General features: G+C 37.4%; 2 protein-coding genes across 2 annotated transcripts; both read left to right on the forward strand.

The window, feature by feature from the left end:
* Nucleotides 1-11,718: 11,718 nt before the first annotated feature.
* On the forward strand, nucleotides 11,719-13,767 carry LOC136217662 (universal stress protein PHOS32-like). Its single transcript, XM_066004276.1, has 5 exons — nucleotides 11,719-12,028; nucleotides 12,705-12,817; nucleotides 12,893-13,011; nucleotides 13,270-13,420; nucleotides 13,478-13,767. Exons 1-4 carry the CDS (start codon nucleotides 11,842-11,844, stop codon nucleotides 13,355-13,357), a joined length of 507 nt encoding a protein of 168 aa, XP_065860348.1. The 5' UTR covers nucleotides 11,719-11,841; the 3' UTR covers nucleotides 13,358-13,420; nucleotides 13,478-13,767.
* Nucleotides 13,768-52,553: 38,786 nt separating this feature from the next.
* On the forward strand, nucleotides 52,554-56,395 carry LOC136217664 (small COPII coat GTPase SAR1A-like). The gene is made up of 3 exons (XM_066004279.1): nucleotides 52,554-52,859; nucleotides 53,325-53,456; nucleotides 55,982-56,395. The coding sequence occupies exons 1-3, from the start codon at nucleotides 52,731-52,733 to the stop codon at nucleotides 56,297-56,299; spliced, it is 579 nt and encodes a 192-aa protein (XP_065860351.1). The 5' UTR covers nucleotides 52,554-52,730; the 3' UTR covers nucleotides 56,300-56,395.
* Nucleotides 56,396-72,089: the final 15,694 nt, after the last annotated feature.

The raw sequence follows: 72,089 nt of genomic DNA on the forward strand, positions 1-72,089 counted from the left end.
AGGCTCATCTCCCGCTCCCGCAGTCGCTTCGATGGTGATGACCTGCTCCTCGGCATTTAAATCCAGCATCATGATCTCCTCGACAAAGCAGCTCGCCTTTCCTTTGCCCCAGTCGGCAACATCATTGAAGATTTCAAACCCTGGCAGAATCTTCCCTTCCGTGCTAGTCCATGCCTCGGGGGTTCCTGAATATGCCTTCCCATGCCCCTCGCTCACAAAATACTTCCTCAAGCCTACTTTTCCTTCAGCACTCGCATTGGACGGACTCCCTTGCTCATATCCCAAACCTCTCCGGGTTTTCTGACTCTTAAAGTCCGGAAACTCTGGCAGCCCCTGATGGTATGCTCCTAAACCCATTCCCGGGATGAAACCTCCCTTCATCATTTTCACCACATTGGTGGTCATGCTCGACTCGTAAATCCCGGAGACTTGGAATCCGGAGAAAAGTTGAGGCTCAATTCCCAGTGCTGCCACCGAGCTCAATTTCTCAGCTCTAATTGTTACTATCTCCTCCCCGAAGGGGAACTTAATCATTTGGTGGAGCGTGGAGGGCACACCTCCTAACTTATGGAACCAAGGGCGTCCCAACAGCACAGCAAAAGTTACCGGGATATCCAACACCGTGAACTCAGTTTCTTCCTCGTGCGGCCCTACTTTCAACTTGGCCTTGAAGACTCCTTCAATGTGCCTACGGCTGTCGTCATATGCTCTAATCACTGTTTCAGAGGCCGTCAAGTCTCCTCTTTCCACTCCCAACTTCGACAAGAGTTTCAACGGACAAACATTAATGGCCGATCCATCATCGACCATCACACAGCTAGTCTTCTTCCCGTTAATTTCCGCTCGGATATACAATGGCTTATTATGAGCCTTCCCCTCTTCTGGGAGATCCTCGTCGGTAAATGTGATCTCAGTCTTCTTTCGAGCCATAATTGCCCCTACTAGCGCTGCCGGCTCAGTATCGGTGGAAATAACCAAATTCTGCAACTCCTTCATCAGGTTCTCACGATGGTACTTAGAATGGCATAAAACTTCCCAGACCGTAGACTTAGCTTGCGTCTTCTTCAACTGCTCAAGAACTTGGTCATCGGGCTTAGGAGCCGACCCTTCTCCAATCTCAGTCTCTACCATTGGTGCCTTTCCCTCGGCCACACGACCTGATCTCGTCATTACCGTAATTTCCGGCTCATCATCCGATTCGTCCCAAATGTTAATAGGAACCCTTCGATTGGCATCCTCCTCGTCCGAGGAACTCTCCCAAATGTCCACGACCATTAAATCCATGACGTGAGGAACACTCGGATTCAGGAAAAAGGGATCCGCCGATCCGTACAAAGCCCAACCTATCAACTCATCATAGTCACGGAGGGACACCCGGCTCATCCTCCTTGCGGCCAACGGAATAGCACCTCGTTGTATGCACATAAGCTGCACCTTATCGCTCATTGTCTCATTACACTGCTCATAACGGTGCCTCCACCTTCTAGCATAATCCACAAAATGTTCCTCGGGGAATTGCCTAATCGTGTCCAGATCATCCAGGGATCCCATCCATAGAATGTACATTTCATATCTCGCCATAAAGGCACTTCGGAGCGGTATCCAATGACCCATCTCCTCCTCTGATAGACCCTGATGCCACAATAAGGCTTCACCCATCAAGGTTTCCGGAAAATGTTCATGCAACTCACACTGCGGAAATCCGGCGTCATACATATGATTGCGAAATATCCTCGCATGCTCCACAGGATCCTGGTATCCATCATACCTAGGCATTGCTAACACCGCATCAGGTGTTTGGTAAGATGGGGAGTCAAGGGTTTGCTCTGCCAGCATCCATACTGTATACTCCTTGATAAATCTTTTCGTCATTGCTGCCCAATCGGTCTTAACATACATCGGCAGCGACATGTACCACATTAACGGTTCACCCATCAACGAATTACAAAACAAGCTAGTGATCTCTTCTTCTTTAAAACCCAAGGGTGCCATAGCCGACAAGTAAAAATGAAGGTGTTCCATAGGATCCTTATTGCCATTATACTTGCTAACCCTCGGTAGCGGACGCTTGATAGGTCCAATCTGTATTGCGAAGCGCTCTACGGCCCTGTCCTCGGCTCTTTGGTACTTTTCTAAGAATAAATCTGATAATTGATCCCAATCATGCTTGCAAGAGTCGGGTAATGAGTGGAACCATTCCAAAGGCTCGCCTACCAGCGAATGATGAAACCACTGAGCAATCTCGTCTACTCCGAAGGATTCAATAAACATGTTGTGCATATATTCACGCAAGTGCACCTCGGGATCTCTTCCTCCACTAAACAAACTCAAATCTGGCACAATAGTCTGAGACGACCCTTCTCTGGTCTCTTCAGCACTATCCTCATCATACGGTGCTCCACCATCTGACCATTCTTCCATCGGTTCATCCTCTCGTTCCTCACCCAAGAAGGACACATACAGACCTTTTCCCACATTGCTTTTTTCGACGGAGTCCAACAACTCCTCTACATCTTCCTCAAAGGATTCCATCACTACAGTTTCTGTCAAACCAGCTCCGATCACGCTCACCCTATGATTAGGCAATGGATTGCGCCTAACGGAAGGGTTTGCTGATGAAGGATCAGCTATCTTCTTCTCCTCAATCAAATCTTGGATTTCGTGTTTCAGCCTCTCGCAATTCTCAATCGTATGTCCATAACTGCTGTGGAACTCACAGTACCCTCTAGCCTGAATCTGCGGAGTAGGTTGAGCTTTGTTATACGGGGTAAGGGCTTTTAACAATCCCTTTTTCTGCAGACGCTCGAAAACTTTAGCATAGGTCTGATCGAACTTGGCGAACCGCCTCTTTTCAATAGCATTAAGATCAACCACTTTCACTGCTGCGGATTCCGTACTCGCGCTAGGCCCTCCGGCACTATATCCAGACTTCGTCCACTTGGTATAAGCTTTCTTCGGCTCCCCATCACCTTCGACAGTCAAGGCACAACTATACATCTGATTGAAATCCGTAAACGGCATATACCGCAACTCATTCTTGATATACGGCAACGTGTTGCCAACCACCATTCGGATCTGATCCTGCTCGAGCGGCTTTTGTTTCATCACTGCGGCCTTAGCCCTCCATCTTTTCACAAAATCGGAAAAGGATTCCCCAGCCTGCTGCTTAGTGCTCTCTAATTCTTTCAAAGTGACCTCCAGCATGGTGTTAAAGCTATACTGAGCGATGAACGACTTTGCTAATTCCTTCCAATCCCTCTTTGTTACCATCGGCAATGCATGAAACCATGTGAGGGCAGCCCCCTCTAGATAGGTGTTAAACAGCCCCAGGACTTGATCCTCAGTCAGGATCGTGTGCTTCATCATAGCAACATACTGATTCATATGAGCGGTGGGATCTCTAGTTCCATCGAACTTTTTCATGTTGGGGAGCCGAAATTTCAAAGGCAAAGCTGTTGCCGATAAACAATTCTTCAAGTTATAAAAGTCCTGACTCCCGGAACTTCCTCCGCGCAAGTCCTGCACTTCCTGTGTGATGTGTTGCTTCCACTCCTCTTCCTTAGCTTTCTCTTTCTCTAACTGTTTTCGGATATAATCCTGATAATCCTCCTCATTCCCAAAGTGAGGGCCATCGTTCACCTCATTCTTAGCACGCTTACTACCACTCTTGTTGTCCTTTAGTGCTAACTCAGCTAGCTGGGCCAAGATTACGGCCAGCTGATCATTAATATTGTTCACAAAATTCTCCAATTCAGCCACCTTCTCGTCGGTTGCAGACATACTGACGGAAGACTGAGTATACTCGGATGAAGATGATTCAGAAGCCACAATTACTGATTCGGAACTGTCTACTCGCCGCTGATCAAACTGTCTGACAAGCCGATTAGTCTTGCGAAACCACAATCGCTTAATGATGACGTCTGCGCGAACGGTATCCATTAGTATGTATGCATGATTTTTATATGCATGATTCGTGGTGTGTGTGTTTATTTATTTACGATTATAAGATAAGAAGAACAAACGTTAGTTCTATTTACATATATCACAACATCTCTCTTCCACCCTTATTCCTCCACACACTCGTCGGTCCAGGTCTTTTTTCTAGGATTTTGGTTTTTGGCTCACATTGCGGTCCAGGGGACGCGTGATGCCGTCGATTATTGCGGGAAATTAAATCATTCATCAGACAACACAGTTCGTTTTGACGTATCCACATTTGGTGACTAAGAAATTGACCAAGTTGGATTGTCCTTTCAGAATAACTCGTCTTTTGTCCTTTTGCGAGACGCATTAATTCGGGTTTTGACTCCCTTTGAGCGCATCTCAGTTTTTAGACGTGGTTCGAGTTATTCTTCTAGTTCAATCGTTCGTTATTGTCGATGACTCGTTCCCTTTTGTTCGCGTGGGTTCGTGTCTCGATTTTGGATTACAACAGGATCTTTTGGATCTATCGAGAGACGTAACCACATGTTTATTTAGTGATGGAATCACTTTTGGATTTTATTTTAGGGAACGGACTCATCGCGTAACGCGTTTGTTCTTAGCGTCGAGGATCCGTTTGCTCATTTTAGCTACGTGAAAAAGACGGCGAGTCTTATTTTGAGCGCACGGTAACCTTTCGGCTAGCAACATTTCGTTGTTCTTCCCAATCCACGGGATATATCGTCTTAGTGTGGTTATAGAAAATCAACGTTTCGTTGAATCACATGCTTATTCAAAGCGAGGACATCACCGTTCTCTTTCCTTTAGGCACGAATTAAGCAAACACGTACATCGGGCCATATTTCTTGCAGTTTTGGTAACGGTCGAAATGATCGAGTCGTTAGTCAAAACCCGCAGTCTCGTCCATATGGCGCAATTATATGGTTTGGCTTAATTCGGCTTTGTGATTTTAAACGGGGTATACACTCGTTCGAGGCACGTACTCAACGACATTGGTTTATTTTCTTTAACTACTCTCGGTATTGATATATATCGTAGATTCGGAATGATTTTGGTCGTTTAGTTCATTTTTCTCTTCTTTATTTTCTTAGTCATCTGTACGGACACATCCATTTCTCTTAAGAACGACACGAGGCATAACGTAAAAGCTCGTCTTTCATTCGGAAGGGACGGGCTACTTGTGCGAAACTTTTCGCGTTATGACAGGGTCGTTCAGGATAGAAATGTTCTTCGTTTTTGTTTCGTCTTAATCCCGTTTTATCCCAATTTATTTAAAGAATGTGAATAACGGCTATTGTTAATATAGTCTTTTGTATCGAAATGTAATTATCCTTAACATTAAACCGATTCATACTTAATACGTGCTTACGTCATAACACATTTCCTGAACACGAGCCTTCGTCGGGACACCGAAAGGGACAAGGCGGGTCGCACATGTTCATTCATATGAGATGACTAAGTCGTCTTTAGTTCAAATCGTTTCGATGTTTTAGGGTAATTAGTATGTCGATTCATGAGTATATATTAACGCATCGTCTCATTTTCTTTACATAATTTAGGATTAGACACGTATCATGGCGGTTTGAAAACACGAACTGATTCATTTATCACATCAAAAATAGTAACGGGTAATCCTATGGAAACTTCTAAGGCTACTATATGCTGACACGGCTGACCGCGAGACCTCACAGGACCGCACAGATTCGCCCCTAACGAATGGATGGGGACCCTCTGGCGCCTTACTGTAAGGGGGAACTTACGCTAGCCTCTTTCGAGCGACGAATGGACTCTCGCTAGAGGTTTCGCGGAAATTACCCAAAGGGTTTGCAATAATGCATATGAATGCATACGAAAAGAAGTAAAACGATCCGTCCCCGTTAAGGGCTTAATACACGCCTTCCGGAATCAAATTTCTCGCTTCCCCAACAGAGTCGCCACTTGTTAGACGAGGTACCGCAGCCTAATCTCCCGGGCGGACCGGGGGGTGGACAACCTCATGGCGACGTAAGCGGTGATTGGCGCCGAAAGCAACCAATCGTGGAATCAAGCTGCTCGGCAGGACCGGAGCTCGGAGATATGGAAGAGTCGCCACCCACGAATGGGAAAATGAACACCGATCCCTTGCGGGAGACCGGTGTGGGTTCGGGAAACTTAGGTACGAGCCGAGAAGGCTAGCTCCTTTTCGGAGAAAGGCTACTAGGCACCCCGACATCGCCCGGTTATGAACCACCGGCCTCCTACTCAGCATGTTAGGCGATAACGGACTAATCGTATACTTCTTTAAGTTTAAAATTCATTTGAAACCCTTTTCTTTCTCTTTTTAGAAACCATTTTGAGCATATGATATTGAAAAGCCACCTCAGTAAAGAATCACCCATTTATGTTTATACATACACAGAGAGGGAAGAAAGAAATGATTTATTTACAACCGTATTTAAATGTTATGTTGTGTGTTTATTCTACACTAACTTATTTCCCCAAAACGAGTTTTATTTACATGGTTCGCACCTTAATCGCCGTTGGAACGATTTAGGAGCGTTTTAAAACCTCGTTTGATGAAGCTTACCCGAATCGCCGTTGGAACGACTCGAGTATTTGAAAACGTTTGAGATAAAGAACCTTTTAATAAGAAAACGTGGTTAAACATACAAGTCAATTTCATTTTGTACAAATCCTTTAAGAAAATGATTCAAAAATCTATTATTTGCAAAGAAAACGATTTTAATTACAATGATCCTTTAATCCGCCTTTGGAACGGATTAAGGTTTTAAAACGTGGTGTTTTGAAGACGATTTGGAATATTAACAAGAATGACTCTATTTATTTACATTAGAGAAAAAAAAAACTCATTAGTTTAAATAATTCAATTGAAAACTCTCTTTTTGTGATTTATTTTCCCCACTTATTTAATGGACTCTCTAATTGTTACAATTACAACAATAAACTTATTTTAACTAATATTTACACTTAAATAAAGCCCATTTGAAATATGGACCCATGAATGGGCTCAAAGGGTAAAGAAAATAATTTGTACATACGTATATACATTTAAATCAAAAATAGAATATAAAATAAGAGTTAATACAAAAGAAGCTATATGTATATATAAAAATAATAGGTACAATATATCTATACTTTGAAAATGTGAAAATAATAAGTAAATCCTATAACTAAGAAAATAATTCTTATCCAAAAATAATTTTATTCAATAATCACTACAATAACCCAAATGTTCCAAAAACTATACATATACATAACTACTATAGTTTTAAATACCAAAAAATACCATATGCTAATATATATTAATTATTTCTCAAAATACCAAATAACTAACATTTAAAACATAATCCAAATTAATAAAAAGGAATACATATATATACTTATACTTATATTGTAAAATGGAATAAATAATAATATACAAATATTCTAGAATGATTATATATGCTAAAGTTCTAAAATAATTTGAAAAACATATATTACATATTTATATATATGTACTAAGGATTAAAAGTTTAAAAGTTAAGAAAAAGGGACTGAAATGGCATTTTTTACATTTTGGCAGATTTACCGACGGAAAATCCGTCGGTAAACAGCATTTAGTGACAGAATAGGTAAATTACAGCAGCACTCCTAAATGTTTCCAGATTTATTCAAAAGCTTTAAATTAAATCTAATTCAATCATTTTGGGTTTCCGAACTACCAAAGATGGATCATAGTCGAAAACGGAAATTCCTAAACGACGTTTTTTATTTCAAACCATTATTTGGAAATTCCTTTTAAATTAAAAACTTGTAATTACAACGTTTTCGATACCCGAACTACCTTTTATCGGATCACGGTTCGTATTGGGACATCAAAACGAGGTTTTTTATTTTAAAACAAAACCGAATTTTATCTAACACGAAACGAAAATTAAATAAATACGCTAATTAAATAAAATGTGACAAAATAAATAAATGACTAAATGAATAAAAACTATAGCATAAAAATAGAAGAAGAGAATAAATTAAATAAAATAAAGAGTCTAGTCCTCGGATAATACCTTAAATTCGGTATCTGACAGTTGAAGCCGATTGATTCCACGAACCACGAGCTCCCGTTTTTTATAAAAAATTTAGTAAAAATTGAACTTAGGAAATTTAGAGATTTTCAATTTTTAGGAAAAAAAATGTTTTTTACTAAAAAAATCAACTTCCTCTCTCTAGAAAAATATCTAGTGTGAGAAGCTCTCTAAGGATTCCTCCCCCCTCTTTTTTTTGCATGGGGATCCGTGCCTTTTATAGGCAAACGGGTCCCCGGACCAATGGGCGTCGCCCATTGGGGTTGGGCGGCCGCCCAACATTTGTTGGGCGATCGTTGGGCGATCGCCCAACGCTAGGTTGGGCGCCCGCCCGACGACCCTTGGGGCGTGCCTCGAGCCATCGGACGTGCGCACCCCGCGGCCGCCGAGCGCGCGTCCCGCGCCGCCGGACGCTCACACGTCACGGCCGCCGAACGCGCGCTTCGCGCTACCGGGCACGTGCGCTCAGCGGCCCACGAGAGCGCGCCCCGTGGCACCGGACCCGGGCATTGCTCGGACGTCGAGAGCGTGCCACTTGCGGTGCGTCCGACGGACGCCGAGCGCACGTCCCGCGCCGCCGAGCGGGCGTTCGACCATTGTCGTCCGCATGTCGGATGCCGCTAAGCACCCGCGCCGTGCCGCTAATTTTCCTTCGCTTATTATTCTTTATATATTTTTCAAAACTTCCGGAATCAATCGCTTCAACCGTCTTATTTTCAGGTTTTCGTCACAGGTCCTCCGACTCGGTGTCTACAACTGGCATTAGGAGCCAAAGCCTGCTCCTCTCCCCTTTCGCTACTGCTCAAAATTCTCAAGACTGATCGATCCCTCAATTTCTGGTTAAGCCTATTATTACCTCTCTGAGTTAACTGGCTGGCATCTTTGTACTGCAATTCCAAGTTCCCAAGAAACGGCCTTGCTTCTGTATCAATGCGAGTTCGCCTACCCCTACCTTCATTCATCCGCCCACTGTCTAACAATTGGCATTTCTCCCCCTCCACTTCCATGTTGCTGATCTCAAGGCTTGCAAACCTGTTCACATTTTCCAAGCTCATGGGTCTAATGTTTTCCTTATCCCTGATGCACGAAACTCCCTTGCCCTTGTTACGATTCATCCCTTTACCAAAGGCCTTTCTCTTCCCACTTTCAGCTTCCTGATGGCTCCCAAAACCTTGGAATTTCCCTTGCTCAATCGGTTGTCTAACCTCGTTAGTGAGACTAGCAAACGAATTATCCACACCCTGATTCCAACCAGCATCCTTCTTGTCTCCATCAGGCCACTTCTTGTTTAAAGCACCACTAAATCTTCTCCTCGGTACTATCATCCAGGCACCATAAGTCTCGGGGGAGCTTCGCTTTTAGCATTCCCCTCTGCACCCTCCTGATTAGGCCCCATATTCAAATCTCCACTCGCTTGCTCCGCTGTCTGATCCCCCAGAACCATCTCATTCGATGTTGTTGAATCTTTAGCAAGGATGGCACTCGGCCAGCAGTAATCCGTACGAAGGTGACCATACCTCCCATAATGAGTGCAAGCCATATGCAGACCTTCATATTCAACACGTTGTGACTCTCCTTCCAAGTCAAATTGCGCAATAAGAGGTTTAAGCAGGTCAATTTCAACACAGACCCGTTTAAAGCGGCCCTTTTCCCTCTTTGCGGTGTTCTCGTCCACACGAATCTTTTTTCCAATAGCTCCAGCTAGACCCAATAACACATCTTCATCATAATACAATAGAGGTAGTTGAGGAAAACGTACCCAAACCATTGATTTCTCCACACAAGCATCCATGGGATTAAACCCTATAGACCAGGACCTGACTGTGAGGTAATGGCCCTGTACAAGCCACGGCCCATCGTTAATCACATGATCTCTATCCATGTCGTTATCAAATTGAACAAGATGGAATCCTTCCCCTAAGTCCGTCATTCTCGTGCCTGCAATCGGTTTCCACAATTCCAGAGTTCATTTCTAAAGCGCCACATACCCAATATTTCTTCCCAGCAGCTTAATTATCATGGCTTTCTCCCACGGCTTGGCAAGCTTGCTCTTCAACTCCGGATCAATCGTGACTTTCGGAATTAGGGGTTCCGCTTCGTTCACTTCAATCTTGATTAAACCAGCAGCACATAAGTCGGTGCGGGTGCGCGGGGGAGAAATAGTAGATTTCGCCATGGCTATATCCTTCCAAGAGGCTTTAGGAGTATCAGGGCCCAGATTCGACGGACCCCCAACTTTATCCGGCGGGACCGTGCGCGGCGGCCGACCATCAGGGCAAGAGGGGTCGAGGTCGCCATCACATGCATCGGATCCACTATTAATTGGAAAATACTATTTATACAACATTAACATAGAACTTTTTTCATTGAAAAATGAATAAAAAATATCTCACAAATTATAAAATTAGGAGTATATATATATATATATATATAAAATTATAAATGTGATTTTTTAATCTCTAATAAATTTTATTGATAAATTATAAAAAATACACTTTGAAAAAGTTATCAAAATTCATGTTTAATATTATTTTAAAGATACTATATTTTTTTGAGAGAGTTAATATATTAAATAAAAAATTAAATGAAAGTAAAAATAAAAAATTATGACATTTTTATATACAATGAAAGCCAATACAAGAAGACTTTTTTTAGGCCATATATTGGAATCAGAAGCCATCAAGGAATAACTTAAGGAAAAAAAGAAAAAAAAAATATATATAGAAGAAAAATACTACTCCATACCAGCTGATAGAATAGTAAGATCACATATACTGTACATGCTTCAATTTCAGTGAGCATTCACGTGCGACTCATAGATTTTTTTTATGTAAGAGCACCCAAAAAATATCAATTTAGCCCCATAAATCATGGGACACATCTGTCAGTCAGTGAATCTTGGATCCATCATTGATAAAAACTATTATTGACTCTTAACCATCAGTTTAAGTTTTTGGTTCAAATGGTTTATTGACATGATATAAGAATGTTATTAGACCAAATGACCGAGAGTTCAAATCCTAACAATCACATTAATTGGTCAACAAAGCTAATTTTGAAAATGCCGATTTTAAGAGATTTTTCAATTAGTTTATTGTTCAATCTCTTTCGAATGACATTTATTAGTATCTTTTAACCTCAAATAAAGACTTTACAATATTTTTATTTGTCATTTTACACAAACACATGTTAGCAATCAGCTAATTTTTACCAAATAAATTTACACAGTTAAATAGTTAAATTAATTAATCAAATCAACTGACCCAAAAGTAACCAGCTAACCGTTAATATAATCACCTATCACGCTAACTGCTAACATGTATTTAACAAACATAGCCAATATTTCATTGATGAGTTGTTTTTCGGAAGTAAAATTACAAGTTAATTTTGTTAAATATCTCAAAAAAAAAAAAAAAAAAAGATGCTCTGGAATAGATAAGTTAAATGATTGGAACTTGTTTGGTGGCTGAGGCTCCTCTAGTCTACTCGTTCCAGATATTTTAAAACATTTTAGATATTTATGAATCCGAAATTGCATTATTATGCTAAAAGTACAAAGAAAACATCAAAGTCATTAATTTGTGATACTAGGACTTATATCTACCCATTTCGTGAAAAAAAGTTAATCAGGCCAATAGGGTGTTTGTCATTATTTATTAGAGGAACCCCATTGTATTCATTTCGAAAACGACAATCCCATTACATACAATTAACTTACAAGTTAAAACCACATCCCATTACATAACCCACTATCCTATAAATAAACACTCATTCCCTATTTTGATATAATCATTTCAAGGCCTTCGCATCTAGTTTTGTAAAAGAAAGCAATAGAAAAATGGATAGGATAAACATGAAGAAAAATAGGAAGATAGTAGTAGCAGTAGATGAAAGTAAAGAGAGTATGCATGCTCTGTCTTGGTGTATGGAAAATCTAGCATCCCCTGCTTCAAATTCAAATACAACACTTGTTCTTCTCTATGTCAAGCCTCCTTCTCCTGTTTACTCTGTCTTTGATGCTCCAGGTTTTTCCTTCTTCCTTTTTTTCTTTTACTAAATTCTTGGTATCAATGCACAAAAATTAAGCAAATAATACATATATTTTAGGGATTAATTAATTAGCGACGGTCGCCAATTCCTCTAATGATGTCAAATTTAGTGTTTACCGTAGATATTTCTGTTATTTTCTCCCAGAGTTGGGGGGTGGTTAACACACCCTCCACGAACTGTCTTTTTAGTTCCATCTAGTGATTGATCTGAGTAGCAGATGGATTTGAGTATCCACTGATCATCGAAAAACAACAGAAAAATCCATAAAAGTTTTTTTTTTCTGAAAAAGGAGTTAAAAATATAAATTTAAATCTATAAATTAGTAGAGAGCACCATAAGTACCATCTATCAGTAAATTCTAAATCTGTTACTAGTTCCATTACAATCTAAACTTTTTTTAAAAAAGTGTAGATATATTTGTAATATAAGAAATTGTAAAATTTTAAGTAATTTTGGACTCAAACAACTGTATAATGAGTAATTTTGAGTCAAGTAATAGAACCCATAAAACGGGAATACTACTTGAACCCAATGACAACAACGGAGGGCATAGGGTACCAACAAAAACGTTAGGGACACGTTTTGGATCTTGTCCCTTCTTTTATTGATGTTGTTGATTTCAATTACTTATAATTTCTAATTCGATTGCAGGGTATTTATTGTCCGGTGACGACCTAGTTTCAGAGGTGAAAAAATATAGCAAGGCATCGGCTAACTCAGTGATGGGAAGAGCAGAAGCTATTTATAGAGATTATATTACCAATGTAAAATTACTCTTCCCTCCTTTTTATTTTCCTGATTTTGTACAAATTTATGGATTGGAAGGTTAATTTGTGCAGGAAAAGGTAGAGAGAGTAGTCGGAAGCGGAGATGCAAGAGATGTCATATGTAATATTGTTGACAAACTTGGAGCAGATGTTCTGATCATGGGAAGCCATGGTTATGGCTTCTTTAAAAGGTAATACTTTGGTGGTTTTTATCTAGTCGGTTTGGTCAGTCACGGTTAGATCTAATCGCTGTCAGATTTAAGAGATGTAAATCTAAACCTTACTATGATTTTAATCTCTACTATATGATTTTAATAAGTCCAGATCTAATGATAACCGATTAAATTCACTTGGTCAATTACTGATAAAATGAAAATTACTAATTAATACTTGAATACTTTTTGAGTCAAATATAGAAAATAATCATGATCCATATATATTTGTTGTAGGGTTCTGCTTGGAAGCGTGAGCGACCATTGTGCCAAGTATGCAAAATGTCCGGTGGTGATCGTGAAGCGCTACCAGGAACAGATTTAGAGGGTTCGGGAAGGGGTTTGAATTTATATACGAAGCTATAATTTTGTAGTGTAAAAGTATCAAATATATATATATATATATATATATATATTATATATATATATATATATATATATATATATATATATATATATATATATTAATTAGGCATTCAATAGGCATTTAAGCTATAATATTGAAATGATGTTTCGGACTCGGTCGATGATTTGTTGTATAAAGCTTGAAGTTCTGGACTTTTATCATTATCTCTATTTGCTTAATTTTCATGTGTATTTTAGAGTGAGTTAGACTCAAATTTAATATAATATTTTAATGTTGGATTACCCCTTAATGGGTCACCGTGTAAAATGCTCAGTTTTGTGAACATCATACCTGTTATCGTGAATAAAATTATAGTGTTTGCGTTGCAATCCAACTCAACTTTTTAAAATAATGAATTTGTTAAGATCATCCAACTCATAAAATACTCAATTGGATTGGATTGGTTTTAATTCAATATTTACATGTTTGTTTTTTCAATTTAAAACATTATATTACAAAATTTATTATAATTCACGTATTAAATTACAATTAAGTAAAAAAATTGTAAATTAAAATATCTATACATGTTGTATCATGGTTTAAGAAGTTACAAATAGATACTTTCTTTATTTTAAATTGTACCAAAATGATAACAAAAAAGAAAAAAAGAAAAAACAACCAATGAGCAAAAAAAACAAAAAAATGTAAAAAAATAAAAATCTAAATAATAATCAAATCGTTTGTTTGGTTTTGGTTTTGGTTTTGATTTCTCATTTTTCCTGTTATTTTTTTCATTATTTCTGTTTATTTGTTATCTGGATTTTCTTCATTTTTATTTTACATTTCTTTTTTATATATATATTTCTCATTTTTCCTTTTTTTTAAAAAGAAAAACTCATGCATTAAATAGAATCAGAATACAAAGTTTGAATAATGAAATTTAGAAGAGTAGTATGCCACTCCATCAAGACTAGTATACTCTTGCAAGTTCATGAGCAACACTATTCATAGAACGACTAACAAAAATGATAATAACTTCATTAAACGAATGAATCAACATATTACAATCATGAAGAACAAAGTCGTAATAAGACCTGAAGACAGGTTAATTAAGATCTAAAACCACCACATCTGCATTGGTTTCAACAAGACAACCGTCCATATTCTTTCTATTGAGCCAACTTAAAGCTTCCCGAATACTCATACCTTTCGATCTAAAACCACCACCACCACCTCTGCATCGTTTTTCTTTTCTTTTTTTTTTCCGATTTTCATCTTTACTTTCTTTTATTTCTCCATTTTTGTTGTCTGGTGTTATTTTTGCTTTCTCATTTGCTTTTTCAAAAGGAGAAAAATAAACAAAACTTAAAAAATCAACATAATTTATCATTCAATTGAATTAATTCAAATCCAATTCAATCAATCAGTTCCTTATGATTCCATTCAATTTAATCCAATCCAATCCAACCAATAGATAGAGTTAGAACCTGTTTGATTTAACTGTTAGCTAATAACTGTTGCGGTTACTGTTAGTTCACTATGCCATTTTCCCTTTCACATGACACAAGATACATGACAGACATTTATTTTCGTTTCGTTTGAATATTTTTCGTGACAGTATTTTAACTGTATGTCATCTGAAAGCGAAATAAAAAATGCGCTCGATTTTCAGATGACATTACGATTACATAATCCTGTCATCCAAAGAAAACGCGCGTTTTCGTTAAATTTCACTTACTCAACAGATGACACTTATAATAAATGAATGTCATTGTTTGCCGAAAACAAAAAAGCGGCAAATGAAATTTCACTTACGCGGTCAATCCCCAAATTTTAGGCGCTCTTGTTTGACTGAAATTTTCAGCTGATATATAAACCCTCTCTCTAATCTCAAACCCCATTTTAGGTTACGCAAGAGCTTCATCCCTCTCATCCCTCTCTATTGCCATGGCTGATTTGGATATGCAATCACTGGGTGAGCTATAAACACGGTACTGGTAAGTATCTATTGATTGGCATTGTTCCTTACTCTATCTTTTCCTCATCCGATTTACTTTTGTGTATGTCGATTTCAGCAGCTGGAATAAGGATCTATTGATTTTCAAAGCTATGATTTAAAGGGTTAGATCTCTCGCTTAGATACTGATTTTATTGTATTCATTGTTAGATTCACCGATGAAATTCTTGGGTCATTATCTTTTTTAACCTAGGGTAATACATTGCCGGTTGCTGAAGATGTTCTGATTTCTTTTTATTTGAACATAATATTTGCAGGGATAGTAAGAATGCTACATGCGAAGGCTGACTGAAGAGATTGTCAATCGGTTCATGCCTTTAGCATATGGGGAGATTTCTTTAACTTACTGAATATATATTAATGTTAAGTTGGTTTGAACTGATTGGTCATGCCTTTAGAAATGCTTGTGTATGTTTGATGTACTGTTTTGGAACCTAGAACTCATTGATTTAGGAAACTAGCCTAATTTAGTATATATATTGTTTGATGTACTGTTTTGGAACCTAGGACTCATAGAGTTCATGTATGAATGATCATTAAGCATGTGCCTGATTAGGCATACTCTAAAGCTTTGAATGTTCTTTGAGATTGGCACTACTCTTACACCTATGAGTTATACTGCTAGAAGTGATTGAGTATGTGTATGTGTATGAAACATGTTTATGTATGATGTTCTGTTGATGTTTATGTTTGAGGTTCTGTATGAGTATGTGTACAATTGTTCATTTGGGCATGTAGCTTATTAATCATGCATCAAGTATTAGAGGAACATTGTAAAAGGGTCATTGAGCATGTGGCTGATTAGGCATACTCTAAAGCTTTGAATGTTCATTGTGATTGGCACCACTCTTACACCTATGAGTTATACTGCTAGAAGTGATTGAGTATGTGTATGTGTATGAAACATGTTTATGTATGATGTTCTGTTTATGTTTGAGGTTCTGTATGAGTATGTGTACGATTGTTCATTTGGGCATGTAGCTTATTAATCATGCATCAAGTATTAAAGGAACATTGTAAAAGGGTCATTGAGCATGTATGAAGCATGTATTAAAAGGTAAATTTAGGCTAATTGATATCACCATTCTCTTTTTTATTTGAACATGACCTATGATGATAAGTAAGGAATAAGTTGTATGCTTGTTATAGCATGTTCACTTGAATAAGTTGTCTACTTGTTATAGCATGTTAGGCATACTCCTAAATCTCCATTACTATGTATCATATCACTTGGCTTGGTATGCTTATGGAAAAGTGTTTAACATGGTGATGAAGTTGTATGATTCTAACAACACAAGTTTATGACTAAGCTTGTGGTGACAGTATCATACACTTCATCACCATGCTAACTTCATCATGAACTGTACAATCCAAGTGGCAGGTACGTAGTGGTGGCTTTATGATGCTATGAGAACAAGTTTTAGATATGCACGAATAAGTTGTCTATTTGTTATAACATGTTAGGCATACTCTTAAAGCTGAAAATGTTATGAAACCATTCAGGATGGTGATGAGATAAGTTTACAATATACCTTCCACTTGGCTTGTTATCTGATTGAAACCATTCAGGATGTTGATGGGTTTTCGATGCTATCAGCATAAGTTATGAACTTAATATTATATTTAGGAAGGTAGATGATCATGCATACTCTTAAAGCTGAAAATGATGAACTTGCCTGATTCTTTTCTATTTTAACATGAGTTATGCTGATGAGACATATGTTGGCTTGTTTTATGTTCTATTTATGAAGTAACTGATTCAAGAATAGACATATGTTTCATATCAATTTAGCATGTTATGTGTTAGGAAGTAGAACTGATTCAATTTAATAGACATAAACGAATAAGTTGACTACTTTGTTATAGCATGTTATCATCCACTTGAATATACATATATATGTCTACTTGAATAAGTTGTCTACTTTGTATTGCCTATCAAAAAAGGATAGCGTGCAAGGGGGGCTGATGGGTGTCGAATCCACCAAAGATAAATGTAACTTTACTTGACCGAAATATGGATTTGTAACAAGGGTAAGCAAAGGTCGAACCCAAGGGAATATTACTGACTCAAAACAATAATGACTTGATAAATAAACAAAGTGAATAAACAGGGGGTTTTGATTTGGAGATTTAACCAATTGTGAAGAGAATTTCAAATAAAATAAAATCAGCAAGAGTAAATATGATTTTGTAAACAATGTTTGGAGAAATCCGGTCAACAGGGTTCGCAGGTAGGTAATTCAGTCAGTATCAATCATAGACATATAAAATACAACCTTATATACATACCGGATCAGTTTGGAGTATTCTTCCTTAATATTAAACTAGTCAAGCATGGCAAATAACTAGTTCCTAATCAATAAATAATCCAGCCTCAGCAGTCAGGATTTAATTTATTGACAGCCTGATGAATTAGAAGAACCCGACCTTAGCCAACCGACACTCAGCGTAGACGATTCAGAAACTAAATTACTTGTTCATTCGACTCAAATAAACCTAATTAAATTTGTATTAATGTCACATGAAAGACAATCTCAGGTTGTCAAATCTGAATCTATTCTTTCAAATACAAAACTAACTCAATTTATATTATCGATTGCTACTATGATTAGTTCATTTAGGTAAAACTCTAACTTTACCAATTCAGCCGTATGACAATCCAATTCAAAGAACGACCTGCAGTTATCATTCGAAGATTGAATAATCAATTGAGAATAAATCCCTAAATACAATGAACAAATAAACGGTAGATTAATAAGAATAATTAAAGAAAAACAGTCTTGGCAACGGGTAGGGTACCCGCGGGTAATGCCAATCCCAAACCCTTACCCTTTTATTTTTTCATTACCCGTACCCTTTCCATTACCCTAACGGGTATACCTTTTGCTTCCCATACCCGTCCCATTTAATTCGCGGGTACCCGTGGGTACCCTTACCCGTTAAGAATCAATAAATGAAACAAAAAATATTACAAATTTAACAAAGTATAAATTTAATAAATCATCAATTTAAAAATTGAACATGTTGAACCTTAATTAATAAGAATAAATTAGCTTAGTGGTATCACTCAATAGTTGAAAAACAAAAGTTTGGGGTTCAAATCTCACGTCTTACATCTAAAAAACAATGATATTTATTAATATATAAAAAAATTATAACGGGTAACGGGTACCGGGTACCCTGGGGGGTATTCCCATACCCATCCCATTACCCTAACGGGTAATGGTTTTGATCCCATACCCTTTTATACAGGGTACGGGTAGTCCCATTAGGGTCGGGTAGTGCCGGGTACCCACGGGTAGGGTACCCGTTGCCATCCCTAAGTCTCACGATAATGAAGAAAAACCTCCTTTGAATTAACCCTTAACCGAATATAGAAGTTTAACTACGAATAGCCATGTAAGAACACATGTTTCTGTTTCAAAAAAAAGAACAAAATGATACTGAAAAATAAAACCTAAAAAGAACCTTTTTTTTCAAGAACGTAAATCAGGCCTTTTTTAGAGAAAAGCCTCTCCTAAAAATTAGCTAACAAAAAGATAGTTTTTCCTAATCACAAATCTTTTCTAATATGTCATATCTCCTAATTTCATGCATGCTTAGTCATTCCCAACTGTCCAGGTTCATTCTTGATAGAATATGGGAGAGTCCTGATCAATTATGGAATCTGCAATTCCCGAAATCCTTAGTCTTGAGCAAGACTAACTTTATCTTCATTTTAGCTCCTCCGAATCAGCTCCAAATTCCCTTCTAGTCCAAATTTGCTTCAATTAAGTCCAATTCTGCTCCTTTTAATCATTTGAGTCCTGTGGAGGCAAATCAAACCAAAACAAGCAATAATACCCAAAATAACACCAAATTAATTAAATAACCTAGCATTAAAGTGGACATTTGAACGTTGAATTGGACACTTATCAAATACCCATACACTTACCCAATGCTTGTCCCTAAGCATATCAGATCATGTCAACAACTCTTTTACTCTTATGATTTCGTGTTAACCAACCTTTCCCAATCCCATAATGTGAAGATTATCAGCCATCAACTCTCAAAGCCAAGACATTATTCATGTTTAAACATACAATGTGTTGGGGTATAGTGTCCTATAGACAATTGTTCTAGGATACAAACTTAATGTAAATGAATTGTTCTTTATATCATTTGTTTTAATGAGATATATGTTTTATAACTATATAAAGGCAATCCATTTTAAGCACTAAATAAAGTCTAATAAAAGGAAATCCGTAAGTTTATTTAAAGTGATTATAAAGTGTTCATACAAGCATGAAGTGAGACAAAACTTTATAATAAACTAATCAACTTAAAACCACCCCAAGTCAAGTGATATGTTTAGGATTGATATATCACTGTTGAGACTTGTATGTAACAATGTCTTCTGTCCGACAAAAAGCTGATCTCACAAGCTTCATATATACAAATATCTGGACAGTTACATAGATCCGATGAAAAGTTGTTCATTAGGATTGGGGATCCGATTTGAGATAACAGGATGGGTAGATTCATCATTGTCACCTGTTCATCTCATTGGTATTAATAGTTATAACTAATCCTCAGACTCAAAGGAATATTAATTGGTATTCTGGATTACGGAATGTGACGCTTTGACTCTGGTGTAACACGATCCTTAACAGAGATGACTCTGGGATGTGAACAGTAGACGTTGGGTATCACAGGAAGTGATTGCGGGATCGTTATATATTGGATTGAGCATTTATCACTCCCGATAAATGGGAGATACATCCAAGGATCGCTTGTGGAAGACTTGACTCTAAATCCTTGCAAGGTGATAGCTTAAGACTTGAAATACAGATTTCACTTAACCTATCTATTTGAGTTGACTCGGCCTATACAAGTAAAACGAACGTCTCGCTATATGTGACTTGACATCACCCATAGTCATAAGATTCAGTTCAAGGATGTAGTTGATAAAGGATCGAATTATACTGTAACTAATACGGAAAGGTTAACGACAGAATCAACCTGTCTTCTTATAGCTCTGGGGGAATGATTACGGACTTGCTAATCACATACTCTGTACATCATTCCGTTATGCAAAGATTAAATATAATTCTTTGAAAATTAATTTAATAACGTTGCATACGGCTAGAAGCAATAAGAACCTAATGGGTCACACATAAGACTTGGAACCTAAAAGAGAGATAGATGTTAATTAATTGATGGAAGTCCAATTGAGGCCAATAAGGCCCATGGACAAAGGGGGGGGGGGGTCGAAATTCATGTAATTAAATACATGAATAATTAATTTGATTTTGTTAAATCCTAATTAGATTAGGATTATGAATTAAATTAATTAAGAGATAAATAAGTTAGGAGTTTTAATTAGATTATAATACTCCTATTATTATCCAATAAGGTTATTATTATTATCCTTAAATATATTAGATATATAGTGAGATAATAATTAGGAATTCTATTCCGAATTGAATTCCTATTCAGTAACCTAATTCTATCTAACTAGGGATTAGATACAAGAGATTATAAATACCCCTCCCCCTTGAGATTTTCGAAATCTACTAAGCCATTCCCCTAATTGAGATTTTCGAAATCCACCTAGTGCAAGAGAGAGAAAATTCGACACCCCTAGTTCGAGGACGAGATTTCTCTACGGCTTCATTTGATCAATTGATTTCATCTATTTCTTTTATCCTTGATCTTGTGTTGATTAGTTAGAGGCAATCTACTTTGGTTGCTATTCAACGGTTGATTCTAAATTAATCTTCCTGTGTTTTATTTCGTGTTTGGGAACTCGGAGAAGAGTTGTGGGCACTTCATTAACAACGGTAGATTGATCATCAAAAGGTAATTCTTCTTATCCTTCTTTATATGAAATAACGGTTAACGGATCTTGTGGTTTACGGAAATAGGTTAAAAATTTTATAATTCCGCTGCTATACCTTAGCCTAATTTCTAATAGTGGTATCAGAGCCATCGTTAAATCCGTTATTTCATATATGAAAATTTAGAAGTTTTCAATAGGATTGAATAAATATTTATAGTTAGGATTAATTAACAAATTGTTTTGATTAATTAATTCTAAGGATAAATAAGTTTTAATTAATTGTTAATTAAAATTGATTATGCGTATGTTCCTGATTATTTTGGTTGATAATCATTATAACAAAAATCTATTAGTTTTATAGTTAGATTGATAAAATCAGTTTTATTAATCCTAAAGATAAAACAGGAAATCTATAGTAGGTTTTCCTATTTTCTGAAAATCGTTTTAAAACCGTTTTAGAACTGATATATATATTTAAAATTGTTATTATATAAAAAAAATATACGACAGTAGCCCGAGTCGCGCCTCGCGGCGCGATTGGCCGCTGTCGCGCGGCGCCTAGCCGCCGCTGCCGCAAGGCAGCGGTGTTCCAGCCGCCCTAGGGCTGCTGCCAATCGGCAGCAGCCCACTCTCGGGCCCGACCCGAGACCCACTTGATTTTAAATTGTTTAAAATCGTTTTTATATTTAAATATATATGTGTCAGAAATTGATAGTTTTCTGTTTTGATTATCGAATGAAAATTTGTTTAAAAGTTTGTTTTACCAATTTGTAAATCAAAATGTTAAATGAATTAAAATCAAAATAATTGGAACGTGCATAATTAAAGTTTTGTATAGTTATTATCTTCCACCACGTTTGGAAGTGGAGAAACGAGGAGATCTTTGGTGAGAAGACTGTTTTTATTCAGAACTTACCCGAGTTCTTCTCTAAAAAGCTCCTTACCATTACGGGGAGCTTCAAAGGGGACCCCTTTGCCAATTCTACCTAGAATAAAGAGGTTCAACTCGTTGGGTGGTGTAGGCCGAAGGATGGGGTGGTTAAGTTGAACACGGATGGCTCTTGTCTCAACAATGGAAAGATCGCGGCTAGAGGCGTGTTCAGGGACGCGGGAGGTGCCTGGTTGTCTGGATTCACCCATAACCTGGGTTTGGGCTCATCCTTTTCAGCGGAACTTTGGGGTATTCTTTCTGGAGTCAAGCTTGCCAGAAATCTGGGTATTAAAAGGCTTGCTGTGGAGTCTGATAATATGGAGGCTATTAGTATGATCTCTAATAATCATGCTTTTTGTCTTAGTATCCAGAACCTTATCAAAGCAATAAGAAGTCTTGGCTCCTCCTTTGAGTCCTTAGAGTTCAGCCACATCTACAAAGAACAAAATCGAATTGCGGATCGCTTGGCGGCGGCTGGGCACGAGGGGATGTTAGGTGTTTCCACCCTTTCTGATCCTCCTATCTATCTTTCTTCTCTCCTTTTAGAGGACAGAGTTGGGGTTAGCTTTCCTAGGCTAATCCCAGGTTATCTTTTGTCTCGGTGTTGGTTTGTTTTCTTTCCTGTTTCTACCAAAAAAAAAAAAGTTTTGTATAGTTATATTAATCTAAAAATTAATATAAAAGATACGAAACTATTAGAAGTAAAATTGGATGAAAGTTAATTTGATAAGTTAATGTGATTAACATAAATATTACATAAGATAGTTATGTAATCAACCAATTAAATTTATTTAATTGAGTCTATGCATGTTTGGAGTTATGGACATATTTGGACCATCTTTTAGTCTTTTGGTATTTTTGAAATAGGGCCTGCGAGTCCTGCCTTTCTACTATCTATTGTAATTTCTCATCTCATCTGATTCCCTTCAATTCAATTGAAGTTTTCTTTAGTAGTATAGAAATTAATATGTAATTTCAAGGCGCCATGGAGAAGACGGAGGACCTAAAGAGAAATATGTAATAGTTAGTATTTCCCTAGGTCTGGCCTTTTATTCCGTCTCTGGCTCGATGGAATAATTTAGATGATATGTCCGTAACGCCAATGTATGTGAATGTATGTGTCTGATGTATGCTAAAGCAAATCAAGACTAAGTTAGATTATGAGACTTAAAATAAAAATCCCTCGTTAAAAAGTTAAGTAAATAAACAAGTTATTAAAATCGGTTGTCCCTCCCTAATATTATAATTCAGCCGGCAGTACTGAGGGCTTTTGGGTTGTTGAGTAAACTCAAGCTCGGGGTTTTACGGTAACACTTGAATTATCGAAAATCATTTTTCATGAATATGGGGTAATACTTAAATTAGATTATGATAATTGGATGAGTAAACTCATGTTGTCATAAACTAATGGGCAATATGGTTGGGATTAATATGAATAGCATATTAGTTACTAATGTGGTTAGTAACCCAATAACCTAGGAATCACATTAAAGATGTGATTGATTACATGAATCTACCTAACGAATGGGACTAGCTTATTGAGTAAACTCAAGGCGAAATCTCAGGAGTTAGGATCCTAGCTCACTAAAGGATTTGTGAACTTCTTCGAATTAATATGGAGGGCTATTAATTTGGAAAAATAGTGGGAGCAATCTAAAATAAAAAAAAGGCCTATAATTTTAGATTGATATACTTTAAAGCAAACGAATAACATACGTTTACTCTTTCTCACATCTCAAGTTTTAAATTAAAACACTCTTATTATCATGACTAACACCAATCTGCAAAACATTCTTACCGATAACAAATTGAATGGTTCAAACTTCACCGACTGGTTTCGTAACCTCAAAATCATTTTGAAGTTCGATAAAATAGGGTATGTACTTGATACATCGATACCCCCTGTCCCTGCTGATGATGCTCCCATTGAGGAAATTGATGCTTACCAGAAGCACAAGGCTGATGATGATCATGCCGAATGCATCATACTTGCATCGATGACACCGGAATTACAAAGGCAACATGAGGAAATGGATGCCTATTCCATCATCATGCACCTAAAGGAATTGTTTGGGAAATAAACTAGGTGCGAACGCTACGAGATATCCAAGTTGCTATATCGTAGTAGGATGCAAGAGGGCACATCTGTCATGACACATTGTGTCAAGATGATTGGCTACTTACCAAACTTTCTAGTATTGGATTTGCGATGGATAACGAATTAAGCATAGACTTAATTCTTCAATCCCTCCCAGAGAGTTATTCACAGTTCATCATGAACTATCAGATGAATGACTTGCAAAGCTCTCTTGAAGAGCTTGCAAATATGCTCAAGTTAGTTGAGCCCAATATGAAGAAAGACAAAGCCATACCGGCTCTTGTCATAGAGGGATCAAAGAAGAGGAAAGGGAATTCTCCCAATCCTAAATATCCCAAGAAAGGTAAGAAAGCCGTGCCCAACAAAACTAAGGGAAAGGAAGTGAAGAAGCCCAAAGGAGAGTGCCACTTCTGTGGTAAAGACGAGCATTGGAAAAGAAACTATTGGTGTACCTAGCCTTCCTCAAAAGGGGAAGAAGCTGGGACTTCAACATCTGGTATGTTTTATATTGAAATTTCACAGTCTGAATCTTTTGGTACTTGATACTGGATGCAGCCTGAGGATATTCCAGGAATATCTAGAAATATTATTTCTATTAGCCGCCTTGTTGACGACGGCTTTTCATATTTCAATAAAAGACAAACGTTGCGATTTTTATAGAGATTCGATCTTCTATTTTTCAGGAATATCACAAAATGGGATTTATGTGTTAGATGACAAAATTCCTGTTTTTGCAATTGATACCAAAAGACATAAGCTAGATAATTCAACTTACTTGTGGCATTGTCGTTTAGGCCATATAAACAAGAGACGCATGCTAAAGCTACATTCAGATGGGCTTATAGATCCAATCGATCCCGAATCATTGGAAACATGCGAATCATGTTTAAAAGGTAAAATGAAAAACACACCCTTTAGCAATAAAGGTGAGCGTGTATCAGATACTCTAGGACTCATTCATTCAGATGTATACGGTCCTATGTCAGTCCAAGCAAGAGGAGGATTCAGATTCTTCATAAGCTTCATAGATGACCATACCCGATATGGTTACATCTACTTGATGAAGCACAAATCAGAAGCTTTTGAGAAATTCAAATGCTTCAAGAATGAAGTAGAAAATCAATTAGGAAAGAAAATAAAGACGCGTCGATCTGATCGAGGTGGCAAATACCTTTTAGATGATTTTCTGAATTATCTAACTGAATGTGGGATATGCTCACAATGGACACCTCCCTATACACCACAACACAATGGTGTATCCGAGAGGAGAAACCGTACCCTACTATATATGGTACGATCCATGATGAGCATGGCCTTACTTCCAAAGACGTTCTGGGGCTATGCCTTAGAAACTGCCCTCTTCACCCTAAATCGAGTACCAACTAAATCCGCTAGTTCCACACCATATGAATTGTTCGTTGGTAGGAAACCCGTGTTTTCATTTATGAGAGTATGGGGTTGTTCAGCATTTGTCAAACGCATTGCGTCCGACAAACTAGATTCGAAATTTGATAAATGTTTCTTCATTGGATACCCTAAGGAAACTATGGGATATTACTTCTATCATCCAGATGATCAGAAAGTAATAGTATCCAAGCACGCAACCTTCTTAGAGAAAGAGTTTCTCGAAGAAACACAAAAGGGAAGCATGATTGAAATTGACGAAGTTCAAGAAGAAGAAACACCGACTGAAACAACAGAGGCGGTTGAGGTACCCGAAGAAGTCCCATTAGATGGGACTCTAGTGCCACCTATTCGTAGATCACAAAGAGTTCGTGAACTCCTAGTTAGATATGGTTTTCTAGTGGGAGATGATAATGAGGTTCCCGTGTTAGACGATGAACCCGAAAACTACGAAGAGGCTCTTACTAGTCCAGATTCTAAAGCATGGCTTGAGGCCATGGATTCTGAAATGGATTCCATGTATACTAACCAAGTGTGGACTTTGGTTGATCCACCCGAAGGGATAATACCCATTGGGTGCAGATGGATCTTCAAAAAGAAGACAGACATGGATGGAAAGGTTAGCACCTACAAAGCTAGGTTAGTAGCAAAAGGATATCGTCAGAAGCAAGGAATTGATTATGACGAAACTTTCTCTCCTGTGGCTATGTCCAAATCAATCAGAATCATGCTTGCAATTGCCGCTCACTTCGATTATGAGATTTGGCAAATGGATGTGAAAACAGCTTTCCTAAACGGAAACCTGCTTGAGGATGTATATATGATGCAGCCTGAAGGTTTCATATCGAAGGATGCAAATAAAGTTTGCAAACTTCAGAGATCCATTTATGGACTCAAGCAAGCATCAAGAAGCTGGAATAAGCGTTTTGACGAAACCATAAAACAATTTGGTTTCGAACAAAATTGCGAAGAAGCTTGCATTTACAAGAAAGCAAGTGGGAGCTCTATAGCATTTCTCATACTATATGTGGACGATATATTATTAATGGGAAATGACATTGCTCTACTACAATCGGTAAAAGTATGGTTATCTGGTAACTTCTCAATGAAAGACCTTGGTGAAGCAGCTTATATACTTGGTATAAAGATCTACAGAGATAGATCGAGAAGACTGTTTGGTCTTTCACAGGCTACATACATTGAAAAGGTGCTAAATCGGTTTAGCATGCTTGAATCGAAACGAGGTAACTTACCCATGCTACATGGAGTAAAGTTAAACAATCATCAATGTCCTAAAACCGATGATGACAAAAGACGCATGGCTGTAGTCCCGTACGCCAGCGCAATCGGTTCGATTATGTATGCTATGCTATGCACTAGACCTGACGTAGCGTTCGCGTTATCTGTAATGAGTCGTTACCAAGGGAATGCGGGAGACGAGCATTGGATTTCTCTCAAGAACATTCTTAAGTACTTGAGAAGAACTAAAGATATGTTCCTAGTGTACGGAGAAGGTGATCTAAAAATAGAAGGATTTTCAGACGCAAGTCATCTCACAGATGAGAATGATTTTAAATCCCAATCAGGATACCTGTTTATCTTGAATGGGGGCGCGGTCAGTTGGAAGAGTTCCAAGCAGGGAAGCGTAGCTTTCTCTACGACCGAGTCATATTATATCGCAGCTACGGAAGCAGCAAAGGAAGCGGTTTGGATAAGAAAGTTCATTACAGAACTTGGTGTGGTGCCTGACATTGTAAATCCCATTACACTGTATTGTGATAACAATGGAGCCATTGCGCAAGAAAAGGAACCACGGTCTCATAATGCGTCCAAGCATTACCTTAAGCGATACCACATCATTAGAGAGATTGTGGCTAGAGGAGATGTGAGAATAGAAAGAGTACCTACAGAGGACAACGTTGCAGATCCGTTGACAAAGCCTTTAACCCAGAGAGTACATGATCGTCATTTAACTTCTACTGGGATAAGTTTTACAAACAATTGGCTTTAGTCCAAGTGGGAGTATGTTGGGGTTTAGTGTCCTATAGTCAATTGTTCTAGGATACAAACTTAATGTAAATGAATTGTTCTTTATATCATTTGTTTTAATGAGATATATGTTTTATAACTATATAAAGGCAACCCCTTTTAAGCACTAAATAAAGTCTAATAAAAGGAAATCCGTAAGTTTATTTAAAGTGATTATAAAGTGTTCATATAAGCATAAAGTGAGACAAAACTTTATAATAAACTAATAAACTTAAAACCACCCCAAGTCAAGTGATATGTTTAGGATTGATATATCACTGTTGAGACTTGTATGTAACAATGTCTTCTATCCGACAGAAAGCTGATCTCACAAGCTTCATATATACAGATATCTGGACAGTTACATAGATCCGATGAAAAGTTGTTCATTAGGATTGGGGATCCGATTTGAGATAACAGGATGGGTAGATTCATCCTTGTCACCTGTTCATCTCATTGGTATTAATAGGTATAACTAATCCTCAGACTCAAAGGAATATTAACTAGTATTCTGGATTATGGAATGTGACGCTTTGACTCTAGTGTAACACAATCCTTAACAGAGATGACTCTAGGGTGTGAACAGTAGACGTTGGGTATCACAGGAAGTGATTGCGGGATCGTTATATATTGGATTGAGCATTTATCACTCCCGATAAATGGGAGATACATCCAAGGATCGCTTGTGGAAGACTCGACTCTAAATCCTTGCAAGGTGATAGCTTAAGACTTGAAATACAGATTTCACTTAACCTATCTATTTGAGTTGACTCGGCCTGTACAAGTAAAACGAACGTCTCGCTATATGTGACTTGACATCACCCATAGTCATAAGATTCAGTTCAAGGATGTAGTTGATAAAGGATCGAATTATACTGTAACTAATACAGAAAGGTTAACGACAGAATCAACCTGTCTTCTTATAGCTCTGGGGGGATGATTACGGACTTGCTAATCACATACTCTGTACATCATTCCGTTATGAAAAGATTAAATATAATTCTTTGAAAATTAATTTAATAACGTTGCATACGGCTAGAAGCAATAAGAACCTAATGGGTCACACATAAGACTTGGAACCTAAAAGAGAGATAGATGTTAATTAATTGATGGAAGCCCAATTGAGCCCAATAAGGCCCATGGACAAAGGGGGGGGGGGTCGAAATTCATGTAATTAAATACATGAATAATTAATTTGATTTTGTTAAATCCTAATTAGATTATGATTATGAATTAAATTAATTAAGAGATAAATAAGTTAGGAGTTTTAATTAGATTATAATACTCCTATTATTATCCAATAAGGTTATTATTATTATCCTTAAATATATTAGATATATAGTGAGATAATAATTAGGAATTCTATTCCGAATTGAATTCCTATTCAGTAACCTAATTCTATCTAACTAGGGATTAGATACAAGAGATTATAAATACCCCTCCCCCTTGAGATTTTCGAAATCTACTAAGCCATTCCCCTAATTGAGATTTTCGAAATCCACCTAGTGCAAGAGAGAGAAAATTCGACACCCCTAGTTCGAGGACGAGATTTCTCTACGGCTTCCTTTGATCAATTGATTTCATCTATTTCTTTTATCCTTGATCTTGTGTTGATTAGTTAGAGGCAATCTACTTTGGTTGCTATTCAACGGTTGATTCTAAATTAATATTCCCGTGTTTTATTTCGTGTTTGGGAACTCGGAGAAGAGTTGTGGGCACTTCATTAACAACGGTAGATTGATCATCAAAAGGTAATTCTTCTTATCCTTCTTTATATGAAATAACGGTTAACGGATCTTGTGGTTTATGGAAATAGGTTAAAAAATTTATAATTCCGCTGCTATACCTTAGCCTAATTTCCAATACAATGTAACCACTTGAAAAATCTCAGCAAACAAGCTTTTGACCATGTACGTAAGGTATGAATTAAAAATCAACAACACCCTCACGGAAGCCCATCATTACACTCAAGTGTTTAGGCTATAATTAGTTTTCAAGGACTCACTCAAGTCGCAACCTAGAATGAAATTACCATAAGCTTGCCAATATATCAAATCTCCACTACTTAGTATGAATTCAAGATACTAAATCAAATGGACTTAAAATATGGTGTAATATAGGCTAGGATAAATGTTTGGAAAGGAAATGAGGAGAAATGGAAACCGGTGATAGTGGAAATGTCCAAAATGGAAATCAAAGCTCAATTATTTACAAACGACTTACAATTCTCAAACTTCAGAATGAATGTTCAAGATGAACTTAAACAACTATAAACAGACTGAAACGAAAAAAAAGCTAACAAGAATTTTTTCTTTGTTTCTTTTTCTTTTTTTTTTCTTTTTTTTTCTGCCTCTGACTTTTTTCTTTTTTTTTCTGAGGCTTTTTTTCTGATTTTTTTTAATATAGAAAACCTTTGAACTATAACAAGAAAGCTGCTATTTTGTAGACTAACATCTATTTAGACACCTTTTTGAAGCATAACCACATATAATATAACTAAAGGACTATTCAATTGGATCCTCATACTTTGGTGAACCTGTGGTTATTTTGAACATGAACATTGCTCAAAAGGGTAGATTGATCATCAAAAGGTAATTCTTCTTATCATTCTTTATATGAAATAACGGTTAACGGATCTTGTGGTTTATGGAAATAGGTTAAAATTTTTATAATTCCGCTGCTATACCTTAGCCTAATTTCCAATACAATGTAACCACTTGAAAAATCTCACCAAACAAGCTTTTGACCATGTACGTAAGGTATGAATTAAAAATCAACAACACCCTCACGGAAGCCACTCATTACACTCAAGTGTTTAGGCTATAATTAGTTTTCAAGGACTCACTCAAGTCGCAACCTAGAATGAAATTACCTTAAGCTTGCCAATATATCAAATCTCCACCACTTAGTATGAATTCAAAATACTAAATCAAAGGGACTTAAAATATGGTGTAATATAGGCTAGGATAAATGTTTGGAAAGGAAATGAGGAGAAATGGAAACCGGTGATAGTGGAAATGGCCAAAATGGAAATCAAAGCTCAATTATTTACAAACGACTTACAATTCTCAAACTTCAGAATGAATGTTCAAGATGAACTTAAACAACTATAAACAGACTGAAACGAAAAAAAAAGGCTAACAAGAATTTTTTCTTTGTTTCTTTTTCTTTTTTTTCTGCCTCTGACTTTTTTCTTCTTTTTTTCTGAGGCTTTTTTTCTGATTTTTTTTAATATAGAAAACCTTTGAACTATAACAAGAAAGCTGCTATTTTGTAGACTAACATCTATTTAGACACCTTTTTGAAGCATAACCACATATAATATAACTAAAGGACTATTCAATTGGATCCTCATACTTTGGTGAACCTGTGGTTATTTTGAACATGAACATTGCTCAAAGCAGCACTAAACATTGAATAAAGTAAAAGCATATACAAACTCTGATGGTTAAAATGTCCCTGGCCAAAGGACTCAAACAAGGGTTATGTCAAGAATGGGAAAAGGCTCAAATTGGCTAACTAAGGGATGGTACTGTTATTTTTATTAGTCTTGAGCAAGACTAAGGGTTCGAATTTTATTTGAAATGGCTAAGAAAAGAAACCTACTTCCCTTATCATTTTTAATGCTTGAATACATCAGTGTAGTCTCGAAATGCATAACATGGCAAGTTCTAGAATTCCAAACTAGAATTGGATAACTCTCAGAAAGAATAGAACAAAGTGTAATGTTTTTGTTCTTGCATTTAGGCTCAAAAACTTTCCAAAAATTGGGGTAAATTGGTGTTGTTTCATTCAAAACGTCTGTCATGTAATGGGAAATTAATCAAGTGGTTCATATGATGCTTAAGATAATTGTGCAACCCTGACCTTTTGAAATCGACAGCTTTACTCAAAACAAGACTTAGGGGTTTCAATACTTAGTTGGCAACCTAGTTTCAACCGAGTGCAAAACTGAGAGCTAGCATTGTTATTTCTAAGGACAAAACAAAGGTGGACACCCCACACTATTTCAACACATATTCCAAAAAATTAAAATAAAAAAAATATTGCAGCAGTAAAATAAGGAAATTTCAGCAATAGATAGATTTTCAAAACAGTCAGAAGCCTTTCAACAAATTAACCATCACAATCAGCCAATTAACCATGAAATCAAACACTTATATAGCAAAGATCCCTCCCCCACTTTTCTCCTCGCATTGTCCTCAATGCGGAATTCAAACAATCAAGGGAGAAGGACAGCAAACAAGAGGAAAGTAATAAATTGAAAAAGAAAAATTCACTTACTGCCCTTTTGGAGGAACCTGTCCTTAAGCCCACTTAACAAGAAACTAAAGCTTATTCCACCATTTTCAAGCTCTTTGGCACCGGCAAATTAAATCGAAAGGAAACACATGCCTATTGAAGAAGATGATGGCAATTAAGTCAGCTATTAAAAAAAATAAAAAATAAAACAAAAACAAAACATAAAGGATAACTTGGATCTTTGAGCAAGACCAACTTGAGCTGCCTCCCAGTAGCGCCGCTAGTTAACGTCTTTGGCTAGACACTCTTGAACTCTAAGGCTAGTCTCCTGGGTCAAGATATTGAACTTCTCCAGAGACTCCAATTGGGATATTCTTGTAAAACGGTTTGAGTCTGTGGCCATTTACTTTTTGCACTTTCCCATTCTCCATGCTCTTAATTTCCACAGCACCTTGAGGGTAAATCTTCATTACCATGAAAGGTCCTATCCATTTGGACTTTAATTTTCTAGAAAACAATCTCAATCGATAATGGTGTAAAAATACCTTCTGTCCTATTCGAAATTGTTTCTGGATAATCATATCATCATGAAATTTCTTGGTCTTCAATTTATTGATTCTCGGGCTTTCGCAAGCTTCATTCTTCAACTCTTCAAGCTCCTGTACTTGCAGCTTCCTAACACTTTCAATTTCGATGCTCTTTTCAACAACCACCTGTAATTCATCTTCCCTATAAAACTCAGAATCATGTTGTGTTATTGGTTCGACAACATCTATACCACAAACGGAATGCACTTCGTTAGGAAATTTCATGGCATCATAAACATTAAATTGAACTATTTTACCATCGAATTCCATAGTCAGTGTTCCTTCGTGAACATCTATCTTTGTCTGAGCAGTTGTTAGGGATGGTCTCCCTAACAAGATTTCTGATGCCTTTGAGGAATGATCATCATCTTCCATGTCGATAACAAAGAAGTCGGCTGGAAAATTAATCCATCAACCTACACAAGAACATCTTCCAACAAACCTTCGGGATAAACTATAGATCGGTTAGCGAGTTGGATTACTACTTATGTTTCCTCTAAAGGACCAGTATTTAAAGATGAATAAATTGATTTAGGCATGACATTAATTGACGCTCCTAGATCACACATTGCTCTTTTAATAATAGTATTTCCGATTTGGCAGGAAATAGCAAACATACCTCTGTCCTTGCACTTTTGAGGCATTTTTCCTTGTAGGACAGCAGATACATTCTCGCACATTGTTATCTTTTCATATCCAACTTTCTTGGTTTTATTAGCACACAATTCTTTGAAATTTTTTGCATATCGGGGTATTTGTTTAATAACATCAAGCAATGGAATATTTACCTCAACCTTGCGGAACGTCTCAAAGATGTCTTTCTCCTCCTTTTCTTTCTTTGATTTGGCCAAACGACTAGGGAAAGGTGGTCTAATTACCAAAGGTGTGTCTTGATTTGTGGCTTTTTCTCCAGATGACTTACCAACTGAACCTTCTGTCTCTTTTTCCGTCACCCCCTCTTTGATTGCAGATTTCTCTGACACAGGCTGTTCTGATTCAGAAATAGACTTAGTCTTGGGCAATACTAATGCTTTTCCACTGCGAAGCGAGATTGCACTCACATTCTGTCTCGGATTCGCCTCAGTTTGTGAAGGTAACTTCCCCTAGGATTGTATTGCACTCAGAATGGTCGCTATCTGACTCATTTGCTTCTCTAAATTTTGGAAATTTGCTTCAATTAAGTCCAATTCTGCTCCTTTTAATCATTTGAGTCCTGTGGAGGCAAATCAAACCAAAACAAGCAATAATACCCAAAATAACACCAAATTAATTAAATAACCTAGCATTAAAGTGGATATTTGAACGTTGAATTGGACACTTATCAGGGGCATTATGATGTGACGTGCGAATAGCGTACAAGGGGGGGGGGGCATGATGCGCGATTAGAAATGAGATTTTGATGCTAAAGAAACACTGGAGCTGGATGGATGGAGTGGAGTACTGGAGGGGCATGGAGCCAACATTGAAGATCAGATTGATTACCAAGTACATTTGTAATCAGTAATCATTCTGTTCTTCAAGATTGGCTATATGCCCATCCAGTATTACACACCATTCAGCTCCAGTGTTTCTTTAGCATCAAAATCTCCTTGCTTCAAGAATGTGCAAATGGTAAACAAGGATATCGGGATGATGGGGAACCATCAGAGTTAAATGGCATCGAATACTGGAGGGGCATGGAGCCAACATTAAAGATCAGATTGATTACCAAGTACATTTGTAATCAGTAATCATTCTGTTCTTCAATATTGGCTCTATGCCCATCCAGTAGTCGACACCATCTAACTCAATGGTTACCCAACATCCAAATTTCCTTGCTATTCGCACATCATGCCCCCTTGTATGCTATTCGCACATCACATCATAATGCCCCCCTTGCTTGCTATTTTCACATCATATATCCATTGCATGCTCTTCAGTCCATCTCTTGGCAGTTGCTACATAACTTGCCTCGTTGCTGACGTATCGTTCAGCAATTTGCTCTCATCCAGGAAATGGCCCCTCAATGAAGGGCTCTACCAGCATTCCATAAATATTCCACAGCAGCTATAAAATGCATAGATAAATTAAATTAGACCCCAAACATGAGTAGATAAACTAGACCCCAAACATGAATAGATAAATTTACGGGTAAAAAATACATAGATTTACATCTTACCATGGCAATACTATGGGCAGGGCGATCAAGTAGCTGGGGCATAGAAACATGCCCCAAGGGACCGATATTAGGATGGTAAATTTTGGTCCTGAATATTACCTGCGAACAATAGTAATATCATGAGTGTATTTATAAAGATATGAACTGATTTATGTGTGTTAACAAGTTTATGCATGTTCTTACAACTGGAGGTGTGGAGGGGAAATCGACAGGGAAGTCCATTTGGACTATGAATACACCTCCTTCATAAGGGGTGTTTGGAGGGTCATTCATCACGGCAGTCCATTGCTGCCGGTCAGGACCATGTATATTGACAAGCCACCTAGGTGCCTCATATCGGAGTTGGTCAATCGGAAACTCAACATTACGATAGAGGTTCCTTCTATTCATGCTCGAAATAACAATCTGTAAGTATAGTGTTACGTTGCCCTAGGTGACTATTGAGAATTGGTAAACGCTTCCTATTTATAATGTGATAACATTGAGATATTATCCCGAGGACCAAAAGGGATATTCACCTAAAGAACGCCGCGTATTGATCCTCCAAAGAGATCCGACTGGCAGATCACCAAGGTCCCATCAAAAGAGACCCGCCAGCGAACCTATGAGGCGAATCTCCTTGAACACTCATTCGCCATTACAACGGTTGGGCCGACCCGGCCATAAAGACCATTAATGAGCTATCAATTAGCTAACCGCTAGCTTAAAGGTAACTTGTAACCGCCATTAATGGAACATTAATGGAGACTTTCTAGTTACTGAAAGTTACAACTTTCTAGCTATATATAGCCTACGTCTCAGGCTATCAAGGTACACATTCACTTACCCTTTGTCAATTCAATTTGCTCTTTTGTTCTTCCTTACTGACTTTGGCATCAGAGCTTCCCCCTGTCGAACCCAACGACGCCCCCACAGGGACGGAAGTTAATCAGAATTTCTCCGCGTGTCATCAATTGGTGCAGTGAACGTGGAATCCTTAATCGAATAAAGGGTTTCCATTCACGTTAGAAAGAATATGACAAATGGAGAGCAGAACCCCTCCTCAGGGGTTGAAACACCATTAATAACACCATCGAGTCAACCAGTAACTAGTGCTGGGCGCGCTGATTCAAATGCTCCCACAACGCAAGCTGAAAGTAGTATGCCCCCGGATGCTTTCATCAACATGTGTGCAGAAGCAATAGGGGAAAAGTTTGGCCCTGAAACAGGTGATCGCCTACGGTCATTCATGACCATTCCTCCGTTTTGGAGTTTGGCGCCTACATCTACGATATCTTCTTGGCCCCAGATGACTCTAGGACCAAACGCCCATAATTTTTCATTTCTCCAAGCCCACAATACGGAATCCATGGTAACTACCACGGCGGCGTTTGGAGAACGACCGATCAATCGGGAATTATTCCCTGCTGGCGCAGGAGGAAGTCAAAGGAGCGAGCAAACTCTTCCTGGCGGATCTGCAAGCCATGGGATCAATCTAGGCAGATCAGATATCCCAAGGCGACCACGGTCGAATCTCTCCTTGGGTGGATCAGAAGGGCGAAAACACAAAAAGCGTAGAAAAGAGAAAAGTAGGCGGTCCGAATCACCTTCACCCCAAAGACCGCGATCCTCCCGCAAAGGCAGATCACCCCCATCTACTGGACGTAGACAGAGCAAAAGGCCAGTAGAGACACCACATTCAAGTGGGCCACCACCACCACCACCACATCAAGGGAATGATGGGCATATTCCTTCAGGAGGCTCTGGAGGGGGTAGCGGTCAAGCTCCCCCGGGCAGTCAGGGTGGAGGAGGTGGAGGTGGAGGAGGAGGCGGACGTGGAAACGGAGGTGGACGATCACCCTCGGATCCGTCTTCGGGATCCAGCTCTTCATCTTCTCCAAGCAGATCTCCACGGAGGGGCCGCCCAAGGGCGGGTCCGGAGAATTTTGACGAGAGAGTTCGAGCTGCGGTGCTCCACATGAATGAGGAGAATGCCAGGCATAACCCATTCGCCAATAGAGATTCGCCCTTCACGGCTTGGATCGAGGCAGAGGAAATGGATAGGCATTTTAAAATACCTAATCTCCCTATATACACAGGTGCTGACAACCCAGAGGCCCACGTTAGAAAATACCGAATACTGCTTCGCCTCAACCGTGCAACTGAACCAGTGCTATGCAAAATGTTTATCACCACGTTAGGAGGTCCCGCTTATGGCTGGTTCCAATCCCTACCTCCTGGCTCGATAGACAGTTGGGACCAACTAAGCAGAGAATTTTGTGCTAAATTCGCCGGCTGTATCCCTCCAGTGGTCAAGTCAAGGAAGCTTTTTGAATTAAAGCAGAAGGCGAACGAATCCCTTCGAGAGTATGTAAACTCTTTCAACAAATTGTGTATACAAATTGTTGATATGGATATCTCCATGGCAGTGGAATCTCTGGTAAAAAACACCACTTGTAAGAGTTTACAGGAGGATCTAATTCGAAAGAAGCCCAGCAGTATGGCAAAATTGATGGAGCGCTGCAAAGACTTTATGGAGGTAGATGACATTCACCGTGAATCACCATCTCCGCCTAGAAGGGACAAAGGCGAATCTCGCCATCGGGATAGAGAAAAGGACAAACACCAGGATTCCTCCTCTAGAAGCCGGCGTAGGGGTTCTAAGAACAAATCGGCATTTGTCACCTCCTTCACACCTCTTAATGCTTCTAAAAGTGAAGTGCTTATGTGGATCGAGAACAGTCAACACAAACGGAGCATTTCATACCCCAAACCAAAAGGGGGGAGTACACCAATACTGGTAAAAATCCTAAAAATTATTGTAAGTATCATAGGAAAAATGGCCATGACACAGATGCATGCTGGGAGGTAGCTCGGGAAATAGAGTGTCTCATTGAGAGGGGCAAATTGGATCGGTTCATCCAAAATGATGGCAAGAAGGATGGTGATAGATCCAGAGATGACCCAAATAAGAAAGGAAATGGGACCATCAATATCATAGCAGGCGGACCTGGGTACCAACCAGTACTGAAAAAGGCAAAGACCACTGCTCTTGACAGGGCATCGTTGAATCGCCCCTTTGCAGACGTAGGTCCAGAGATCTCTCCCCATGCAGATGCCTTGGTCATTACTATGATGGTGGAAGGCTGGGAGATGAAAAGAGTGATGATCGATACTGGGAGCTCGTGCAATGTCATCACAAGAGGAGGTTTCGCCAAACTCATGGTTGATCCAATCCAAGTAGAACCAACCGTAGTGGATATCCTGGGAGTGACAGGATATACCATCCAGACAAAGGGCTAGGTAACATTGGATTGTGAGTTAGCAGATGAGGATCAGGTCTGGAAAGGCGATCTGGAATTTTCTATCTTGGATGGTCAGTTGGCCTACAATATTATCCTCAGACGGCCCTTTATCTCCAAAGCAGCAGCCCTTATCTCCATACGCCACTTAACTCTTTACATCCCCACGGCCAAGGGAGGTGTAATGATCAGAGGGAGCCAAAAGGTGGCTCAGGAGACGTATTCGGCATCACTAATGATTCGCCCCCAATCTAAAGACGAAGATGAAGAGGAACTCGTCATAATGGCCTTGGGCGAGACAGAAATGTACCTCATGGCGGATGAAAAGCAGGTGCGAATGGCTAAAGGTCTCAAAGGAGAAGTTAAAGAAGCAATCACCAAGGTTCTCCATGAAGCGGAAGACTTCTTTGCATGGAAAGATGAGATCCTCCCAGGGATCAGTCCAGACGTGATCACTCACAAACTTAACATCGACAAAGATACAGTTCCCGTAGCTCAGAAACGGAGAAACCATGGCCTTGAAAGGCAGAAGGTGATAGAGGAAGAGATCACCAAGCTCCAACGGGCGGACGCCATTGAAGAGGTACTTTATACACAATGGTTGGCGAACGTCGTTTTGGTGAAAAAGGCAGGCGGATCCTACCGCATGTGTATTGACTTTACGGATCTCAACAAGGCTTGTCCTAAAGACAACTATCCTTTGCCATGTATTGACATACTCGTAGATGGAACCGCCGGACATGCTATGTACTCCTTTACGGATGTAAAGTCAAGTTATCATCAAATCCCCATAGAGCCTTCAGATAGAATCAAGACCTCGTTCGTGACTCACCAAGCCACTTATTGCTTCAAAGTCATGCCCTTTGGGCTTAAGAACGCAGGTGCCACTTATCAGCGGATGATGAACAAAATATTCGCGGAAAGCAAAGGTGATAACTACTCTGTCTATATGGATGACATGATCATCAAAAGCACCACTGTGGAAAAACATGCAGACGATGTAAAGGAGGTACTAGACGTACTCCGACGTCACAATATTAAGCTGAACCCGGAAAAATGTACCTTTGGTGCGACATATGGAAAGTTCTTGGGATTCATGATTAGTGAGAAAGGAGTGAGCCCAAATCCTGACAAGGTTAAGGCCGTTTTGGAAATGCAAGCACAACGGAACATCAGGGAAGTGCAACGCCTTAACGGACGGATCGTGGACTTGGGCAGGTTTATCTCCTGTTCAGCTCATAGGTGTCAGCCCTTTTATGAGGTCATCAAGAAGCAAAAGGCATTCGAGTGGAATGAGGATTGTGAAAAGGATTTCGAAGGAATCAAACGGTTTCTCTCAGAACCGCCCATGATGAGCCGACCCATAAAAGGTGAGAATCTCTACATGTATGTCTCGGTTACAGATAAAGCTGTGTGCACAGTCATGATAAGAGAAGAGGATGGCCAGCAGTATCCAATCTATTACGTGAGCAAAGTATTGAAGGATGCTGACACCAGGTATTCTAAACTTGATAAAATGGCTCTGGCCGTTGTCACCACGGCAATCCGCCTTAGGCCATACTTCCAGGCCCACACTGTCATAGTTCGCACGAATATACCCATGAGAAAAGTATTGCAAAAGTCGGACACTTCAGGGAGATTGATGGAATGGGCAATTCGCCTTGGGGAGTTTGATGTGCGATATGAGAGAAGGTCCGCCTTGAAGAGTCAGGTCTTGGCAGACTTTGTAAATGAATTCACCGAAGAAGGGGTGAATCTCCCTAAATCTCCTGTAGAGGAGTGGACGATGTACACGGATGGAGCTTCCTCAGCAGATGGAGCTAGTATAGGTATTGTGATCAAGGGCCCCCAATACATAAAACTACGATACGCAACAAAGTTGGATTTCCATGCAACCAACAATGCTGCAGAATATGAGGCTCTAATATTGGGGTTGCGCCTGCTAAAAGAAATCACTCCCGAGCGGATCGTTATTGTTGAAACACCTTTCCACATAATTTTGATTTGACAAAATTGTTTAAGTATAATTAAAAACATATTCTAAACACACTAAGTTTAAATGCTTTGATTTATTTTACTAATGTGTTTGTTCAATGTTGAGTTAAATTGCTTATAAGACATAAGGATTAAAAGGCCCAAGCCCAATATAAGAGTCAAAGCCCAAGTCAAACAGTTTAAGACAACTCGGCCCGCGTATGTCAAAACGTTGTCGTTATGGACAAAACGCAACTCAGCGGAAGAAGGATCTAGAAGATCTTCAGGGAACAACTTCGGAACGAAGCTGCTGAGTTGATTCGACAAAGCTTACAAGACAGCAGCTGGCTAAGGAAAACTTCCAGACAAAGTGTTTCCACTTTGGGTAAAGTTCAGACGACACAGTATGCTGTCCAGTTGACTTTACCATAAAAGGAGAGACATTCTGCCGAGCTGACCAAAAGCTGACCGAGGACAGAAGATACTCAAATCTGATTGGCCGAGAGCTCTGAGCAAGTCAGGATGACAACGACAGGAAGCCGTTTCCCTCCAACGGTTATTTCGAAATTCGAAATGACCGATGCCTCAAGACGTCTCTATAAATAGTGCCATCAGAAGCTTCATTCACACAGAACTTGATCAAGCCATTACGCTGACCAAATTTCTACGCAAGTTCTGCAAGCAAAAAGCAAAGCAATCTTACACTAATTTTCATATCTTTTGTGTAAAAGTCTAGAGTGATTATTCAATCATCTAAGGTGTCTTAGCAATCATTGTTTAGGACAAACACTTATCATTTCTAGAGATTAGAAAGGAGAGGCTGAGTACTCAGTTATAGTACTCAACGAGATTAGGATTGAGTAGAGGTATAGAGGAAGGTACTCTTGTTATACTCAGTTGCTAAGATTGTAAAAGGTTTGAGGCTCTACCTTTAAAGAGCTCAGTAGAGGATTCGAAATCTCGGAACGTGTTCCGGGGAGAGGACGTAGGCTTAGAAGCCGAACCTGGATAAATCTGCTGAGTAACGTATTTCTTACCTTAAACTCCTTATATATATTGTTTGCTTAAATAACCAAAAACTGACCAAGTAAAGAGGTCAAGCTGAGTTGTGCGCATCGAACATCTGAGCTCAGGAATAGACTCTAAGTGCTATCTCCTGACTCAAGTTAAGAAACTGACCTAGTCACCAGTTGACTAAGCCAGTATCTTGCTGTTTACTCAGCGCCGCTGTTAAAACCTTTTCTCCTAAGAAAAGAAGTCTGCCCTAAATTAGAAAAAGTTTAAATAGTTCCTAACCCCCCTTGGAACTATACTTGTAACGTTATAAGGGACCAACAGTTATCTATAGTGACTCCAAGTTGATGGTCAATCAAGTGATCAAAAATTACGAGGTAAAGGATGATGTTTTGGCCAAATACGTGGCCGAGGTCAAAAAATTGCTGGATCACCTCGAAGCTAAAGAAACTAAATGGGAATTGATCCATGTGCCCCGAGGATCAAACACCAAAGCAGATCACCTAGCAAAAATGGCTTCCAGCAAAGAGAACTGGACAGATCCGCAATGTCCATTCGAGGCTAAAGCTGCTCCGGCCTTCGCCTCCGAAGAAGTATCCCTACTCACAATAGTAGAGGATGATTGACGGACAACCATTCGCCAGTATTTGTCAGATGGAGCTCTACCCATCGATAAAGAGGAGGCTCGGTGGATCGTCAGGAAAGCGGCCTATTTCTCCATGATCAACGATTGCCTCTACAGAAAGTTTTTTAGCCATCCTTGGTTAAAATGTATTCTGCCAGAAGAGGGACAACGAGTCCTCAAGGAGCTGCACGAGGGATCATATGGCGCCCATGAGGCATCCGCCTCCATCTTGAAGAAATCCAGGTTAGCAGGATTTTATTGGCCCACTGCCGAGCTTGATGCACAAAAATTGGTGGAATCTTGCCATAGTTGTCAGATTCATGCAAATGAATCACACACTGCCAAACATCTCCAGAGGCCCATCATTGAAGGGCGACCCTTTTCCATCTGGGGAATTGACATCATTGGACCATTTCCTCCTACTCGTAGATAAAGGAAGTACGTGGTAGTGGCAGTAGATCATTTCACCAAGTGGGTAGAAGCCGAAGCTGTCTCCTCCATCACTGCTGAACGAATGGTGGAATTTGTTAAAGACAATATCGTGGGAAGATATGGCGTACCCCACACAATCATCACTGATAATGGAACGCAGTTCAACTGCGGCGAGTTCAAAACTTTCTGTGAGAAATTGGGCATTTTGAACAGATTCGCTTCCGTTTATTATCCTCAATCCAACGGTATGACTGAAGTTACGAATCGGACGATCGTAAAAGGAATCAAGAAGAGATTGGGGGAGCATGATAAGAAGTGGGAGGATCAGTTGACAAGCGTCTTATGGGCGTATTGCACCACTCCTAGAACGGCCACAGGAGAAACACCATTCGCCCTCTCTCATGGTGTAGAAGCTGTAATCCCAGTTGAAATACTGGTCCCAAGTGATAGAGTTGCATTCTATTACGAGGAGGACAACAGCCGCAGATTAAAAGAGAGTCTTGATCAAGTGGAAGATCGAAGAGACAAGGCATATGTACGTATGGCGGCATACAAGCAGCGGATCACCGCTTACCATGACAAAAATGCCAAACTTGTAGACCTGAATGTGGGAGACCTCGTGCTCCGCAAAGCCGATAAAATCCAGTCTCGAGAAGGGAAGGGCAAGCTAGGGCTCACCTGGACGGGTCCATATCAAATAGTGGACAAGATTGGGTTCGCTACATTTAAGATTCAAGACATGGAGGGGAACACATTGCCACGCACGTGGAACCTCCAAAATCTCCGCAAATATTTTGTCAGAAAATAAAGTGTACATACGGTCTTGAGTACTCTTTTTCCTTTAGTAAGCTTTTTTCCCATGTGGTTTTTCTTATTAAAGGTTTTAACGAGGCTCACATGTAAGACCTGCTTGCTGTAATAAAGCATTTCTCCTATCAATAAACATCAATTGTTCTATTATCTATGTTCTTTTTAAAGTTTTTATTGCAGCAATATCAATATTCCAGTCTTAAAAAGAAGGGGGGCATCCAACGCTCTCCACATTAAAAAAGTACTGCTATCTCATAGCTACTTTTTCTCCTCAAAGATAGGAGAACAAATCTCATGGGCGGATCCATCTCTGGAGGATCCTCATTCGAGATAGAGTTAAAACAGCCCTTGGACACAAGGTCTTTACACTCTCTTGCACCCTTCCCAAAGAAGGATTCACAAGTCCTAAAGGCGGATCACTTCACCTCAAAGATAGGTAGCAAGTTGATCCCTAAGGCAGCTTTACTTCCTCTAAAGGAATAGAACAGCTTCTAACCTTCACAAAGGTTCACGCAATAGGAGTATGGCTGGCCACCTACTCCAAAATAAATCCTAGACGCTTATATATTTACTTACGCAAATGTAAAGGTAAAATAAATAGCTACCATAAGGATTAAACAAATTGTACTTGAAATTTTTTACAAAACAAATAAACACTAAACATGAGCATTCTCCTTAGTGTTCTTTTCGCCTGAGGCATCAACTTGAGAAACTTCCTTTTCAGCAGCTCCAGATTCGCCCGTCAAGGAAGCCTCCTTTTCCACAGAAGGTGTTCCCCCAGGAAGAAGGGTGCCCTCGGTTATCAGCTCCTCACCAGACTTCGGAGGCACTTCCTCAAGGTCCACTAGCATGACATTGGTGGCAGGTTTGCTTTCTTCAACGGGTCCCTTCATCCATTTCCGAACATAGTCTCGGAGGTATTCCTTGATGTCAGGGATTTTGTTAAATTTAAAAACATCTTCTGGCTCTGGAACGGCGAACTGCGGATCTATGAAATCGATCTCAGGATGCGCCAGCGAGACATACGCCATGATCAGTTTGCCGTAAAAGAAAGCTTGCTCACCAGCCATGTACTCAGCTTCTCCTACAGCATTCTCATGCTCCTTGGCATCAGCCTCGATCTTCTCCTTCAGCTTCTTTATCTCGGCATCCTTAAGGGACATGGCAGTCGTGGCGGATGCTATATTCGCCCTGGCATCAACTATTTCTTTCTCCAACCTATCTATGGTAGCCTTGTCCACCACACCTTGAAGGAGCTCCGCCTCTATAGCACGTATGCGAGTATACATCTGTCAAAGGCAAACCTTTTTGTCAAAAATGAAAGAACAAAGGTATAGCTTTTTCTAAAAAAGATCCTTTTTAACAAAGGGACCTACCGTGAGAAGCTTAGTCTTCCCCCTTTGAGCATGGATTGATCCGGGAATCTGATTCTGATTCCTCTGCACTTCACCTAACTGGCCCAGAGCCTCATCCAAGTCGTTGATAACAGACTCATTCTCTAAGGATCCTTCGGCCCCATACTTGGCGGACCAGTATTTGCCTAGGTCAGGCTTCGCCGTCTGTACAAAGAAGTAAGGATCAACACTTAGATTTCAAACATAGCGAATAGACAAAAAGTAAAGGCAACCTACTTGTTCCATCTCCACCACGGGCATAGCGGATCTCATGGCATCCGCCATAAACTTGGGACCACTAGAGGCTGCAGGCTTCCTCCTTTTCAGAGGCGGATCGACCACTGTATCCGCCAGACATTTGCTAGTGTCCTTCTGAGGATTCGCCACCTGAGCTTTCTTGCGGGCCTCATCCTCCAACAACTTCCTACACTTCTCTGCAAGAGCGTGATTGGCCTTAGATAAACCCCCTGCCAAAGAAAACAATAAAGTAATCAAGGTTCAAGAAGAAAACAAAGTTACCTTGGTCAAATTGAGTAATCTTCGAGTAAATGAACTTGTCCCCATCCTTGCGAATCAGGGGAATATCGCTCATCATGAAGGCCAAAGCATCCGCATATGTCCAGGCATTCGCCTTGACACTCTTCATGAGCTCCGCCACTACCTCATCGCTCGCCGTCAATATTCGCATATCCCCCGCCATATGCAAAGGTTTGGGATTCCAGAACGTTGGAAAAACCAGTGATTCACCCTCGTTTATCTTCACGTAGAAGAATTTCTCGTCCCAACAGTGGACGTTGGACATTTTGCCACTGAACGGCGAATACACTCCAAATTTTGCAAAAGTAAGAAACGACTCCGACTTTTGCTTTGACGGTTTATGAAAAGCTCTAAAGATCCGCGGAGTAAACACTACCCCTAAATTCGAGGCTAGATAGCAATCTAAAGCAATATCTAACCAGCCATTGGGGTGTAGTTGGCTAGCAGTGATATCGAAATAGGAAAGGATGTCCGCCATCATCTTGGGAAGAGGAAGTCGAAACCCTCTCTCTACGTGACTACAATATACGGTTAGAAAGCCACTTGGCGGATAGGAGGGACGTTGATGAGCCGCCGCTAATTGAGTCTCATAGTTATTGATCCATGGGAAGCAAATCGCTAGATTCGCTAGATCCGCGGCATTCATGCGAGACGAAGTGGACTCCGCTCGGGGATTCTTTTTCCTAGGTTGGGTAGAGGAAGAGGCCATTGTCCCTGAAAAATGCCTAAAATCTATGACCGGAGCAATACCGGTGGCCGAAGTAGAAAGAATTTGACTCCTAGTGGAACGAGTTCGATAGCGATTACACGCCAAGTTACGCAACTCAGCTAAATCGGAGCTAACTGTGTCCTCGGAGGAGGATGAATTTCCCGATGACGAAGTGGTCCAACTAAAACTAACTACAATTTCAGGAGGAGGGGTCAAATTAAAAAGTTCAGAGGTTGATCTAGAGGATGACGAAGAACTCCTAAACATTCAGAAAAAATAGAATGAGAAAAGATGAACTTACATGTAAGCGAAAGCTTTGAAGGAACTCTGAAACTCCCAGAAAAAGCTTCGAGCAACGAAAAAGTAAATGGAGACAAAATGGGGCAGAGAGAGAAAGAGAAGGAAGAAGAAGGCGTCTTCTCTTTCCTTGGACAGTGCGCCCGTTACACGTGTCACTCTACGATTGGCATCGAACAGAGTGCTCATTAATGCAGGTAGTCATGACGGCGCGTAGAAGCTCAAAAGCTCTAAAGGACTTTAAGGGAACTTTAGGGGGGCTTCTGATAACATTGAGATATTATCCCAAGGACCAAAAGGGATATTCACCTAAAGAACGCCGCGTATTGATCCTCTAAAGAGATTCGACTGGCGGATCACCAAGGTCCCATCAAAAGAGACCCGCCAGCGAACTTATGAGGCGAATCTCCTTGAACACTCATTCGCCATTAGAACGGCTGGGCCGACCCGGCCATAAAGACCATTAATGAGCTATCAATTAGCTAACCGCCAGCTTAAAGGTAACTTGTAACCGCCATTAATGGAACATTAATGGAGACTTTCTAATTACTAAAAGTTACAACTTTCTAGCTATATATAGCCTACGTCTCAGGCTATCAAGGTACACATTCACTTACCCTTTGTCAATTCAGTTTGCTCTTTTGTTCTTACTTACTGACTTTCGCATCGGAGCTTCCCCCCGTCGAACCCAACGACGCCCCACAGGGACGGAAGTTAATCAGAATTTCTCCGCGTGTCATCATAATGTGGGTGGGTAAGTGAAGGGTCTCAGAATGGAGAAAGGGTAAATTGAGATTAATTAGGTCTATCTGTATACGGTGTGTAATTAATGAGCATCATCAATTGGTTTTGTAGATACCAATACTTTAGGGATTCTAGGAGATGATGACTTAGATATGCTTCAGTTCAAGTTGGATTTGACTTTCCAATCAACACCACCACGCCTCTAACTATATATACAGATTTGGAGATGTACATTAATTGCTTATATTTTTTTTTACCCTACATTCATTCAGTTATTTTGTGTAGTTCAAATATAACCAGATTATGAACATTAGTCTCCAGTAAAATTAAAATCATTGATATACAGAAATTCTTGTTCATTTGATAATTATTGTTCATTTCCAAAATCATTCGAAGAAGAAGGCAATGAGTGACATTTACGTTTAAAAAAATATCATCTAAATGACAATAAAAAGACATTAAATTAAAAGAATCTGTCATCTAAAACAAATCTCTTGACATGATTGATTAAGACCTATACCATCTGATACAAGTTACTACGACAGAAATTATTATAAAAAGTGTCACCACGAATACCAATATGTCAATTTTCCATATAGCGACTTGGCATTTTTAATTATTAGTATGTCATGTGATGACATTAAAAGTGATGTTAATAAATAAAAAGATGCATCGTAACAATGTTCATATGACAGTACGAAACTAGGCTGATGTCATGTATAGTATCTTCAAATGACAGAACCTAACCGTCGTCTGAAGGTGCAATAGACGGCAGCGAGCCCTGTGACAGATTTATATCTCGCGGGACGACGGTTTTTAACCGTCGTCTGAAGGGGGTTTTGGCGTAGTGGTTGTTTGCAGTTGCAGTAAACTATTTGTTATTAGCTATTTAATTACTAGTATTTGGTAGAATTATATTGAAATGTTGTTGTTCGGATTTAAAATGCCTAAATATGGACATGTTTTAAATTAATCAACCAAGAAATTATAAAAGGGAAAATGTAAAAAAATGCCCATAACATTTACAACTAGGAATAATTTTACTCTTAACGTCTAAAATGGTTCAATTTTTACCGATAATGCTGGCAGCTAAGAGCAATTTTGTCCTTAGCATTGGCAAGTTTGGTCAATTTCAGATATTATTATAAAACATAGATATTTTATTTCTTATTCTACACCAATTGCACATATCAATAGTTCTAAAAAAGAGATTTCATATTTTTTTTTGTGATTTAGTAATAAAATTGAAAATTAATATTTATAAATTCGGTAAAATATTTAATTTTTTTTGTCCAACTCGTATGAAAGACAATATATTTTTTTAGTTTCTTAAAAAAAATTACACGTCTAATGATATGTTTCTGATCTGTTACTACGATAATAAAATGATGCACATGTAAAGTGTATATGACAATATTCATAACCAACAAGACAGTTTGATAAATTATTTCTCAAATTGACCCGACTTGTCAATGTGAGGGGTAAAATTACTCTTCACCCCCAATATTAGGGGTATAATTGTATCATTTTAGACGTTAAGGGTAAAATTGCTCCTAACTATAGATGTTAGGGGTTCCACATTATCCTATTATAAAATAAAAATGTGTTACATAAATTGATAAAAATAATCTATATAAAAATATAAAAAACTTATTGAATGCAACAAATCCTTGTTCTTCTGATAGTTATGTTGTAGAAGTATAAATAATATTAAAGAATAAACATATTTTGTGGAAATAAGAACAATTTTGTCAATAATAAATAACTACAAATAGTTCTTACCAAAAAAAAAAAAACTACAAATAGTTGTTTATGAAAAACTCTAAAACGCTGCAGTTTTCAGAGAAAATGCTAAACGCTACGGTTGTATAAACCTAACCAAACGCTATATTTCCTGCGGTTTGGAATAAAACGCTAAACACTCTTCCGAAAAGGTGAAACAAACACTCTCCTATTCTAATAAAAGTATATGAGTTTTCATAAAAAAAAATAAAAATATATGAGTTGAATTCGGTTAAATTGGTAAGACTTGTTATATTTTGAAAAATTTACATACAAATTCCCTTTTTAAAAATTATTTACAACTATGTTAAGTAATAATTTTAATTATACCAAACTAATTAAATTATTATTTAAAATATATTTTAAGGACTAAACTTTATAAATTACAGGTCTAGAATATATTTTTTTAGAGTTTAAGATTTATGAATTAGAGTCTAAATTTTTTTAATTAGGATATAAAAATATATTTTATTTGTAATATATATAGAAAAAAACGACATATTTAGAATTAATTTTTATAATATGATTTAGTTGTAATTTTATATTTTTTGTACAACACGATGTGGGTAGGGCCTAAGTCAAATTATCACTAGCAATATTAGTCCAATCCCAAACTTAGCTCGGTAGAAACACACCCATTTGATTTTGGACTTTTTACATGAATATCACAATTGGTTATAAAATTATAATTAAATCATATCATCAAAATTAATTCTTAATATATCATTGATTTCTATATAACAAATAAAATATACTTTTATTCTCTAATTTAAAAATTCTAGAACTTAATTCATAAATTCTAAAATCGAAAAATTATATTCTAGATTCTTAACTTATAAATTTTAATTTTTAAAATATATTAAAAATAATAATTTTGTTAGTTTGATATAATTGAAATTAACACTTGATATAATCGTAGATAAGTTTTTAAAAGTAAATTTCCATATAATTTGTTTTAATTTTTCGAATGATAAAATAAATTTTAAACTGAATTTTTTTTTTGAGAAATGTTTATAATTTTATTAGATAAACAACAAGTAAAATGTAAGGAATAAAATCTCACATGATTACAGACTAAAGCAAATACAATATCCACGAAAGGATAAAAATGACTACAATTAATTATATATAAGAAAGAAGTCAAGATCAATATATGAGTTTCTTCTTTCTCTTTTTGATTGAAAGAAAACAAGAAACTATCCAGGATTTTAAGTTTTATTATATACCACTTGTGTTCCGCTAATGCCCCTTTAATTACGAACTAGACGTGCATTTACTATCTCAAGCAGCTCATTGTTCTATCATTGTTGAGTCCCTCCAGCAAATATTTTTGTTTTAGCTCCATTTGACCCTTAAAAACAGAAAAAAAATAAATATAAATTATTATCAATCTATATAAAATTTAGAAATGTATACTATATATTACAATTTTACCTTTGCAATACTTTTATCAAGTTTACCGGTATACCGGTACTTGTCCTTTGTGAAAATTTCATTGCATTCTAAGCATTTATCAATTCTTTTGAATGAGAGAGTAAATTTCGTGTTATGCTTCCCTTTTCGAGATGCATTTGCATTGTTGTTTAGCATTTGACTCGAGAGTGACACTCGATGACTAATCTCCCTTTTTATGGTATAACGTGCCTCCACTGTAGTAGAGACAGCTATACACATACGGATGTGCATGGATCTTAAATATTCTATATAAGATCGAACATCTGAGGAAAACAATTTAAAGTCGGACCAATCTCTTGACTTTTTTGACCGAACTAATCGAATTTGGTCAACATTGATCAAAATATTATTCCAATATTATTTTTTTTTCTGAGATCAGGGTAGCTTTAGGAGGAGGTCCCCTATGCGTCGGCCTAGGGCCTCACAAAATTGTGAGGCCTCAAAATTTTATTATAATATTAATACTTTAACTGACAAAATAAAAAAATTAACACCAACTCTATTAATTGACACAACGTCTTTCTCCTCTTTTTCTGTTTCAAAGTCTTTATTTTATTAAAGAATCTTGTCCTTAACTGTTAAGCATTTAATACTATTTATTGTAGGATCATTTTTTATTCAATTAATTGAATTATACTAAAAGACAAACACTAAGCCTATAAAACCAATACACAGCTTATATAATTTTTACACTTTTCCACGCCCAAAGTCTTTTATTTGTTTTTTTTATTCACCAAGACCAAAAGCAAGCAAGGTACAAATAATCTATTTGTTTTGTTTTATTTTCTCTACTCTCCTCCACTCTCTATTCTACCAACCATTTTTTTTTTGATGTTTTAGTTAATTTCTATTCTAGGAAAAAAATAAAAAATACAGTAAAGCGTAATTTCTATTCAACCATCAAACCAAAATTGGTGGTGCTTTTTTTATATAACATTTTAGTTTGCTTTTTTTTTCCATGTAAATAAAAAAAAAATCTTTGTATATATATGATTAATTTGGCAAACTAAATTCATTACTATATAATATAATTAGTATATATCTATTTATACTATTAGATAATTTAAGATTAATTTTAATTTTTAAATTTTAGCTTCATGAAAATTTGAGAGATAAAATAATTCAATTGAAAATAAAATTAAGAAAATTTGTTCTATTTTGTTATTGATATCCCATGTTCTGATTATTATCATAATTGTCATTATTTTTTGCAGCCATAAGGGTTTGAAGTTCGTCATAAGGGTTTGTCATTAATAAAATTCTCTTCTTACCCTCCCCCATCAGGAAGCAACCATAAGGGTTTGAAGTTCGTCACATAAGGTCTTCGGGAGAAGGAAGCAACTCATGAGGTATTATTCTATGCAATTTTTCGTTGGATGTTATGCTATCCAATCTTTCGGATTGAGTCATCTAGTAGATTGAGAATGTATAAAATAGAATGGATAAAAGATTAATACATTTTTTTTTAACTTATCTAATCAGTTGATGTTTAACTTATCCAAAATTTTAACTAACTTCTTAAAATGACCGTTAACGATATCAAAATGAAAATATTCAAAAATTGAAATTGTTCAGAACTACATTTACTATGAAACCGCATTTTTTATTTTCCAAAATCACTTTTTTTTTGAACTTTCTCTCTTTAAAAATCAACTATCTCTCCTAACAAAACAACACCTCAATGATCTCAAAACGAAAATTTTAAAAAATTAAAATTCCTTAGAATATCATTAACGCTTTGAGTTTTTTTATTTTTATACCGTCAACGGTTGTTTTGAGGCGTTAAGTGACCACCAATGTTAAAAAATGTAAAATTCAGTGATCATACTGTTAAAAATTGAAATTCAGTGACCATAATATTAAATGAGTAAAGTTCAGTGGCCATGAGTGTAATTTATTCCCTTTTAGAACATACAAACGATACCGTTTTGGAATATGTTTTTGCATCCATCGAAAAAAATGCAAATGGTCATATGAAATGACTATAAAGCTGACCCAATTCATAGTGCCATGAGAACCTTGAAGAGTAATTTAGTAATTTACATAGAATTCAAATTGATTTTGAGTTACTGTTCATTTCCATTTCCATGTTCTACTTTAATTCTATGGAATAATTACAAAATTAAAATTAACTGTATTATTATTATTATTATTATGGGGTAAGTTCAGGTTCAAATTAAGCTTTAACTTTGCATTCCAAATATGACTTATATCTATTTGGGCTTTAACCGTTCAAGTCGAGCTATTTCTAAAAAGAACTCTTTACATAAAAGATACAAATAACAATAATAGAAGTTACAAATGTTGATCTTTTATTTTTATTTTTGGTTATATTAAATATTGATTTATCAAATTAATTAATTATAAATATAGAATTTAGTTAAAAAAAATTATTCAGTTTATCAATGTTCAAAAATAGAAAATTCTACAAATTAAGGGATAAAATAAGATCAATCAATTTAGTTTAAATCAAAATTTAAAGTATCAACTCAATATTTAAATTGATAAATTTTTAATAAATTGTTTTAATTTTATAAATTTTTAGTATTAAAATTAATTTTATCGAAATTAATTTGTGAAAATTTATAACGTTTTGCTCATTAAGGTGCAAAACGGTAAATGAGTAAATTCTACGTGCTCGTTAAGGTGCATGTAAATTGGTCCTGAATTTTAACACAATTTTCACCCTTAATTCAAAAATCCATAGTAGGCTGCCACGTGGAGATACGCAAAGGCCTTGAAGGGCATTGCCGTAGTCTATTTGGTCACGCGTTAAAACGAGGTCGTGTTCATAATGCGTTATTTTGGGCATCAGCGTGCCCCACTGGAGAATGAGTTCCAGGTCATCAAGATGTCCAATTAGACCATTACTCCCCCCCGAAAGCAAGTGAAAATTCGTGTCTTTTACTTGGCATAATTGTGTTCCATACTTCCATTCTAACCACCGTCACAGATTCCAGTTCTATCGATTAGGGATCTCATAATCTCATCACCACCTAGATCATACAAGCCATGTTTCTTCTTGATTGGTTCTATGGCGTCCTCGCCTCTCTCGGATTGTGGCAGAAAGAGGCCAAGATCTTATTTCTAGGGCTTGATAATGCCGGGAAAACCACTTTGCTTCACATGTTGAAAGACGAGGTTCGATTAATTCTTTTCTCCTACTTTTCTGTATAACTTGCTATTTTGATTAGGGAATGGAAGGGAGTTCTAGATCTCTGATTTGATTTTTTCAATTGGCCCTTCTGTAACTGAACGCATATTAAACTGTTACCAAATATCCATTCAATTTACTCTCTCTTTTTGCAGTTGATACTAGATATCAGTTTGTTTGATGAAGGTATTTCATTCATTGGTTATATTGAGGATTTTTTTTTTGTTACTTTTACTTGTCAGTAGGCGTGTCTGTTTACTTTTTTTTTTTTATTTTTTTTTTTTATTATATCAACTGAGAAATCTAAGAGTTAGCACTTTTTGGTTCAATTTCGGAGTTTCGGGTGAAATTGTGACAGTCTGTTTTTCTTCCTCCCCTGGTTGGCTCCCCAGTGTTGCAGTTTTATTTAAGAGACCATTACGCTATTGTTAAAAATTTTCTTCTGATTGCAGAGATTGGTTCAGCATCAGCCTACCCAGTATCCTACATCTGAAGAGCTCAGTATTGGGAAAATCAAGTTCAAGGCATTTGATTTGGGAGGTCATCAGATTGCTCGGAGAGTCTGGAAAGATTACTATGCTAAGGTAAACTATTCATAAATAGAATAGCTAGTTTTGCTGCTTTTATGTTCTGAAATGGGTCAAAAATATTCTTTCTGCCATTCAAGCTGTATTTTGGTATGCATTCATCTATTGGCTTAAACAGTGACGCAAAAGGGCTTTTTCCAAATTATGCCTGAGATATTAAATGAATTATTTTGGATGAACCTAATAATAGATACACTGTGTATATAACATTATCACTATGTTTTATTTATTTTCACGGGTATTATTTATTCAAATTATGTGTATTGATATGGAAAATTAGAATGCCCTGCCTCCTATTTATTCTTATTTGGTATCTAGTATTCTGATTTGTGTGTATATTAGTAATTTGTAGTGAAGTTTTATTATTATTATCTTTCTAGTTGTATGAGCAAATTTAAGCATGACTCCTTTTTATGCGATGTGACTGTTTATTTTTTCAGTGTCTGTTTATATGTTTTTCTGTAAATTTTCCATCCTTTTCAATATCTCCACCATAAAGCACACCAAACTACGATTCAGTTATTGTCTGAGCATGGATTCATAGGCATCTTAAATATGTTTTGATTACCAATTTGTTATGCAATTCAAGAGAGTAGAAATACAGAATGCTTTCAAATTCCAGTAACTATGTGCACCTTATTACTAAGGTATTATCATACCTCTCTGCTAAAGTTAAGCATGTAATGAAGTGACAGGAAAGGAATAAATAACATATTAATAGGCGACAAGCTATTGTTTGTTGCATCATCAGGTTCTTGCCTGCATATATCCTTATGACATGAATTGCTTTCATGCCTAATTTCGGAAATTTTATGGGATTGGTGCAGTCCCTTGATCAGTTCTTTCAAGTATTTTCCGTGCTCTTGATATATACTTGGTCATGTTTATTTTCCAGTTTAGTTTAAAGTCTCTGCCAAACTAAGATTCAGTTATTGTCTGGGCATGGATTCATAGGCATCTTAAATATGTTTTGGGTTCCCAATTTTTTATGCAATTCAAGCGAGTAGGATTATCAAATGCTTCCAAATTCCAGTAACTATGTGCACATTTTCACCAAGGTATTATCACACTTCTTCTAAAGCTTAGCATGTTTTGATGTCTCAGGAAAGAAATAATATCTTAAATAGGTGAGAAGCTATTGTTTATTGCATTATCATGTTCTTGCCTGTATGTATACTAATGGATAGGGCTGTAAACGAGCCGAGCCGAGCCGAGCTTTGGCCTGTTCAAGCTCTGTTCGCTATAAAATTAACGAGCTCGAGCCGAGTCGAGCTTGCTATAAAATTAACGAGCCGAGCTCGAGCCGAGTTTAAACTTGCTCAACGAGCTTGAGCCGAGCTTCGAGCTTGTTTCGAGCCCAAAATCTTCTTTGGACTTTGTTCATTAAGAAAATTATCTAACCATGAATTGTTTGTGAGTAAATCGTTAATTATATTTGTGAAGTTTGCTCGCAAATAACTCTTTAATTGTGTACATAAACAAGCTAACAAGCAAAGTTCGTGAATAAATAAATAAGATGCTTACAAATAGTTTGTCTATTACTCATTATTATTTTGTGAACGAACTCATCTAATAACAAATAAAATAATATTAAGTTTAGATATTTGTGAACTAACACAAAACTAAAATTTGTTCATAAATGTTCTAATCGAGCCTGCTCGCGAGCTTTCGAGCCGAGCTTTGGCATGTTCAAGCTCGGCTCGTTTACGAACCGAGCCAGTAAATCGTGTTCACGAGCGGCTCGTTTACAAATCGAGCCGAGTCGAGCCGATCACCGAGCCGCTCATGAGCGGCTCTGCTCATTTACAGCCCTACTAATGGGCATGAATTACTTCCATGCCAAATTTAGGAAATTTTATGGGATTGGTTCAATCACTTTATCAGTTATTTCAAGTATTTTCCATGCTCTTATTATATACTTGGTCTTATTTCTTTGTTGTCTTGTCTTGATGATTTACATGTCATATGTCTTAGAAATTTCAATTTTCCAGTAATATTTTCTTAAGAGTATGCTTGGAAAAGCAAGTATTGGTTTAACCTGTCAGTGAAGGAGAATTGCTTTAAACCCCTTATCCTTTCTTTCTCTTCTCTCTCCTTTTAGCGGGAACCAAAAAAAAAAAAATCCATTTCCTTGCTGGAATTTACAATAGCCCTATAATGGAATGGTGGTTTTCTATATCTCTTCCCAGTTTGGGAAGGGATAAATGCTCGAGTCAATCACCCTTGTAGTGCGTGGAAATCAAAGTTGCATCGTATACATAGTGATTGTTAGTCACTTATTAGCTTACTTGCTATGTAGTTTCCTAATTGATGCTCTTTTCTGTCTCTGCTCTGATGTTTTATATCTTGAACAGAGATTCACATGTTTTCCATTTGGCATTTGTCCTTTATGCTCTTAAGATTGGTCTTTATGTCCTCAACCTCACTGGTGCATTATGTATATTTTCATTTAAATTTTGTGGAAGTAATTGCTCTTAGAATGAATTGTTGATAATGTGTAAATCTTTTGGATTGTAATGAAGGTGGATGCTGTGGTGTACTTGGTTGATGCCTTTGACAAAGAGAGGTTTGCAGAATCAAAAAAAGAACTGGATGCTCTCCTATCCGACGAGGCATTGGCGAATGTTCCATTCATCATTCTAGGAAACAAGATTGACATACCTTATGCTGCTTCAGAGGATGAGCTGAGATACCATCTTGGCCTCACTAACTTTACGACCGGTAAAGGGAAGGTGAACCTTGCAGATTCTAATGTACGCCCTCTTGAGGTGTTCATGTGCAGCATTGTCCGCAAGATGGGATATGGCGATGGCTTCAAGTGGCTCTCTCAGTATATTTAACTAGGTTATCTCTTTGGATTTGGAATTCTCTTAGTCACAAACGTTGTAAATTTTCACCAACTGATAATTTATATTATGCCATTACACCTTTTGAGACTTTCTTTTTCTTAGATATCTCACTGTCTGGGACAAGAAATCATACAATTCATAATATTTATTAAAATCTTATATCAAAGATTGGATTATGTTAAAAACACGGGATATTAGCCATCAGAGTTTATTGAGAAAGACCGAAGTAGAAACAATACAATACAATAGCGTAGATTTTACTGGAATGGAAGGAATAAACCTGAAGAAAGAACGCCAATGCCTGAAAGCCAGCAGAGTCTCAGTATACTTTGTTTTTTTTTTAATTTTAATTTCGGAAATCATATTATATTTTTAGTAAGTTGCTAGTAAAATATAATTACTTAGAAAAGAAAAATATCCTTTTAAGGATAAAATTATTTGTTATTATTGTTTACAAAGGAAAAAATAATTATTTATTAAAATTTTATAAACTTATCAATTATAGTTGTTTGAGTGGTTAAGGATCTTAAGATGTGTTTAAGTTAGAGATTTCAAGTTAATACTAGTATTTTACGCATTAAACTTAAATCGAAAGCGGTCCATGTCTACCTGAAAAGTACGTAACTACCCTCAAACCGAGTAATCAAATGATTTATATATATAAAATTAAAATCTTAAGCTAAGAAAATATGCATGGTCTCTTTTTAATTTAGATATTATCCACATTATTTTTACAATAAGTTTATAAAAATATAATGGATAATTGTTGGATGTGATCTAATTTTTGAATTGACTTCATTGGTTGATTAACCTATGTTAGGCTACCTTTTGGATACACTTTAATACTAAAGTCAATAACCATTCAAAATATGGAAAATGAATTTTACATAATGAAGAGGGAAAATAAATATTATTCATTTGAAAGTATCGTTCTACTAGATTGGGTACTGAGGCCGTTTCTATCATGTTAGGTCTTGTGAACTTGCGAGTCTTAAACAGTGAATTCACATTTTATTTAGACTTGGTTCAAAATAAATGTCGCCCCTATCGAACATTGATGTTAAGAGATGGTTAATGACTTTTTCTTTTACTCTATCTCGAGATTTAATTGTTGTTGATCGACGCCTATGTAATCATTCGATGTAAAATTCATGGTCACCTATAATGGTAAAAAGTTATATAGGCTTATGTTTGAAGCTCCTGCAACATGTAGGGGGAGATTCATAGCACATATAGAACCTTTTTGCATTCACTGATCTCGACTATAATGTGCAAGAGCTATATTACATCGAAATTTGAATCTTAGAACGCCATCTCAGATTAGTTTCGTTTTGTTACTCTTCCTCTTCTTTTTAGTGTTTTACTTGTTTCAATCATATCCCATTTAAGTTTATTTGGTCGGTCACTCTTATTTAGAGTCTTAGAGTTTGCTCTATTTTCCCCCTTTGACGTCTAAACTTTCTTCCTCTTTAGATATTTTTTTTGACCGAAGACTCTAGCCAGGAAAATATGAATCCCTCTATCGAATATTCGAAGAAATTAGAGGTTAAACCCCACGAACAAAGCATCACTCTCACCCTAAGATAACTTTTTACTGTTCGGACGAACACCAACTCGTGTGATCTATATTAGCCATTACTTTAATCAACAAGAAGTATGTATATCATTTGAGAATAAGTCACCAAAACTAAATCATTCAACAGCTGCTAGCAGTAAACTTATAATAAGAAATTAATCATCCATTTATTAGTAAATAAAAGGGTTAATACATCATTTGCCTCTGAATTTGTCCAAAAAACTTAATTAGCCTCCTGAACTTTCAAAGTGTCCTGATGATCTCATCAACTTGCATAAAATTTTCAATTAGCCCTCCTAAATTTGTATAAAATTTAATCAATTGATCATTCGGTTATAAAAAAAAAAAAGTTAAATGCGAAAAATGTATTCCACGCATTTTAGAATGTTATTACATAATTCAAAAATAGTTAAAAATAAAGTTATTACTTGCTCAACTATAAAATTTATCTTCTCTAATATTAGAATCACATACCCCGATCTTGGTCGTTTTAATTTTTTAAGACGCGTGCAATACATTTTCCGCATTTAACTTACATTTTTGCAACCGAGTGATCAATTGATTACATTTTACGCAAGTTCAAGAGGCTAATTGAATATTTTATGCAAATTGAAGGGGCTATTAGGACTCTTTGAAAGTTAAAGGGGCAAATAATGTATTAAGCCTAAATAAAATAAACTAATTAGGAATCAATTAACATAGAGGTGTTTGGTTACCTACTTTTCACCTCATGTTTACCTTTTTACTTTAAAAGGCAGAGTTTTAGGTGTTTGGTTAGACGTCTCATGTTTACATTTGACAACTGAAAAGTAGTTTTTTTACAAAAGTAGGGAATCAATGCTTTTTAGAAAAGCAGCATTTTCCAATGGAAAACAGCAAACCGTAATAGCAACCAGCAAACAGAAACAACAAACAACAAGTAGCCAAACGGGCCCTGAATAGGATTCAACCCCATTTGAAAATAAATAAATAAATAAAGGTATCTAAAATGGGTTAATTACAAATCTGGACCTTTTTGAAAGCCCATTACATATTAAGCCTAGTTCTCTCACTTATTACAAATCTAGATACTTTCACTTCATTTGGACAAAAATACTCTCATCTTCCTCATTCTTATTTTTCCCTTCGGACACATCAAAGCAGCGACTCATTTCCTTCTTCCTTTCAATTTTTTCTTTTCATTTTTTACAACAATAGCTAAAGCTTTGTTCATCTAACAATCCAATCCAAATTCATGGAAACCTTGTTTTAAGTTTTACCTACATTTCAATTTCAATACAATATCAGATGTGTAAAATAATGTATATGTCAAATTCAAATGAAAATAGTTTAGTTTTATGAATTTCAAAACTATATAACCCATTGAAACTCTGCATTTTGTTGAAAATCTCGTAATAAAATATTTTTCTGTGATTCCCGACATTTGTCGCATCTGTCGCATTTTTAAAAAACGTGACAGATCACAGAAACTATATTTTGTTGTATTTGTCGCACTTTTAAAAACACGACAGATAACAGAAGCTATACTTTATCGCGTCTGTCGCATTTTCAACAAATGCGACAGAGTTCATATGATGCGACGGACGCGACATAATATAGTTTATGTTTTCTGTCGCATTTTTTGAAAGTATGACAGATGCGACAAAGTATAGTTTCTGTTATCTGTCGCGTTTTTTAAAAATGCGACAGATGCGATAAATGTCGGGAATTATAGAAAAGTGCTTTATTACGAGATTTTCAACAAAATACAGAGTTTCAATGGGTTGTATGGTTTTGAAATGTTGAATTTGACATATACATCTTATATACATCAGTTTACACATATATATCGGATATTGTATTGAAATTGAGATTGAAATGTAGATAAAACCCAACATAAGACTTCTATGAATTTGGACTGGATTGTTGGATGAACAAAGTTTTAGCTTTTGGATTGTATTGTTCACGTGAATGTTGTAAAAAATGAAAAAAATAAAATGAGACGAAGAAGGAAAGGAGCTGTTGTTTCAATGTGCCCGATAAGAAAAAGAAGAATGAGAAAGATGAAGGTATTTTTGTCCAAATGAAGTGAAAATATCTAGATTTGTAAGAAGTATGAGAACTAGGCTTCATATGTAAATGAGCTCTCAAAAAAGCATGTATTTATAATTAAGGAAAAAGTACAAAAATAAACCTTGTGGTTACATCTGTTTTCGATCGGCACCCTTGTGGTTTAAAAGTTTACAAAATGGTACATTGATGTTCATTCCGTTAACAAACACATACCAAATTGGCTAACAGTGTTAAAAGTCAAACGAAAAAAAGTTAATTTGATCCTTATATTTATTTATTGTATAAATTAACCCCTTTTATTATTTAATTATCACAAACAAACCCCAAAATAAAAAATAAAAATTAAATACACCATCTTCTCTATCTCTCTTTAATTTCTTATTTTTCTTATTTTTCTCTTTCGAAAATTAATTGAATTTTCACCTCATTCTAAATACACCGTCCATTAAATATTAGATTTAGAAAGAGATTGAAATTCAAATACACAATCAATTTTTAGTCTAGACAGGAAAAAATAAGATTACTAGTTTGCCGCCATTGTTATCCAATCGAAGCTTTGATAGTGTCAATTTACAATTACCAACCGACTCATGTTTTTTCCTGCAAATTAACAGGGCATTATTGGCGAAAGAAAAAAACGATCGAGATTTTCCAGACAGACAATCTTTACTTCTTCCGAGATTGAACACGGATATATGATGGGCTTCAACAACATTGAAGTTTTGCTCTTGCTGATCTTGTTTCAGTTTCTCCTTCTTCTTTCTCTAGATGCATATCCTTCCACTTCTGCAACTACAGGTAATTAAAATCCTTTTTCTATCTTGTTAGGTTTAGGTTTTGGAAGATTTTCGAATTGGGAATTCATTTTTATGAGTTTTCTAGGTTGTAATCTTATTTACCAGCCAATAATTCAATGTCTATTAGTAGAATTGTATGAATGCTTTGAAATTAGTATGAATACTTTGAATTTCAATTCAAACCATGTTGAACTTTGAACACCAATTAAATTTGTCAAAGTTCACATTTATCCCTTTTCTTTCCCTTTGTTCACACATTATTTTTCTTTGTATTCACACTCTAAAATTTGCCTATAAATACCATGCATTGGCATAGGTTTTGGGCATCCTAGCAATTGATATTAGATTGCTAGTTTTGAGTGATATTCTCTAAAAGAGAATTGTGAGGTTTTGGGTGTATTGGGGTTAAGGGTTTTGAGTGTTATTTTCTCCATTCTTTTGTACCACTTTTGTCTCTCTAGTGGAATAATTTTCGGTCTCCTTCGCCCGTGGACTAGGCACACCGCCGAACCACGTAAATCCTTGTATCATTTACTTTATTGTTCTTCTTTTATTTTGTTGTCAATTTATTTACCCAAATTAAATATTTCGTTCCGCTGCGGGGTTTTCCCTAACAAATTGGTATCAGAGCCAATTAATATTTATTTTGGGATCTACTATGGCGACAACAAAATTTGATATCGAGAAGTATGATCGTACTATCAGCTTTGCCTTATGGCAAGTCAAGATGAAAGCTATTTTGACACAGAACGGATTGAGCAAGGTGTTAGCAGACGAGTTACCTTCCACGGTAACAAAGGAGAAGAAACAAGAAATGGAGGAGAAAGCTCTAGCTGCCATTCAGTTATGCTTGTCAAACGAGGTTCTGCGTGAAGTCATCCATGAGAAGACTCCTAAAGGCTTATGGGAGAAACTTGAGTCTCTCTACATGTCCAAAAACCTCACCAGCAAGCTTGTTGTGAAACATCGTCTTCACATGCTCAATATGGCGGAAGGTACATCCCTAAAGTCACACCTTGATAATTTTAGTTCCATTTTGCTGGATCTGGAAAATTTAGATATTAAATATGAAGAAGAAGATAAAGCTCTTATGTTGTTACGATCTTTACCGTCGTCTTTCAAAAATTTCCGGGAGACCATGATCTACAGTAAAAGCACTCTAACTGTAGATGAGGTTAAATGGTGTCTATTTTCAAAAGATCTGATAGACAAAGAGCTTTCTGGTGATAGAAATGGCCCTGCAGAAAGTCTGGTTGTTAGAGGGAGATCTTCTACAAAAGATCACAGCAGCAGCAACAACAACAATCGATCGAAATCAAAATCAAAATCTAGATACAGTAATGTGACATGCAATTACTGTAAAAAGAAAGGGCACATCAAAGCTGAATGTTTCAAGCTACAGAAGAAAAATAAAGAAAAGGTTCATAAAGAAGACAATCATACCGACGCCAGTGTTGCTGAAGATGAAGTAGATTGCGAAGTCTATGCCGTGTCCGACGATGGTGCTAGATCTGGACAAGGGTGGATCCTTGACTCTGCTTGCTCATTTCACATTTGCCTTCACAGAGATTGGTTCTCCTCTTATGAATCAATAAACAGAGGAGTTGTGTTAATGGGAAATGATTCACCTTGTAAAGTTGTTGGTATTGGTACCGTCAAAATCAAAATGCATGATGGTGTTGTCAGAACCTTGACAGATGTACGGTATGTTCCTGACATGAAGAAAAACCTTATATCTTTATCTGCTTTAGATGACAATAATTGCAGATTTTCTGGTGGAGATGGAGTCTTGAAGGTTTTGAAAGGTGCTCTAGTCGTAATGAAAGCCAGAAAAGTTGGAAGATTGTACGTGTTGCAAGGTTCAACAGCCACGGGTGTTGCTGCAGTTTCCTCTTCCATGCCGGAGTCAGACATTACCAAATTGTGGCACATGAAGCTCGGCCACATGAGTGAGAAAGGCTTGTCCATGTTAAGTCAACGAGGTCTCCTTTGTGGTCAACATACGTCCAAGTTGGAGTTTTGTGAGCATTGCATTTTTGGCAAACACAAACGAGTCAGTTTCAACACTGGTGTTCACCAAACAAAATGCACTTTGGATTATATCCATTCCGATCTATGGGGGCCTGCACGTGTTCCTTCAAAAGGTGGTGCTCGATATATGCTTACCTTCATTGATGATTACTCTAGGAAGGTTTGGGCTTATTTTTTGAAGCAGAAAAATGAGGCCTTTGCCACTTTCAAGCAATGGAAAGCCTTGGTGGAAAACCATACCAGTAAGAAGATTAAGCGTCTCCGCACTGATAATGGTCTAGAATTTTGCAATGATGAATTCAACACATTTTGTAAAGATATGGGCATCTCTAGACATCTCACAGTTCCAGGAACACCACAACAAAATGGTGTAGCTGAGCGGATGAACAGAACTCTATTGGAAAAGGTTCGTTGTATGTTATGAAATTCTGGCTTATCTCAAGACTTTTGGGCTGAAGCAGCTTTAACAGCTTGTCATTTAGTGAATCGTTCTCCGTCTGCTTCAATTAATTGTAAAACTCTTGAAGAGGTATGGTCTGGAAAACCCGCTGATTATTCTGATTTGAGGATTTTTGGATGTCCTGTTTATGTTCATGTGAATGATGGAAAGTTGGAGCCCAGATCTAAAAATGGCATTTTTCTCGGCTATCCTCCTGGTGTAAAGGGATATAAAGTTTGGCTTCTTGATCCTAAGTCACCAAAATCTGTAATCAGTAGAAATGTTGTATTTAATGAATCTGTCATGCTTAATCCAAAGGAGTCTTCAGTCACTTCTAACACCAAGATACAGAATTCTGATAAGCAGGTGGAGGTTCAAGTTGAGGTGGAGAATTCATTCTCTCCATTGAATGAACAATTGTCAGAGTCTACCGAAGTAGAAGAATCTACAGCAATTGAAGAGGAGCATCCAGTTGCTAGAAGCAGGCCAGAAAGAGAAAGAAAACAACCTCTAAGGTTAGCAGATTATGTCACTTTTGCCTGTGTTGCTGCACAAGAGACTGAAGGAGTTGGCGATCCTTCAACATATTCAGAAGCTATGTCCGGTGATGATTCTGGAAAATGGTTGATAGCCATGCAAGAGGAGGTGGAATCTCTTCACAAAAATAAAACGTGGGAATTGGTGAAACCGCCAAAGAACAAGAAGATTGTCGGTTGTAAATGGGTCTTCAAACGAAAAGATGGCATTCCGGGCGTTGAAGATGCTCGATACAAGGCACGATTGGTAGCCAAGGGCTATAGTCAGGTACAAGGAGTTGATTTTAATGATGTTTTCTCTCCTGTTGTTAAACATAGCTCTATTCGTGTTTTGCTTGCATTGGTTGCTATAAATGATTTGGAGTTGGAACAACTCGATGTCAAAACTGCCTTCTTACATGGAGAACTTGTGGAGAAAATCTATATGCAACAACCTGAAGGTTTTGAAATCGAAGGCAAAGAAGACCATGTTTGCTTGTTGCGGAAATCACTATATGGGTTAAAGCAGTCTCCTCGACAGTGGTATAAGCGGTTTGATTCCTTTATGATTGGGCATGGTTATTTTAGGAGCCAATATGATAGTTGTGTTTATTTCACAAAACTTCTAAATGGCTCATTTGTTTATTTGTTACTCTATGTTGATGATATGCTTATTGCTGCCAAGGATATGTCTGATATCAACAGATTGAAAGCAGAGCTGAGTAGTGAATTCGAGATGAAAGATTTGGGAGCTGCCAAGAAGATTCTTGGTATGGAGATCTATAGAGATAGAGCTGCAGGAACACTTTGTTTAACTCAGAGAAGTTTTGTTGAAAAAGTGTTGGAGCGATTTGGCATGAAAAATGCTAAACCTGTAAGTACTCCACTTGCTGCTCATTTTAGACTTTCTGCTGATATGTGTCCACAGTCCAAAAAGGATATTGAATATATGTCACATGTACCTTACTCTAGTGCGGTTGGTAGTATCATGTACGCGATGGTTTGTACTCGTCCTGGCATTTCACATGCAGTCAGTGTAGTCAGTAGATATATGTCTAATCCTGGTAAAGATCATTGGAATGCTGTGAAATGGATTCTGAGATATTTAAGGGGTACTACTAATGCTTGTTTAAAATTTGGAAGGAGTGAGAATATGGTGGCAGGTTATGTTGATTCAGACTATGCGGGTGATCTTGACAGAAGAAGATCCATTACAGGTTATGTGTTTACTCTTGGTAGCAGTGCCATCAGTTGGAAAGCTACTTTATAGCCTACAGTTGCATTGTCCACTACAGAAGCAGAATATATGGCTGTAGTTGAAGCTGTAAAAGAAGCTATTTGGCTACGAGGCTTAGTTGGTGAGCTCAGTTCAAATTTGCAGAAGATTGTCGTTCACTGTGATAGCCAGAGTGCTATATATTTGACGAAGGATCAGATGTTTCATGAAAGAACGAAACACATTGATGTGAAGTACCATTTTATTCGAGATGTTATTTCTGAAGGAAATATTACAGTTAGTAAAATTGGTACTGCAGATAATCCAGCCGACATGATGACGAAGCCTCTTCCAACGACTAAGTTCAAGCATTGCTTGAACTTGATTGGTATTAGCAATAAGTGAGCTAGCCCGAAAGGGCATTACGGCGAAGGAAGACTTTTGGTGAAATTTCAAATCAAGGTGGAGATTTGTATGAATGCTTTGAAATTAGTATGAATACTTTGAATTTCAATTCAAACCATGTTGAACTTTGAACACCAATTAAATTTGTCAAAGTTCACATTTATCCCTTTTCTTTCCCTTTGTTCACACATTATTTTTCTTTGTATTCACACTCCAAAATTTGCCTATAAATACCATGCATTGGCATAGGTTTTGGGCATCCTAGCAATTGATATTAGATTGCTAGTTTTGAGTGATATTCTCTAAGAGAGAATTGTGAGGTTTTGGGTGTATTGGGGTTAAGGGTTTTGAGTGTTATTTTCTCCATTCTTTTGTACCACTTTTGTCTCTCTAGTGGAATAATTTTCGGTCTCCTTCGTCCGTGGACTAGGCACACCGCCGAACCACGTAAATCCTTGTGTCATTTACTTTATTGTTCTTCTTTTATTTTGTTGTCAATTTATTTACCCAAATTAAATATTTCGTTCCGTTGCGGGGTTTTCCCTAACAAGAATTCTAGATGTTTGTGCATTTTTTGTTCAGGATGAGAGCTGAATTCGATCATGGAATTGCTTTATGATAGACTTGTTCATTTCCTGGGTAGAGATTGAATTGCCAAAATTGAGGAAAGTTGCACAATGAGAACTCCATTAGTTATTGAAACTTCTCTTTAATAGCATTTCATTTCAGTTTCGTTTTCTATTTCAATTTCCATTTCCTATGTTTTGTTTTGAGGAAAGTTTCATAATGGGAACTCTTCTTCAATAGGATTTCGTGTTGGTTTCAGTTTCGGTTCGACTTCTATAATTCTATGTTTTGAATACTATTAAAGATTTAAGAATTGATTTTAAAGATAGAAATTAAACAAAGAAGAGGTAGAGAAGAGAGAGAAAGAAGAAGAAAAGTAAGAAATTAAAGAGGGACTGAGAAGACGATGTATTTGATTTTTATTTTTTATTCTGAGGTTTGTTTGTGATAATTAGATAATAAAGAGGTTAATTTATAAAATAAATAAATATAAAAACCGAATTAACTCTTTTCCGTTTGACTTTTAACACCGTTAGTCAATTTGATATGTGTTTGCTAACGGAATTAATCTCAAGATACCATTTTGTAAACTTTTAAACCACAAGAGTGCCGATCGAAAACATGTGTAACCATAAATTTTATTTTTGTACTTTTCCCTATAATTAACCCTATGGAAAATTGTAATTTTTACTATCTTCATGAAAATAGAGATGGACCTAGTCTTCAAATCATGACTAAGAAACGAAACGAACGCTTAGGGTTGTGCATCGGTTTAAAACCGAACCGAACCGAATTTACCGAATACCGAAATATCTAAAAAGCTTGTACCGAACTGAACCGACGTAAGAATATAAACCGAACCGAACCAATTTTTTCCGGTTCGGTTCGGTTTTTTCCGAATTAACCGAATTAATATAAAACTTTACAAATAATCTAAAATGCACAAAACTTTAATTCATATACTAAGTAAGAACATAATTAATTTTCCACCTTTCGACGATTATCAGGAGACAGAGGAACAGGATCGATGCCATTAAAGATTCTAATGGTGTTTGGATTTTTGAGGAAGAAGATATCCGGCGGGCTGCCCTCGAGTTCTACAAAGACCTCTTTAAAGAGGATGCTGTGGACTTAATGTGTGCCCACTCTGGAATCTCCTTTCCCAGATTAGGGGAGGAAGTTATTAAGGAAGCTTTCCAACCTATTGACCTGAAAGAAATCGATCGGGCTTTCTCCAGTATCGGATCCACTAAGGCTCCAGGGATCGATGGTATTCCTGCTAGTTTCTACCATAAACACTGGGACATTGTGAAAGAAGGTATTTACAACTTTGTGTTAGGTGTTTTTGGTGGCTCTAAAGATATTAGGCTGGTTAATAAAACCCTCCTAGTTTTGATCCCGAAAGTTGATAAGCCTTCCTCCTTTCTTCAGTTGAGGCCTATCAGTCTTTGCAATGTGCTTTACAAAGCTATCACCAAGATTGTGGCTAATAGAATCCGGCGTATACTCCCGGATATTATTAGCCAAAATCAAGGGAGTTTTGTTCCGGGCAGGCAAATGATGGACAATGTCGTTATTGCCCAGGAGATGGTCCATTCCATGAAGATAAAGAAAGGTAGGAAAGGGATTGTGGCTCTCAAACTAGACTTAGAGAAAGCCTATGATCGCTTGAACTGGAGCTTTTTGATGGATAGTCTGCTTAAAGTTGGTATCCCTGAATCCTGGAGGAAGTTAATTGAGAACTACATTTCTTCTCCTACTTTCCAGGTTATGATTAATGGAGATATGTCTGAAGAGTTTACTCCCTCCAGGGGGATTCGCCAAGGTGATCCGATGAGCCCCTTCCTGTTTGTTATTGCCATGGAAAGATTGTCTCACCTGATCCAGGAGGCGGTTAGCAAGGGTCTTCTCCACCCTGTCTCCATTAATAAACATTGCCCTCCTATCACCCACTTATTCTTTGCTGATGATGTGATGCTTTTCGTTGAAGGGTCTGAGGATCAAATTAGTGTGGTGATGGATATTCTTAATTGCTTCTGTACGGCTTCTGGCCAGAAGATTAATATCCAGAAGTCTCGGATGCTTTGCTCTAAGAACATGAATATTAACCTGAGCAGAAGACTTAGCAATCTGTCCGGTATTCCCCTTACTCAGTCTTTGGGTAAGTATCTTGGGGTTCCTCTTCATAGTGACAGAGTCTCTAAAGCTTCTTTTAAAGATACCCTGGATAAAGCCAACGGTTTGTGTGCTAGTTGGAAAGCCAACTCCCTTTCGTTTGCTGGTCGTCTTACCTTAATCCAGTCTGTCAATTGTGCGGCTCCAAACCATATTATGCAAGCCTGTAGGCTCCCTGATCCGATTCTCAAAGATCTTGACAAAATCAACCGGCGTTTCCTTTGGGGTGAATCTGGGAGTGGGAGGAAGGTTCACCTGGTTCCTTGGAAAGAGGTCTGCCAACCTAAGAGCAAAGGGGGCCTTGGCATCAGACAAGCAAAAGATAATAACAAGGCCCTCTTGATGAAGCTTCTCTGGAGGATGTGGCAATGCCCTTCCTCTCTTTGGGTTCGTCTACTCTGTGGTAAGTATCGGAAAGATAAAGTTTTTGGTGGCCCTAAGGAGAGAGTTGTTAATTGTTCCTTCCTCTGGAAAGGGCTTAATGCTGTGTTTGCAGAGTTCTGCACTGGAGTTGGCCTGGAGGTGGGAAATGGTCAATCCATCAGTTTCTGGTATGATACGTGGATTGGTGACAAACCACTTATAGAAGTGTGTAACTCCCCCCCTCCGGATTACACCCTTTGCTGGAAAATTGCCGATGTGGTGAACTCTGAAGGTGACTGGATCTGGTCAAAATTTGATACCTTCTTTAACCTGGATATTCTCCTGAAAATAAGAGGAATCAAAATTAGCAATCATGAGGAAGATAAGGACAAGCATTGTTGGGCCCTGACCAACAATGGCACTTATTCCTGTAAATCGGCCTATGAAGCCTTTCTCCCTTTCAGGGACGAGCCTCCCTTGGATATCTGGAAGTATATCTGGGGCCTTAAAATCCCTTACCGTATTAGGAGTTTCCTATGGCTGGAAGTAAAGGACAGGTTGCTCACTAATGCGGAAAGACATAGAAGGCACTTGGCGGATTCGGGCGCTTGCAGTAGGTGCAGTGGCCATGTTGAAACCTTGTGCCATGCTCTTAGGGACTGCCCCAAAAGCAGAGTGATTTGGAGTAAGGTTCTTCCTATCCACTTCCTTCCGTCCTTTATGGCTCATGCTGAAGTTGACTGGTTCTCAAAGGGAGCAAGTGGGAAGTTATTAGCCGATATGGATCATGGTGACATTTTCTTCGCTATTATCTGTCACCAAATTTGGAAATGGAGGAATGAAGAGTTATTTGCTGAGAAGATTACCCCTATCCCTGACTTACTTGGTTACTTCTCAAAAAAGCTCTCGGTTATGTTAGATAGCTTTGAAGGGGAGCCCCTTATTAGACCTTCCCCGGAAAAAATGGTCCATTTGATTGGTTGGAATAGGCCTGAAGAAGGGATTGTGAAGCTGAATACGGATGGCTCCTGCCTTAGTGATGGTAGAATTGCTGCTGGAGGAGTTCTTCGGGATGCTAGTGGCGCTTGGCTGGCTGGGTTTACTCACAACTTGGGGATGGGCTCGTCCTTTTCTGCAGAGCTCTGGGGTATTCTGTCAGGAATTAAACTGGCCACTCGCATGGGTATTTAGAGGCTTTTGGTGGAATCTGATAATTTGGTGGCTATCAACAGGATCTCTGATTGCCAGGCCCTTTGCATGAGCAGCCGGAATCTTATCAAAGCTATTTTGAGGCTCCGTCCTGCCTTTGAAGTTCTTAGTTTCTCCCATATTTACAGGGAGCAAAACCGCGTGGCGGATCGCTTGGCTGCTGCTGGGCATGGGGGGATGTTAGGTGTTTCTACCCTTTCTGTTCCTCCTTCTTTTCTTTTGTCTACTCTTCTTGAGGATAGGGTTGGAGTCAGCCTTCCTAGACTGATCCCGGGTTAGGTTTTTTGTTTTGTTTTGTTTTCCTTTCCCTTCCTACCAAAAAAAAAAAAAGTAAGAACATAATTTAATGGTTATATTAAATGTTTTTTAAGGTAAATAGGTATTAGATTAGAATTTAATGGTTATATTAAATTCAAAGTTAAGGTAAATAGATGTTAAATTAGAGTTTAATGGTTATATTAAATGTTTTTTTTTTAGAATCATAAATTCAAAAATTAGGAGGTTGTGTTATCATTAGATAGGTGGTGTGTATAAATTTAGGAAGGATTAGAATTTTTTTTCCAACCATACATGTATAAAACCACATAGTAGCAACTAATCGGTGCGGTTCGGTTATTTCAGTTTTTATTAGAAACCGAACCGAACCGAAAACCGATATTCACCAAAATAACACACCAAATCCGAACCGTGTAATAATAAAACCGACCTGAAAAACCGAACAGTGTCGGTTCGGTTCGGTTTTGCGGTTTCAAACCGCATAATGCACAGCCCTACGAACGCTTATATAAAAAAACTTTCCATGTTGCCCATAGATCATAATATATAATGAGCTGAGATGTACTAATTAATATAAGTAACTTGCACTGAACAAAATATGGTGTTTGATTAACAAATTGAGATCCTTAAAATGCAGTTGTCAACTCAACCATTCTGAATATGGAGGATTTAGAATTAATTTCTTATTCGGGATAATTTTGAAAAAAATTACTTTAATAGACCTGGTTGGAAAATATTCCCTTTTAGGAGCTCTTCCCAACCATGCTCAAATAACATATTTTTTTTTATTTTAAAATTACCCATTACGGCGGGTATGTTGACAGGAATCCTTATGATTCCTGTCAACAGCCACTGTCCAAAATTTATATAATAAATTTTAAAAAATATTTTATAATAAATTTTTTAAAATTTATTATATTATAAAAATAAAAATAAAATTATGTCCAACGTTAGGTTAAATTTGTATAATTTAATACGTTAAGATTAAATCTGTATTTCATTTGAAACTTTACGGTTAAATATTTAGTGTATTACTAACGTATGAAATTGTATAAATTTAATCCTAACATCTCAGAGGAAGTGCAGATTTAGCGTTAACGTATGAAATTGTATAAATTTAACCCTAACGTTTTAAGCGAATTACAGATTTAGCTATAACATATGAAATTGTGCAAATTTAACCCTAATGTTTCTAATCAAAATCAATTTTAACCACGTGCTACCGAAAATTTGAAAAGACTAGTTTGACTGTTATTTAGCTACATCGGACCTTCTAAATCAGTTTGTCGATAAATTGAAGCAGTTTCATTTTTTTTTGTAACTATATAACACAGTAAAATATTTTAGACTGCTTCAATTTATCGACAAACTAGTTTAGAAGGTTCGATGTAGATAAATAACAGTCAAACAGGTCTATTCAAATTTTCGGTTGCGCGTGGTTAAAATTGATTTTACTTGAAAACGTTACGGTTAAATTTGCACAATTTCATATGTTAGGACTAAATCTGCACTTCGCTTAAAACGTTATGGTTAAATTTATACAATTTCATACGTTAGGGCTGAATCTGCATTTCTCTTGAAACGTTATGATTAAATTTACACAATTCATACGTTAGTAATGCACCAAATATTTAACCGTAACGTTTCAAATAAAGTGCAGATTTAGTTCTAACGTATGAAATTATACAAATTTAACCCTAACGTTACAGTTATAATTTTATTTTTATAATATAATAAATTTTATTATATTAATTTTAAGAAAATTATTATATAAAAAAAGTTTAAAATTTATAATATAAATTTTGGGCAGTGTCGTGTTGACAGGAATCCTTTTGTGGGATTTCTGTCAACATACCCATTATGGCGCCATAATGGGTAAAACTATATTAAAAAAATTTATTTTTTCTTTACCATGGTTGGGAATAGCCCATTCTAGGGGAATATTTCCCAACCAGGCCTATGGGGATATTTTTTTTAATTGTCCCTACTAAGAGATTAATCCGAGGATTTAATGATTGCTTTCGTGTTCATTCTAAGACAGCACCCGCACCCGCACCCGCACCCGCACCCACACCTGTACCTGAGCTTGAGTCCGAACCTTGAACCCGAGCCCAACATGATACAATGTTTTGAATATGGAGACAATGTTAAAGTTGCAGC

Source organism: Euphorbia lathyris, chromosome 2 (assembly GCF_963576675.1).
Source record: "Euphorbia lathyris chromosome 2, ddEupLath1.1, whole genome shotgun sequence".
NCBI classification, from domain to species: domain Eukaryota; kingdom Viridiplantae; phylum Streptophyta; class Magnoliopsida; order Malpighiales; family Euphorbiaceae; genus Euphorbia; species Euphorbia lathyris.

What these genes read in the sequence shown, in the direction of transcription:
- LOC136217662 (XM_066004276.1), top strand. Translation starts at nt 11,842, where the DNA reads ATGGATAGGATAAACATGAAGAAAAATAGGAAGATAGTAGTAGCAGTA. An exon ending in CTCTGTCTTTGATGCTCCAG is followed by an intron (nt 12,029 to 12,704) that starts GTTTTTCCTTCT and finishes ATTCGATTGCAG; the next exon opens with GGTATTTATTGTCCGGTGAC. An exon ending in ATAGAGATTATATTACCAAT is followed by an intron (nt 12,818 to 12,892) that starts GTAAAATTACTC and finishes TAATTTGTGCAG; the next exon opens with GAAAAGGTAGAGAGAGTAGT.
- LOC136217664 (XM_066004279.1), top strand. Translation starts at nt 52,731, where the DNA reads ATGTTTCTTCTTGATTGGTTCTATGGCGTCCTCGCCTCTCTCGGATTG. An exon ending in TTCACATGTTGAAAGACGAG is followed by an intron (nt 52,860 to 53,324) that starts GTTCGATTAATT and finishes TTCTGATTGCAG; the next exon opens with AGATTGGTTCAGCATCAGCC. An exon ending in GGAAAGATTACTATGCTAAG is followed by an intron (nt 53,457 to 55,981) that starts GTAAACTATTCA and finishes ATTGTAATGAAG; the next exon opens with GTGGATGCTGTGGTGTACTT.